The sequence below is a fragment of the Phyllostomus discolor genome, chromosome 2, assembly GCF_004126475.2.
Source record: "Phyllostomus discolor isolate MPI-MPIP mPhyDis1 chromosome 2, mPhyDis1.pri.v3, whole genome shotgun sequence".
Classification (NCBI taxonomy): domain Eukaryota; kingdom Metazoa; phylum Chordata; class Mammalia; order Chiroptera; family Phyllostomidae; genus Phyllostomus; species Phyllostomus discolor.
Genome location: NC_040904.2, coordinates 130,651,982 through 130,724,070, shown reverse-complemented (window position 1 = coordinate 130,724,070; position 72,089 = coordinate 130,651,982). Strand labels below are relative to the sequence as shown.

Sequence of the window (72,089 nt, the reverse complement as noted above, 5' to 3'; positions counted from 1 at the left end):
ACATAAACTGTGGACTTTAGTTAATATAATGTATTACTATCAGTCCATTAATTAGAACAACTGTTCGACCCTAATACAAGATATTAAGAAATTAAATATGTCCAAGGAGGGGAGAGTAATATGGAAATCTGTGTACTGTCTGCCCAGTTTTTCTGTAAATCTAAAACTATTCTAAAAAAATATTCAGTCTTTTCATTTCACACTAATAAAAAAAGTTAATATATTTCTTGGCTTGCCAATTTGACTATTTTGTAAATGTACCTGCTGTGTCCTGAACACTGCACTTGAGGCATATGCCTTTGTGGAATTCTTCTGATTGAGTGAAAACCTAGAAAATATTCCATATCATACTAGAATAAGGATAGATTATTTTTAAGTGATAACTATTATTATGGGTACTACTAGAGCTATGGTTACTACTTCCAGTCGTGGATGAGTTTCTGCATTCATCTTCAGGGATAACCCACACACTGTGTATATTATATACATATGTGAAAAATTCTGAAAAATATTTGCTAACGGAAAACATTTGAAATCAAAAGAGGCTTTTATCAGAGCAGAAACTGTATCACACAGTACTTCTGTGGTGTTCATAGTACAGAATGTTTTCTGACTTTTAATTTTATAATCCACACATTCATATAAATGCTGGTAGCCTTAATACTTTGCTCCTAAGTTTTCTAACTGATGTTTGTCAGCTCAGTTATAATTAATATCTAGTCTTCTCTTGGCTGAAGTTACTTTATGTTGTCTAACTTGGTTAAACAACTTGTTCTGAGCTGAGTAAATTAATTCATGTATGTGTTTACAAGATGATGTGTTTTTCATCTTGGCTTTCACAGCTGCTGTAGGTGAATAGGCTTTTTGCTCTAAGCTTAATACTGATCCCAAAACATCATCCAACCTTCACTCTTTCTATGCCTCACCTCTTCATTTTTTTCTGGAGCTTGCCACTCGACACAACACTCAGTATATCTTTTGGAAGTTGCTGCTAAGATTTTTCTCTCCTTGTCATATAAGTGTCCCCAGTAATAGTTATTTTTTAGATTTTAGTCCTTTAAGTATGTGATTGCCAAAATCATTGACAAATAGATAATAAAAAGGAAAACAAATATACTGAAGAATGAGAGCTAAAATGGAATTTTAGTAAGCTTATTAATAATTGATGAACTATTTGTAAGAGAACTATATAGTATATTGGGTATTATGGGCACCAAACCTAGAATTTAATTTTATTTAGTCTTTTTCTTACAATTTAGAACACCCAGTAAATATCTCAGAGAATCAGAAAGACTTCTCTTGTCATGACAAAACATAGAAGATCTGTTCATGACAACCAGGAAATTTTTCCATTTAAAGGACTATAGATTTTCCGCTGGCTGGTATGGCTCAGAGGATTGAGCACTGGCCTGCAAACCAAAAGGTTGCCAGTTCAATTCCCAGTCAGGGTTCATGAGTGGGTTGCGGGCCACATTCACAGTAGGGGGCGTGCAAGAGGCAACCACACATTGATGCTTCTCTCCTTCTCTTTTTCCCTCCCTTCCTCTCTGTCTAAAAAATAAATAAATAAAATCTTTTAAAAAATAATTTTTATAAAAAGAACTATAGGATTTCATATTTCTACTTAATGCCCTGGATCTGAATTTTTAAAAAATTATTTGTAGTGCATCGTTCTATACAGTAGCTATTAAAGATATTATCCAATAACATTGTTATCTGCAATAAAACAAAGATTCTCCCTTGCACTTAGAACTAAGTAAAACATCATTATTGAAACCAAAATATATGTTCTGAGATGGCCTACTGTATTTCCAACCAAATCTTGTCCTGTCGTGTTTCTTGCTCACTAAAGATTGAATCACATCAGCCTCTCACTGCCTCCAATAGACCAAGTTCCTTTTCACTTCAGGTTCTTCACCTCTGTTGTTTCCTTTGTCTTGTATGTACTTTCTTCCCTCTCACAAAACACCACCGATCATTCATGTCTCAGAGAGGCCTTTGGGACTCCTCCTAACTTAAATTCCTGTTAATTTTATCATCACCCCCCTTAGCATCCTGTTTTATGTTTTTTTCATAGTTTGTGTTTATTTACTGTTGAATTTAATTTTCAAAAAACTGGAATTCTATAAAAGCAAAAGTCATGTTTTAATTTTCCCTCATTTGGATTACCACCACTTAGCTCTGTCCCTAGAATAAAAAAGGACTACAACCAAAGTTTGTTAAAGAAAATATGACTTCAAAATTTATATGGTATGTCCTTTCAGGGCATCCAGTTTTCTTGAGCCTAATAAGTATAGAAATACATAAGATCTGATTAAAATACAATCATTGTTTTCTTGTGTGGCCAAAGTGTTCCTTGGTGGAAATGGTACTTGGTACTGGTGATCATTCAGAACATTCTGTGTCACCCTTGAGCTAGTACCACTTACTGAGCACTTGGTTGTGTGAAGCAATGCTCTAGCCACTCATGGGTGACAACTGTTCAGTTTTCCTAATTTTTATTCTACTCGAGATTTCATAAGAGCCCTTTCTTTATTCAAGAAGTCTTTATTCAGTCCTGATATGCCAGTTACTCACGTGTATTAAGGAATAAAAATTAATAAACATGATAAACTTCAAAGATGGAGAGATTGGCAGAAGATGGCAGAGAGACTATGATACCAACTCTTCCCTCTGTGCGTATCTGTGTCCTCTTCTGTGTAAGGCACGGGCATGGACGCCTGCACATGCACTCATATGGACACTGGACTTGGTTTTAGTAATGTTTATCGATATGTTGAAATTACAGATGATGCCATTTTTCTGTATTTGATACAATCTCCATTTGTCAAAATCATTGTTTCTTAAGTCAAAAAAGTGTTATCTGTCCAATCCTTACCAGCTTTGGGTAAAATATCTGTTGAATTATGCTACTTGGAAAAGATAAAGTTCTTTAAATCAATATTATGATTATAATTTATTATAGTATTCCCATCAAATTAAAGTCAGAACGGACGATTATTAATTATTTTAGCAATATTATTGGTTACTACATCAATAGCAAGTGTGATGTTTTACTTTTCTGTTTGATTTACTATGTAATTAAATCTCTCAATTGCTAGGCAGTGTTGCTAGATTTAGCAAGTAAAAATACAATACAACCAGTGAAATTTGAATTTCAAATAAATGACACTTTTAAAATATGTCTCATGCAGTATTTGGGATGTATTTATACTAAAAAAAATTACTCATTGTTTACCTGAAATCAAGCCTAATTTGTTCAGAACTTGAGCAGGAAATAAAAGAAGAGCGGATCTCTTCAAACTCCAAGTCATTACAGAGTTTCCTCATAGAACCTTCGAATCTCTAAAATGGCAAGGAATTTAAAGGTCGTCTAGGAAAGTAAAATATACAATACTTAAACACCTCTCATGGGGTATTCCAGTGAGGTTCCATTGAAGGAAATGGAATCTAGCTCAATGGAGTAGAATTGGGAGCCTGTGTGTAGGGCCTGGGGCAGTGGGAGTGGGCCAGGTGAGGTACATTTATCCTTTGAAACTTGAGGTGATATCCTTGAAGTTGCCCAAAATCTTAAAGCCATATGCAGTTTCAAGGCACAGTGGGAGCCTAGAATTTCCAAAACTAAGCATGAAGAAAATGTTGGGGTTTACAATGGCCACAGTGAGTCAGCATGTAACATAAGCAGCTGTCATCTAAGTGTTCCATTACAGCAGCCTATTTTAAGCAAGTTTGTGGCCAACACCTTGCCATAATTGTTAGCTGTCCACATGATCTAAGTCAGGGTACGTGTGTGTGCCCCATCCCTCAGTCAGGGTTCTCCAAGGAAACAGAACCAATACTCCCATAGAGATTTCTTTTAAGAAACTGACTCACAGCACTGTGAGGGCTGACAAGGCCAGAATTCCTAAGGCAGATGGCAAACTGAAAATTCAAGCAGTAGATGATATAGCAGGAAGGCAAGCTGGATTCTTAGGCAGGATTTCTACATTACAATCCTGAGGCAGAATTTCTTTTTTCCTTGGAAACCTCAGTTTTCTCTCTAAAGGCCTTCAAATGATTAGGAGAGACTCATCCACATTTTCAAGGATAATTTCAAGGATAAGTCAACTGATTGTAAACATTAATCGCATTTATAAAATACCTTCACAGAAATATCTAGACTAGTGCTTGCCAAACTAACTGGACACCATAGCCCAGCCAAGTGGACATATAACACTAATACACCACCCATTTATGACTGATACTCATTTAAAGGTTTTAAAGCATTTCATTTCTAACACAGGGTGAAGAGCTTTGGCTTTGGAGTTAGATGGCCTGAGTTCAGCAGTTATTGTCTATGTAACTCTGAAAAACTCATTTAATGTCTCTTTTCCTCAGATTATTGTTCTGTGAAACAGGAAAAATAACACATTTATAGGATTAACATGAAGATTGTATAATTAATGATATATTGCATGTAAACATGTATTAGCATGATTTTTAATGCACAAGGAGCTTTGAAAAATAGTACTTTTTGTTTGCATTAATAGTTACCATTATTATTCTATAACTTGCAATCAATTTTATTAGGATCAATGCTACTCGTTCGGTTATTTAGGCAGTTATCCAAGGAATGTTTACACTCTGCCTTAACCACTATCTTCCCAGTAGATTTCCAAGGGAGCTCTGCATACAAGGAACATCAAAAAGTATAAAATCAAGTACATCTTTATTTTTAACTGGTCTTCCTGACTCCTTAAGTCAGATCTGTTTGGTAAACCTCTTTAGTAAACCAAACAGTTATCCTGAAAGATGAGCGTTCGGATAAATAATTCATTCTTTCAGGGGAAAAGAAAGGAGAGAGGTGTGAAAGAAAATGTAAGAGAAGTTTCAAATGAACATCATTAGCAGACATATCTGAGAACAGGTCTCCTCAGGATAAAGAGAACCTGTGCCTGAAGGCAAAACAGACAAAGAAAAATCAAAAACCTCATAGACATGGACAACAGTATGGCAATTACCAGAGGGAAAGGTGGGTCAGGGAGGTAGAAGAGGATAGAGGAGGGATAAATGGGGACTTGGAAACTTGACTTGGGGTGGTGAACACAGTGAAATATACAGATGATGTATTATAGAACTGTATACCTAAAACCTATATAATTGTATTAACCAATGTCACCCCAATAAATTCAATAAAAATTTAAAAACAAACAAAAAAAGAAATATATTCAAAATCCAATTCATTTCAGCCTACCTTTCTCAAGCCTGCCACTCCCTTTAAAAAGAAACTAAATCCAATTAAAACAAACACAACACTTGCGGGTTTCCTCCAGGTCAACAGCAGGGAGCAGCCTCAAGAGCCCACGTGAATTCCCATTCCCTGGGCTGGGGGCAGTAGATGAACCACAGCAGGGACAGGGACTCCACAGGGACCTTAAGACAAAGGAGCCACGGGAAAAGACTGCTTGGGAAAGTAGGAGATTGGACTTATTGCAATTTGAACAATTAAGGAAAGTTGACATGGTTGGTAGTCCCAGGCTGGTGTGGCCTAGTAATGTCTTGTTTAACTATATGAGTCAATGCAGTACTTTCCAAACTTCCATTGTTTCCGGACCATTTGAATGAATTTTATCCTATCTATATAAACCCATTTATTACCTTATATTTTATTAAATCAAATACAACTCGATTCCTTTAAAAGTTTTGCCTCATCCTATCTCATGATTTCATGACATCATGAACGGTGTTTTATGTTGTGTGTATGTGTATCACATAAAAAAATAAATTTTAAAACTGCCTGTATAAACTGCTAAAATCTGTATCTCATATATCAATTGGAAGTGTATCATATTTTTAGGAAATATTAGTTTTATGTAGGTGAAAATGTAGGTTTTAAATATGTATTTCCTAAACTACAATTGTTTCAACAAATGTTCATCAGTGATTCCACGCACTGGAGCAATGCTATGCTCTGTGGCTGCAGAAATAATCGAGGTGGCCAAAATGCCTGCTTTCATTGAATTTACCTTCAAGTGAGAGTGACAGACAAAAAGAAAAACAATAAATAAAATTTTAAATAATGATGTGTGTTATAAAGAAAATGTAACAGGTTAAGAAGGGGAAGGTTTACTGCAAAGGTTGTCAAGGAACATGTATAAAGGACACAGCAACAGAGCAAAAGAGGGGTAGGATCGAGGGTGGGAGACAGGGATGGCTGGGGTGGGGGACAGTAGTGGGGTGAAAATGGAGACAACTGTACTTGAACAATAAGAATATTTTTAAAATGTTTATGGCAAAGGTAAAATTTTACTTTAGTATAGCTGAGTGTAATCAGTATCCCCCTCTTTTTCTTGGCAATAGTCCAGACACAATAAGAAAGCTAAGAAATCGAAATATAAAGTCTACTCTAAAATAAATAAAAATAAATAAATAAAATGTTGAGAGTATCAGCAAGCAACCCTGAATTATTAAGTAGGAGAGAGAGGATTGCCCAAACAGTGACAACCAACAGGGATCTAGAGAAAGGATCCTGGTGGTTGCAGCACTCAATTAAAAACATTAACACTGCTTATTGTAGTATGGAGTGCAATCCTGAGATTCCCAAAGCAACAGTTTCTTATTTGCAAAAATGACAACAGAGCATCTGGTGTGATGGGGATAGTTTCCTTAGCCTGGGAGGAAGGGAAGATGGAGAAGGATGGGTAGGATTCATACAGACAACCTACACTGCCAGGCACTTCATCATTGTGCATCATCTGCCAATTACTAACCTCAAAGATTTTGGATAAGGAAAAGCTAATAAACTTCTCTCACACACCAATCTAGAGAATAAAAACATTTCTCACCAGCCTGGAATATAGCACTAGTCCATATTTCAGGAAAACCTCCTTCAAGTAATTAGGCAAGAAAAAGAAATTATTTTATTCAAACACAAGTCATCAAAATGGAACTAGCAACACTATAATTTTGAAATATGCTATCCAAATTCCAGGGTGCATATTTTAATCCCTAGAGCAATCCTGAAAATATAACAAAAAAGGATGTACAAGTAAATATATGTTAAAATAGAATTCTAAAGCACACTCAAATAATTAAAAATAAGGGAAAAGAAAATTAAAAAAACAGAGAACAAACAGAAAACAAGTAGTAAATTCATAGCCCTAAAATTTATAAACACTAATAATTTCATCACATGTTAGTGAACTAAACAAAGCAAAGAATATCAAAATAGATACAAAAAAGAAAAGAATACTATGTAATAATTAAAAGGAATGAACTGTTGATATACCTGCAATCTGGAAGAATCTCAAAAACCTTATTCTAAATGAGGGAAGTTTTATACACAGGACATATATACTAGAATTTTTTATACAAATTCTAGAATAGGCAAATGAATCTGTAATGAAAAATCATTATAGGTTTATTTTTCTATAGGAGGTTGAGGTCAAGAGTTGACTTTTTGGACTAACATTGATATTCAGTATCTTGGTAGGAATTTGTTACAGGTGTATGTGTTTGTTAAAACTCAGCAAATGTATGCTAAAAGTTTATATATTTTATTATAGGTAGATTAGATATTTAAGGAAATAACTAAATAAGTACTGAACTCTAGATAATGACATATTTAGGAAGAGGTAAACTGATATCTACAATTTATTTTGAGAAATGTCAACTAATAAGTGAATGGTGAATGGTTAGAATTATTTACACATGATAAGTATGTCATAATTAAAGTAGATTAGGATGTTAATTATGAAATCATGGTGTTGAGTACGAATGTTCAATGTAAAATTTTTCAACTATTCCGTATACCTGAAAATTTTAAAATAAAGATTTGAAATACAATTGAGCCAACATAGATCTATTAAAAGATAACATTTTGATATATTAATGAATGTATCAATTACGTTTCCATGCATTTAATCAATAGGATAAAAAAGACACATATTAGTAAGGTTATAACAGATTTGAACAGCACACTTGCAGGGGCTCCAGGGCCCGCTCCCTAAAGAGTGTAAGGCTGCTATTAACTGAGCAGCTTTTATGAGCTGCACGTCAGTAATGCTTATATATCTATGGCCTGTTATTATGACGAAGAGGTGGAAACACATCCTTTCCCATGTTGTTCATGGAGCAGACTGAGATGAAGAGAAACATGCAAAGCAATTCCTAAAATATCTAAAGAAAACCTGTGAAGGTAGTGTTTTCCTTCCTGTTGATAGGCCTGATGGTAACTTAGGAAGTGCCATTCAAGCCCTAAATTCTGCCCCGCAGTTGGAGAACGTGTTAAACAAGGTTGTTATTTTGAGAAGAGTGAAACTGATCTCTTGGGTGCTCTGGGAGAGTTCCTGGATAAACAAATGAAGAATGCAGAATATTTGGAATATCAAATTGCCAATCAGAAGGAAATAGATGAGCTGGTCCAGCAGAAAGGCCTGTTGAAAAGCCTGCTGAAGCATTATGTGAAGAGACTTACTTCTGAAGGCAGCACAGTAAGTCTTCCCATTGTCAGAGGCCCCCAAGTCAGCGATTTAAAAGCCTTATCTTCTTGGTCGACCTAAAGACTGCTTTCCATTTATCTAGTACCCTAATTCTCATTGTTGTGCATGAAAATAAGCCCCTTTTACATTATACACACACATATATGTATGTATGTATACACACACACAAAGATGAAATACTGCCCAAAGATTTAGCTCTTTAGACACTTCTGGCCTTTGCCTGCTCTGGCTTAGTTCATATTGTGTGGGAGTTTAAAGATACAGATGCCAATTCAGAACTAAAAAAATAGAATATTGGACACAGTAAGAAATCATTCAACATTTTATGTATTTAATCATCATGGGCGACTAGTATTCCAGCTTCTGGATACAACAAATTCTTCAAACTAAGGTTCATTGTTCTCTGACACATAATTGAAATTACAAAAACTTGAATCACTGAGCAGTTGAGATTTTTGCAAATTATTATAACAAGACAGGGCACAGATCTGGAATGTTTGAGTATGGGATGACAGCCCCCCAACCCAGTCATCACCGGTATTTATTCTGATCTTTCAGTCCTAATTGAAATAAAATCCACTGACCTTGTTTGTTCGATGTTGATCAAATCATTAGTTTAACATAAGTTACCTGTAGAATGATAACTTCATCTTTCATAGGGAGAATGTGTATTCATTTTTCATTAAAACAAACAAGTTTAAAATAATAAAAATGAATAAAAAATGATAGAAAGGGCCAAGAAAATTAAAATTTGGTATTTGAAAAGCTCAAAAAACTTATAAAACTCTTATGAATATGTTCATATGAGGAATGATAAAAATAATACATATATTACATATGTATTATATATCTATTACATATCCCACAGTCATTAAAAATTAAATGAAGATATAAGAAAATTTATGACAAATTTTGTATATATTCTTTACTCATTGAGCTTAATATCTTACTATATGTTGTTATACAGTTTTTGTAGTTTTGCTGTTTGATTTTTTTAAGTACTTATTTTGTTTTTCCCATTACCAGTTGTTCCCAAACCCCTGTAATCACCACACTGCTGTCCAAATCTAAGAGTCCTTTTCTTTTTTTGCTCAGTCCCTCCACCCCTTAACCTCCCTCCCAGAGCTGTCAGCCTCCTTTCTCATGAGTCTGTCTCTATTTTGCTTTTTAGTTCAGTTTGTTCATTAGATTCTACATATGAGTGAAACCCTATGTTCATTGCAGTATTATTAACAATTGCCAAGGTGTGGTTATACTTTTATTAAAAAACATGTTTAATAAACAGCCCTGACCAGTGTGGCTCAATTGATTGGACATTGTCCCACAAAGTGAAAGGTCACCTGTTTCATTCCTGGTCAGAACACATGCCTGGGTTGCAAGTTCAGTTCCTGATGGGGGTATGTGTGAGAGGCAACCAATTTTTGCTTCTCTTTCACACTGGTGTTTCTCGCCCTTTCTTTCTTCTTCTCTTCACTTCTCTTCTCTTCTCTTCTCTTCTCTTCTCTTCTCTTCTCTTCTCTTCTCTTCTCTTCTCTTCTCTCTAAACATAAATAAAATCTTTAACAAAAAAATTTCAAGAAAAATGAAGTAATCCTTTGATAAAGTAATAACTAACAAATACTGAATGCTAATTTTGTGCCAACAATTGTTCTAAGTGACTGAAATACATTATATTATCTAATTCTCACAACATTGTACAAAGTAAGTGATTTTATTATTTTCATTTTTAAAATGAGATAACTTGATTATACAGAATTTAAATAATTTTCTCTAACACTGAAGCAGAAATATAAGTGCCCTTATATATAAGGCACTTCCTTAAATATAAGGAAGACAACAGGAAAGGGGAAACAGTTTGGCAGAGCTCAGGAAAATTGAAAATATATAACACTATATATAGTGTTAACAAAATATATAACACTAAATAATAAAAAGGGATAGAGAGGAATGTGAAAATTAAGTATTAATGTAACAAAACCAAGGAAATATATGGAGTCCCTATAAACAATATTATGAATGATAAATGCAACAAAAATTATGCCGGTTAAACATATTACACTATAATACATGTAACGGAAGGTTTTTCTGGCAACTTATGGTCACAAAAATAACTCCCTATGTCTAACTTTCTGCCCATGATACAAACAAAAAGAACATAGAAGCAACCACTGGATATAGTGCCTATAGCAATAAAGAAACATACTCCAAAACCTTCTGCAGTCTTCATTATTTTATTGGACATACTTATTGAATGAATAAATATAATTATGTTTCTGTTTGTGTGTGTTTAATAGGATGCTGTGATACCAAACAAAATTGTTATTCTGTACAGAAAGAAATACTAGATATTGGGCAGGGATCTAACATTGCCTCAGGGGATAAATTAATGATTGAAGTTAGCAGCAAAGATATCCAGGTTGGTAAAATACAGTTTCAGTGACATAGTAGATTCAGCAGACAAATTACAGGAACTGGAGGTAAAGAGATGTGAAGTGGAAAAGGAGTGTGAGGACAAAATTTAAATCTAAAAGAAAGAATGAAGTCTGGAGCACAGAATGGACTGTAAACACTATACAAATATACAGACATGCAACTGTTAATTTTTATTAATTTTCCTTATTTTACAAAATTTTAAACAAAATTTTATTTTTTGAAAATTTAAAATATAGATTTATGTACATATATTTTTAAGTATCAACATGAATAAAAATACAAATGATTATATGTACAGACATTCATGATTGAAGCTGTAAGATATCATAGTCCTTAAATTGTAAAATTAGAGGAAGAGTCTCATGAAATGACTGCATGAAATAAAAAATTATGGTTTAGCTGGAAACCAATTTACCAAAAATGTTACATTTGAGAACTCCAGTACCACATTAGCTGCTGCCCTACCTATGGACTCAGAAGAATTCAGTCTATCCTGGAATCATTTTTTATTTCTCACTTGTGGCAGCCCAGATGAGTACTTCACAAATATTATACCTGAGAAACCAAATAATGAATTTGGCACTACTGCTGTTGCTTTAAAAAGCTTGTGCTGAACCCAGAAAAGTTAAAAACACTGTGGAGGAAAATTTGTTGTAATGGTTTGATTCTTCTGTTGGTATTTGTCAATGGAGGTAACTCGTGAGGTATATTTCAAACATGTACAGTTGGATTGGAAAATAGAGTAAACTTTTTGCGAACTTTATGAAAAAAGTGTGTTTACACAAGTGTTTGTGGTAAGTGGATGGGTCTAACCATTATCTCTTATAATGAGGAATACCAGGAATTTTTAGCTGAGAAAAAAGAATTTCCTTTTATTTTTACTGAGAAATCTTTAGGGTTATTTAAAATGTATATATTTACATTTCAAAGTTAAATCTTTTCCTAGATTGAGACACAGAAATAAATGTACATTCTTTCTGTTTTGTGTTTTATTTTCAGAACAAAATATTTCTTTTTATAAGCTTGGTATTTAAATTGTATATGTCCCAATTACTTTACTGAAAATACCTAAATATATGAAGCATAATTAATTATGCCCAGTTGGTATCCTATTTTACGTTAAAAGCAGATAATTATATATAGTGTTCTTTCTCCTTATTTATTTTTTCTATGAATTTTTTCTTGACACATTTTGCTTTGAACACTAAAATATAAAGTTATAAGGACATTCAGAATTTAAACACATGCTGGGATTTAGCACAGGTAATAATATAAACATCATTCTGGATAAAATTTTTTCTACCCCTTTCCATGTCTAAATGGTAACTATTGCATAAACATTGCCTTTGGCTTCAATGAGGATCTTAACCTTTGGGATTGTTTAATTTTATGGAATAAATCATCGTCAATCTAGGGCTTCAAGTAATTCCTTTACAAGAGACAATTTTGCCTCTTAGTCCACCTAAATTATCAACTTAATAAAACACAGCATATGCTAGCATATTTACAAAAATGTAAATATTTTATAATATTTGTATTGTAACAAGAGTGAAGGCATATTTATGAAATATTAGATGGAAATTAAAAGAGAATTATCATAAATCATGAAGTTTATAAGAAAAATGTGCCCTGGCTGGCGTAGCTCAGTGGATTGAGCACGGGCTGGGAACCAAAGTGTCCCAGGTTCGATTCCCAGCCAGGGTACATGCCTGGGTTGCAGGCTATAACCCCCAGCAACCGCACATTGATGTTTCTCTCTCTCTCTCTCTCTCTCTCTCTCTCTCTCCCTCCCTCCCTTCCCTACCTAAAAATAAATAAATAAAATCTTAAAAAAAAAAAAAAAAGAAAAATGTAACCAACTGACTTCCTTCATCTGAAATAATAGATATTCAACTAAATATAACAATTATAGTATCTCCCAAGCCCACAAACACTTCTTAGGAAAAACAATTCTACTTTGAGTTCTTTTCATAGGATCACTGTGTACACCTAGTTTTGTACAATGAACTATCACGTAGAAGCACCTATGACTAGACTGACTAAATGCTGCACCACAAAAGTTTATCCATGCTGAACTTTGAGAATACCCAGTGGATACTGCTCTGAATGGTCACGTAACCATTGTCAGAAATCTGAACTAGGGACTATATAGAGTATGCTGGCCTTCTTTGATTTTATGTCCAATAATATTTTCCACATTTCTTCTAGGACTGTAATAATCTTACTTAACAGAAAACTATTAGAAATAGTTCAGAAAAAGCTGACAATGTTCCTGCCTCCAATGTCATGGGTATGACAAAAAGATTGGTTTAGAAATGGACAAGTAACATAAGTTATGTCAATTGAAGTCAATCCATATGGGCATTATATTGGAGTTACTGGAATACACACTTTGAACTGGGACACTAGGATGACATGATGTAGTTCTAGGAGTGGGAGTGGCTGACAGAACAGAGCAGTCAGAGATAGAGATAAACAGAGATGGAGAAGAAAAAGAGCAACATTATTTGAGCACCTGTATCGACTATTGGTGAATTCCATGGGGAACCTTTACTTATTAGTTTTATACAACCAATAAATTATGTTTTATGTTATGGGTAACTTCCTTTGGTTTTCTATTAATCATAATAAAAATATGCCAATAAATATAGAGAATATTTATGCATAGGCAAAGAAATCTGAAACATAAGAGCAACAGAGGGCATTCATAAGTAACAGGAAAGCATGAGGCATCACTAGGAAACCAAAGTTATGAGGGAGAAAATACAATGAGGAAATAGATCGGATTGGGAAAAAGAATGAAAAGCAGATGTTTGGAAGTTTGTAAAATGCTTTAAAGGCAGGTCACTACTGAATGCCCTAGATGTGGTTAGAATCCAGAGCCAGTCTTTATGACACTGGGTAGTGGTATTGTTGGTATTGTTCCCCAGACTGGTTGCCTTCCTGAGTCTCATCCCTCCTTACATTCTCTTGTGTCCTTATAACAAACAGCCTGCCCCCTATTTGATAATAATAAAATAATTTAAATAATTCTGTTTTACTTTCATTCACAGAGGACTAAATTAAAATAAATTATTTTGCACTTTTAAATGAAATAGTCAAGTTTTCCATACTCTTCCTTCATGTTTATAGATTGGTGACAGCTATTAAAACAATTGAAATAAGGATATTGTCACTTTCACCTGATTTTATTTGATGGCAAAACAAAGCGAATTTTTAATGTAAAAATTCTGAACCTCAACAATTTAATTTGTATCAGCATTTACTTAACATATATTCTTTAGTCCAGAGGTTTTCAGATAGCAAATAAGAAATTCTAAATCAAATTTATAATATATAAGGTAATATTATATAAATCACAATTCAGAGTCCAAAGTAAGGGCAGGTACCAGACTCTGTGATATATCACTAAATAATATGATAAATAAAAATCCAGGATTTCTGCTAATAAATTTCACAAAGGTATATGAAATAAACAAGTACTTATAAAATACAAATCACCAAAGATGACCAAAAGAAAAAGAATACTTTAATAATAATACTAATACTGTGATAAAAATAGTTTATCACAGTTCACATCAGAAAATCTGATATATTCAATATCTATTTAAAAATGTAACCCATTATTAAAAACTTCCTCACAAATTCTTATTCCTGTAATTGTAGAATAGCTTGTATATGACAGGCTGCAATTCAGAATAAAATTATAAAAGCTCGATAAAATATCTGAAGATATAAAGAGTGATCAAAGTAAAAACCAGAAGGAGTTGACCCATGAAGAAGGGAACTACATACACTAGGTTTTCCCCTGAGGACATTCTCAAGTTAGTACATAAGCTGGAATTTTACTGAGTTAAGGAGAGTATGGAGGGAGATCCTATAAAGAGGAAATTATAGAAGGGAGAGACCCAAATCCTTTGCTGCACATGTCCAGGGAAAACTTCAGAGTTTTCGGTGAGAAAGTAATAGATAGAAGACAACATTAAATGAGTAGTTTCAGAGATACCCACTTCAGAGGAGTCAGAATTCTGAATGTGAGTAAAGCCAATTTAATTGACTACTAGAATAAAAATTAATACTCTTCGGAAAATGATAACACAATCCAGTCTCTACAATGCATCATCCACACTATTCACTATGTGGTGAAAAAATTAGTAGATAACGAGAAGAAACAGAAAACACAGTAAACAGAAATCAATCAAAAACACCCTGAATATTATTAGAATGCAAATATTTTAAGCAAACAATTATACATAAGTTCCTGAACTCATACTAAAATATTATCATAATAAATAGGCAGATGGGGATCTGAACAGAGAAATGGGAACTGTAGAAAGCAACTCAGTGGGAATTCTACAACTAAGCAAAATAATAAGTAATATTAAATATCTGCTCACATATGGTAAAATAGAAGGTTATGAGCTTGGGGATATATCAGTCAAAACCAGAGCATTTTAATAGAGAACTGAGAGAAGAGAGGTTGAACATAATTCAGTAGGTTCTCAGTTTTCTATGAAATTATGTCAAGAAGTCTATGATTTATATAATTGAATTCCATGAAGGAGAGAGAAAAAATCAGGAGTAGAAATATTTGCATGATACATTAATTTTCTCAGGTTACCATAACAGAATACCACTGACTGAGTGACTTAAACAACAATGAAAAAATACTTTATCACAGTTCTGGAGGAAAGTGCCATCTGGGTTGATTTCTTTGGGCCTTTCTTCCTGGTTTACAGATGGCAAATAGAACTTGTCTCCAACAGAACAAGATAAACTCTTTTTGTGGGAAATGGGAGGTATGGGGATGGAGAGAGAGGGAAAGAGAGAAATCTGATGTCTCTTTTTGTATAAGGACAGTAGACCTATTAAATTAAGGCCTCACCCTCATGACCTCATTTAACCAATATTACTTCCATATAGGCTCTATCTTACAGTAGGGCCACATTCATGGTTAGAACTCCAACATGCAAATTTGGGAGACACAGTTCAGTTCGTAACAGAAGAATAATGGCCAAAATTTTACCAAATGTGCTATCAAATATCTATTGACAGATCCAAGATTTGCATAAAACCCCAAGCCAAATAAATTAAAGAAAAACACAACTAGTTTTATCTTGATAAAACTTGAGAATAAAAAATAAACATCTTTTTTTTTCATTTTTTTAAAGATTTTATTTATTTATTTTTAGAGAGGGAAGGGAGGGAGAAAGAGAGGGAGAGAGAGAAACATCAATGTGCAGTTGCTGGGGGTCATGGCCTGCAACCCAGGCATGTACCCTGACTGGGAATCAAACCTGCGACACTTTGGATTGCAGTCCACGCTCAATCCACTGAGCTACGCCAGCCAGGGGCAAAAAATAAACATCTTAAATGTAAGCAGAGAGAAACAATGAATTACTTATAAGGGGATTAACAATACAAATAACATCTGATTTAACAAAAGCAATAGAGGTCAAATAACTGTGGAGTGACTTTTTTTTTTTTTAATTCTCACTTGAGGACATTTTTTCATTGCTTTTAGAGGGAAGGAGAGGGAGAGAGAAACATTGATGTGAGAGAGGAACACTGATTGGTTGCCATGCAACACTGAACCTGCAACCTGGGTATATGCCTTGACAGGAAATCAAACCTGCAAACTTTTGGTCTATGGAACAACACTCCAACCAAGTGAGCCACACCATCCAGGGCTGAGTGATATGTTTAAAGCGCTGAAAGTATGTGCATGTCCAGAAAAAAAACTTCAAAAATAGAAGTACAATAAAAACATTGTCAATAAGGGAAAAATAGAATTTGTCTCCAACAGAACAAGATAAACTGTTTTTGTGGGAACAATAACATATGTGATTGTAATATACACTACAGTAACAGCACAAAGGATGAGGATAAATGGAACTAAACTCTTTAAATTTTAAGTTTAAAATATGAATGTAGAGTTTAGCCCATTCTATACTTCTCACTTTTCCCATTGCTTTGCCTTTACCTAAGCTGTACCACTGCCTTTCTCAGTACCCTGGAAAACTTTATGCAACACTCAAGATTCCAGTCAAGTGATCCCATCTGAGGCAGCTTCTCAAGAATTTTCAGAGCTAAAATTGTTCTAGCTTCATTAATAGCAATTTTAGTATTACTCCATTTTATTTTAAATACCCTGTATGATAATCCTCTGCCAGGCCCTGAAGAGCAGACACTGTTTTGTTCTTTGTATCTGCCTTAGCTCTTACCAATGTATCTACTTCCTATTAGACATTTAAATGTTTGTTGAGTGAAGAAATGATAAGGGAATGAAGACATGACCGATTAAAGAAATGCATTATTGAACAATAGAGAAATCAGCAAGAGGAAAGAACTTACATGAAAAAGAAGTATGGACATACTAAGTTTATGCCACTAAACCAGCAACCAGGTAAAGATGTTACCAGAGCTGTGAAATGTACATTTAGATTATAAGCAAAAATCAGGATTTGAAGGTATATCTACAAATAATAGATGAGACTCCAATCACAATGTAGAAAAGTAAAATGCTAAAAAAAAGAAAAAACTCACAGAAATCTCTGAAGAGGTAACGTTTTTTGTGCACTTACCACATGTTTGTTAACCTCTAGCAGTTTAAGACTTTTATTCAAAAATCATGCATTCATCCTGTAGAAAAGATTTGGACTGTATAAACTATGGTTCATGGAAAAATGTTTTAATATATGACAGAAGGCTTATTGGCTGACTAGAATTACACTGACTCCTTATTTTCCTAAGCTAACATCCTACTGTTTAAAATGGAACTTTCTTGCTGCATAAGTTCTTTATCTTTTATTTTTCATGATTAACATCTGGTATTAATAATGTGGTAGTTTAGGAAACAATTTTAATCATAAAGATTTTTTGAGGATTTGGTTTGTTTGGGATTCTGACTTTATTACTTACACATGGTGTCATTCCCTTTAAATTCAACACTGAGCACTGACTAGCTTTTTTTTCATGACTTGAAGTAATACTGCTTGCACTACATAGAATATGATGAAAATTTGTGTGAGTTATGCCCAATTATTTTAACAGATAATTTGATTTCTCTCCTGGAGAGATTTTATTTTAGTCATGTGAATTTATTCACTTTACAGATGGCTTTCTGACATTAGAAAGGCACTCTATTTTCTATTCAATGGAAAACCATGAATGTTAGCATTGGAAGTTTTTAGGTTCTAACAAAGAAAAGAACAAAGTTATTGTAAAAATTAATAAAAATGGATTTAAACAAAGATTCTTACACTTGGAGGTGGAAAAACAATTTCATCAATAATTCAAGCTCATTATTTCCCAAGTGACAAAACTCAAAGGTCCAGAAGGAGCGACTAACTCATTTTGTTATCAGCTGGTGGCAAAGCCAAGATAAGATAATGCCCAGATCTTCTGATCCAATTCTGTGCTCCTTCTACCACCAGGACAAATTTACAACACTCCCATAAGCATACATTTTTAACATGACTTTTTAAAACTATCATAGCATCTCCAATTCCTCATGATGCAATCATATTCAGTGCCAGTTTCACTGTGGTGAAAAATTGGACTGGTAAGAATGGGAGCAATTATTTAAAAACCCCTGTTTTGTCACCCCTCACTGGATAACTTCAAGATGTCTTCTCTATAGTCTCTTGAGTCCCCACAGTGCTTGATTGCCAGTTGCCCACTATGGTTATTGCTCATTAACACATTCTTTATTAAATTTCCTACCTCAGTTCCCACTAACTTATTTCCTTTTCTTTCCCAACTGTAACCAAATCCTTCTCTCAGAATATGCTTTAGGAATAACTGAAATGAGGACAGAGGGACATTGGGATGCTTTCAGCCTTTCCAGTCTACAAAGAAGCGGGGCATAGAAAAAAGGCTTGGCAATGGCCTTTGGGATAGCCAACCAACCATTTCTGCTATAGAAACCATTATTGAGCTCATTTAACAAAATGAAAAATTAAAGTCTAGATTTGCTGTAGCTTCTGAACTCACACATGAAATCAGTGGTGTGACTGACAAATACAATCTGTTATTTACTTGCCCCGAAGTCCAGGTTGTGAAAACTTGGAGCTTGTGGCTGGAGTAAACCAGAAATAGAAGTGAACTGGACTTGGCCTTAGTTGATTCTGTAAACTCTTTCCTCTTCTTTCCAGATTGATAAATAACAGCTTCAATTTTTGATATACTAAAAATTTTACTGATTTGTTTGTATAGTTGAAATTCTATTATTGACTGCTTAATATGTATTAGGTACTGTGTACTTATAATGATATCAATATATATTTAGTAATTTACCTTTGGTGCTTAAAAATAGCAGCCATTTGTTTTACTACATGTATTTTTCTTCTTCATCTCAGCCATAACCCTAGGCAATCCTTTCTCAGACAACTAGCTAATTGATTACAGAAAACTGTTTCTACTAGGACCTAGGACTATGGTAGAACTCCTAATTCTAATTTCTGATTTTTAACAAAATCTCATAGGCATAGCATAATATTTTTGACACATTATTTTCTACTCAAATTGGACTGATGAGTTTCTTTGCTACCCCTAGCATCTTGGCTATTTTTTATTTTTTTTTTATTTTTACTACTCTATTGTATGGTCTCCAGACTTCCCTAGACAAAGCATATAGCTCACAAGTATAAATGCTTACTGCAAGAAAAGTAAGTAAAGGCCAGCTTTCTCTTAGAAAAGAATATAGTGGTGTCTGGATCTTTGTTGTTTTTCAATGATACTGTTAGATGTCACTGCTGAAATTTATACTATCACTCCTTGGGTGGGGAAAAGAGGGGGAGAAAGAACAAAAAAGAAAGACACTCCAGAGTGGTTACATTTTTGCAAAACAGTTTCTCATATGCTTGGAATCACACAACTTTTGAAGATATTGTGCAATATGTACCATCTAGACTAAAATATTTATCATTTAGTAAAGTAGATAAAGAATGTTTGGCCATTTTTATAATGTGTTCATAGAATAAGCAATCTTTTGATTTAACAAAAGGTACAGAGAAACCATTTTTTGCCATTTTTCCTTCTATGCATGAATATAAAAAAATTAAATGTAAAACTTGTTTTCTTGTGAACTTTTCCTTTGGGTTTGCCAATAAAGAGATGATATAATTATTTCCAGATTTGCATTGGTTCGATGCTGGGGTATGTGTATATGTGTGTATACATGCTAAATGAGCTATCATTTTGGAATGCTTTTTCTCTTTTACCATTGTACACAATTTAAACTTAGTAGAAGTATCACATACTTTTGGCATAAAGTCCCTGAACTAATTACGTTGTATTTAATTATGGAGTGGATGGTATACATTTATATAGCATCTTGTAAAGATCATTTCAAGTGGGTGTAGACTTACTTTCTTGTGAAAATGTTTAAATTCATAAACCCATTTCAGAAAGATAACTTAGAATATTAATTGATTGCCCTCAGCCTTCTTAGTCACAGCTGTTTCTTTTATAAACATAGAAGCTTTGATGTGGCAATTCTCATTTTATTCTGTTGAGATCTTTCCCCACACATTTGGAATTATTACTGAGGACCAAATTAATTCTGTCAGATAGCTTAGAAATTCTTGAACTATTTGGCTATTTAGACTTGCTGATAAATAACACTGAACATTCATTCTTTGTGAAGTTTATTTGCTTAGATTTTGAAATAAAAGCTTTCATTTCCAGAACAATGAACTAGTTTTAGACAACACTTCACTAATTACTTCTCTTTCTGTCAGAAATTATGTATGCTTGTTTAAGGACTGATGATTTGGTAGGTCTTTTACTTAGTTGAAAGGGTTGAATTTAGTAGTGGTTGGTGTGTTTTCCTTTTTCTGGGCTGTCCTGCTTGTATACTTTTTTTAATTGTTATTATTTTTTTTTATTGTTGTTCAAGTACAATTGTCTGCCTTTTGCCCCCACCACTTCCCCCCACTCCAGCCATCCCTACCTCCCTCCTCTGATTCCACCCCCCTTGGTTTTGTCCATGTGTCCTTTATAATAATTCCTGAAAACCCTTCCTCCCATTATCTCCTCCCACCTCCCCTCTGGTTACTGTCTGTTTGTTCTTAATTTCAATGTCTCTGGTTATATTTTGCTTGCTTGTTTGTTTTGTTGATTAGATTCCACTTATACATGAGATTATGTTATTTGTCTTTCACTGCCTGGCATATTTTGCTTAGCATAATGCTCTCCAGATCCATCCATGCTGTCGAGAAGGGTAGGATCTCCTTCTTTCTTTCTGCTGTGTAGTATTCTATTATGTAAATGTACCATAATTTTTTATCCACTCATTTGCTGATGGGCACTTAGGTTCCTTCCAGCACTTGGCTATTGTAAATCATGCTGCTATGAACATTGGGGTGCATAGGTCTTTTGGATAGGTGTTTCAGGGTTCTTAGGGTATAATTCCAGCAGTAGAATTGTTGGGTCAAAAGGCAGCTCTATTTTTAATTTTATGAGGAAATTCCATACTTTTATACTTTTTAAAAGAACCAATTGGATCAATCTTATAGCTACAGCCACTCATACAATCAGGTTTGCTTCTAAGCAATAAATAAATAAATAAATAAATAAATATTAAAATAAAAAAAATAAAAGCACCTAGCAGATATGCCTGTGTGTATTACTGAATAGTAATGGTTAGCCTGCCAAAATGTGGGGAAAATACTCACATTATCTATTAACATGTACCTTTACTAGGTACTGAATAAAATACCTAAAAAGTTAAGAAAAGGAAACACTAAGATTTCAGATGACTGCTGTTATGGCTTGTACTGTGTAGCCCAAAATTTACATGTTGAAGCCGCAATCCCCGGGATCTCAGAATGGACCATATTTGGAAATAAAATCTTTTAAGAGGTAATCAAGTTAAAATTAAGGTTTTTAAAAGAGTGAATCCTTATTGAATCTGACTGGTGCATAAAAGAAGAAATTTGAACTCACTGAGTGACACACAAGAACCACATGAAAAGGCAGCCACCTGCAAACCCAAAGAGAGGCTTCAGGAGAAACCAACCCTGCCAACACCTTGGTCTTAGGCTTCTAGCCTCCAGAACATGAGAAAATAAATTTTTGTTGCCTGAGCTACCCAGTCTGTGATGTTCTGTTAAGGCAGCCCTGGCAAACAAATTATACCTACCAATCATAGAAATATATAGACTTTGATATTTTAAAAAGAGATGCACATTTAACAATAAATTTGGAAAGAGGGATGACCAGGTATAAATTGTTTGGAGTTCTGTATATTTGAAGGAAAAAGAGGGGAAAACTACAAAGTAATTTTAATACTTAATTGAAAAACAAAATCTTATATTAGAGGGAAGTGGAATTCTACTAATACTAGGAATATGGGGAGGGAAATTGTATGGAGAGGAGCTGTAGAGGAGTTGATGGATTACTACTACCAGTGGGACATTTGAGCAAAGTTGCTTATATAGACCAATTGTAGCACAGTGATTTCACTAAAAGCAAACAGTAATATTCACTGTGGGGCACTGACCACCCAAAGTGAAATGAATACCTGCCCTACACTTGCAAGCTGAAATGCAGTCAAAGGTCATTCAGATTTAGTCACCTCAGTCAAGTGATGCAGCCACCAGGCATAACTCCCTCCCTTCAGCTTTAGCTCCTTTCCAACTCTACTCCTGCATCTCCACTTTAAATCACCATTTCTTGACACTTGACCACACACTTCTTCCCACTGCTAAAATTTGTTTCCCTTCCTAGGACTCCTGTACACACTCCACATAGCAGACCTCAAAGAGGCACATGACATTAAATCTTTAGTGGTATAACAATAAACAGAAAAGATGCTGTCTATGCATATGTGTCTCACATTGAAATTATTGTGCAGAATTTTAAAGAGGACTAAATCCATTTCAGCAAAGAGAATTGAGGAGGACGTCAATGGTGGATGGCAGATTTCAACATATCTTTGGACTAGAATGGAAAAAAGGTGTAGATGTATTGACCAGTGAATCAGAGTTATGTATGGTTCAATATCTGTGAGGGAATGGATACAAAAAAGGAGGGTCCTGTCTCTCACTGCAACTCAGGAAATAAACAATATTTATATACTTATTATATACCCAAAGCTGTCTTTTTTAATTTCACATTTTAGAATCTATTTATAGGCAATGCACAGAAAAAATATGTTTAAGGAATTATAAACTTGAGAAACTTTGACCATGAAATTAAAGGTTTATCTCACAAGAGATGATATGATGGCAAAGTAAAGGGAAGCATGTTCATAACCACAGTCCACATAGAACAAAGCTGAGATGGTCTTATAGAGTTGTTGAAACTAGAAAGTGTAAGTTTTTAAATTCATGTTTATTAGCTAAGAAATACAAATAAGATAGTTACCAAAATATAGAAAGAAGGGTGTAGACAGGATAAGTAAATGATCTGTGCCAGAGTTAATATAGGTTGCTGGAAGTTGATAAATCGAGATAAAAACATGTTATTAGAAATATAGAATAACTACAAGAAAATAAATGAGTAAATGTTTATAGTATTGCTTCTAGGGAATTGGCCTGGGGTGGGAAAGGGAGGCAGAGAATCATTGTTTTCATTAGAGGTGTTTGTTTTGTTGATTAGGTTCCACTTATAAGTGAGACCACGTGGCATTGTCTGTCACCACCTGGCTTATTTTACTTAGCATAATGCTCTCCAGTTCCATCCATGCTTTTGTGAAGGGTAAGAGCTCCTTTCTGCTGCTTAGTATTCCATTGTGTAAATGTGCCATAGCTTTTTATTCACTCATTTACTGATGAGCACTTAGTAATTTTAAATTGTGCTGCTATGAACATTGGGGTGCATAGATTCTTTTGAATTGGTTCTTAGGATTCTTAGGGTGTAGTCCCAGCAATGGAATTGCCAGGTCAAAAGGCAGTTCCATTTAGTTTTTTGAGGATGCTCCGTATTGTTTTCCAGTGTGGCTGCACCAGTCTGCATTCCCATCAACAGCGCACTAGAGTTCCCTTTTCCCCACAATCTGTCCAGCACTTTTGTTTGTTGATTTGTTTATGATGGCCATTCAGACTGGTGTGAGGTGGTATCTCATTGTGGTTTTAATTTTCATCTCTCTGATTGGTAGTGATGCTGAGCATCCTTTCATAAGTCTCTGGACCATCTGTATGACCTCCTTGGAGAAGTGTCTGTTCCAGTCCTTTGCTCATTTTTTTTTTTTTTTCTGGATTGTTGGTCTTGGAATCATGTGTGTTCTTTATATATTTTGGACATCAAACCCTTGTCCAAAGTATCATTGGCAAATACATTTTCCCATATTGTTAGTTCCCTTTTCATTTTGCTAATGTTTTCTTTAGCAATGTAGAAGCTTTTTAATTTGATGTAGCCCATTTGTTTATTCGTTCCTTTATATTCATTGCTCTAGGGGACATATCAGTGAAAATATTTCTTCATGAGATATCTGAGATTTTCCTGCATGCATTCTCCTCTAGGGCTTTTATTGTGTTGCAACATATATTCTAGTTTCTTATCTACCTTGAGGGTTTTTTTTATTTTTTTTTTTAATTTTTAAAAAGATATTTAGAGAGAGGGAAAGGGAAGGAAAGAAACATCAACGTGTGGTTGCCTTTTGCATGCTCCTTACTGTGGACCTGGCCTGCAACTGAGGCATGTGCCCTGACTGGGAATCAAACCAGTGATCATTTGGTTCACAAGCCCATGCTCAATCCACTGAGTTACACCAGCCAGGGCCACCTTGAGTTTATTTTCATGTATGGCATAAGTTGGTTGTTGAGTTTCATTGTTTTGCATATAGCTGTCCAGATCTCATAATACCATTTGTTGAGGAGGCTGCCTTTACTCCATTTTATGCTCCTGTCAACTTTGTTGACTGTTAATTGGAGACGAGGGTAATCTGGCTGCAACACCCATCACCCCATTGATCGCTAGGGTTGATTCAACTGATCTGGCTGGCTAGGCATGTATCCCCTCCTTCCCTCACCAATCCCTGTGCATCCCACCTGAAGCTGTGTGCTTAGTCAAATAGGACAACCTTCCCAACCAGAGGAGAGGACTGATCTTTAGTCACGGGTATAGGAGTAGCTGTACTCCCCTGCTAGAACCTCCAAACAACCTCTCGATGCTTTTACTACTATATCTCACCATCCTCGATTTTAATACATCAGTAACTACTAAGTCACCCATGTCACTTTTGGTCCCTTTCCTCCTATCTATATAAAGGATGCTGTTTATCATCTAATTTTGCTAATGTTGTATGGAAAACGTTTGTTCCATTTCTCTTTTTATTTTTCTGGAGACAGCTTTCCCAGTCTACTTCCCCAGTAACTAACAGCTTTGTTAAGTCCATTTTCATGCAAGCAGAGGCCAGAAAATGAAATACATGGCAGGGCTCCTGCCCCGCTGGAAACAGACCCTGGCACCAGTACATACACTATGGATCGCTTCTCCAATGGGTTTTGCAAAAGCCATTCCTGCTAGTCATTTCACTGTTGTGATCTTTTTCCAGGACAATTTTAACTTGTCTTCAGAAACCTCTAAGAACTGACAATGTGTCTCTACACTTGCATTTTGTTTCCTCAGCTGAACATCACAGAGAGAGATTTTTCCAGAGGTGGAACAATAAACTAAAACTTCAAGATAATACTCCTGTGATTTTTCAAATTATGTGTTCTACTGCTTAATAGTTTTGAATTCTACCATATGATTAGATACCATTTTCCATCTTTTCTTGGCACAAAAATATCCTGAGTAGATTATTTCTGAGATTGCCTCAGCTGTAAAAAGTGTAAAAAGAACAAAAATTTTCTACAGTTTTTCATAAGTAGGACATTTTACTTCATTTTTAAACTGGTATTTTAATAATCATTTGCTAATAATATCTAGATTTAGTATCTAGGATAATTTTGTTAAATTTGTCAACTATGGTGGCATGCAGGCTCACAAGCAGTGGTATAACAGAGTGGCCAAATGCAAAAGCTCTTAAGGCAGACCACCTGCCAGGTTTGCATCCTCTGTTTGTCCATTAGCAGCTATATGATATTGAACATGCTACTTAAATTATTGGTATTCTTCAAAAATTTTGTCATTTTTGTTGAATCATCTCTCCAGACTGCTAAAATAAATGAAAAGCACTTGCATCTAAGATTATTATTTTTGTTTATCTGAGATTCTTGCAAAATTATAGTTCCTTGACCTGTTTGACCTTGGTAATGTTCGGTTCTCCTTTATTTTGGCAGTTGCTTCTTAAGGCCACCCAGCATTTTCTCATTTCTCAACATTGGGCTACTTAAGATATTTTAAACTGTGCTGCCCCAGGCTAAGCTCATTCTTTTTCTTGCAGGTTAGTTGTATTCTAATTGCCCTCAAACCTGTACTTCACCCCATGGAGTCTTCTATCTTTTTTTCTCAATTTATCTGTCCCCTCCTGATTTTCATTTTTATTGTTTTTCATGGTTCACTGGTCTCACTCCGTCACCCTCAAATTCACTTGCCTGTTTACTGATGCGTGGGTTGTCGGCCAGCAGTGATCATGGAACACTGCGGATGGCTCACTGAAGACACGCGAGAAAAAACATGCACAGAGACAGACTAGTTTCTGTGGAGAAGTAGGGATGCAATGGCCACCCCCTCTAGTGGGGAGCTCGCCACCAATTTACCATCCAAACCTGCTTTTATTGGGCTCGTTTTGCATAATAATTCAGGTAAAGTACAGTACTCATTAGGGGGAAGTAAGGAACCATAGAAAACAAGGAACTCTGCTGATCTATTTTGAGTCGGGGTAAAAGAGCTGTAAAACTTTGAGGAACAAACTTCCTCCTTGGACCCCTCTCATTCAACTGAGAGCATTCTAAACAAAGAAGGTTTCACAGTAATTTACATGTTCTTTCTTAGGCCTGATCACCCGGGGAATCCGCTCTTTTCAGCACAAAGCTACACCATCCTGTCATTGTTTCAGGCTTAGCATGGGAACTAAGGCAATAAGGAGATTTTCTCCCAGACGATGAGAACTCAGGCTATGTCAAAGCCTAGGAGCGAGGGTCCATCACCCCCTTTTGCTGCAGACCCCAAAGTCCTTCTTTTGGGGGGCCTCCCAAGTGATTGTGCCTGTCTTAGGTCATTCCCCCCTTGGGGAATCTTACCCGTCTTTGGCTAACCGACCAAGCTTTGGGGTTCAGTTATGAATGAAGCAGCAGAAACAGCACTCCTGCCAGGGAGATAAGCTTTTGTCTCCTTGCTGGCTTACGGTTCCAAGGGCGTTCCCTTAGCCTTAGTCTAGGCGGGGGTTACAGCTTCTGATACCAGTCAGGGCGGTTCCCAACAGATTACCTTTCCTTTGCTTAAAACATTTCTCTCAGTTCTTTATTTACAATATGGCCTGGTATAGAGAAAATCTGTGCAACTGTATATATTGAAGTTCCTCCTAATAACACCTACCAGTTATCAGGAATTTTCGATGTGTCCAGTGATAAGAAATGCACATCTGTTCTTTCTCCAATCCTCACAGCAACTGTGTAAGAGTGTTGCTATTGTTTTCTATTTTGTGGATGAGGATCCAATGCTTAGAAATGTTAAGACCAAAGAGCTAGTAAATAGAACAGGCTAGATTGGGAATAAGTTTTCTCTCCAAAGCATGAGATCCTAACCACTGTACCATGCAATTACTGATATATGTGGCTTCAAATGTACTATTTCATTATATGTTTTCTACTTGCTTTTTTCTTATTTTCTCTTCTTGCCTTTTTTTGAACTTAGTAAATACTTTTTTGTCATTCTATTTTTTCCTTGTATTAGTTTTCCAGCTATACATTCTTTACCTATGTATTGTAGTTAACATTAAAAAATTCATCCTTCGTATGTGACATATAATCTAAACTTTTACCAGTAAACTTTACACTCCCCCTGGCCAATGTACAGTTCTTAGAACACTTTAAATATTGTCTGTCTATCTCCCTTTCTATTTATATTTCTATCTGTTTATTCATATATAGATTAATACACACATATTTACAATCAATCATTTGGGGGGTTCTTAAGATTTTTTTGACACCAATTTTATCAAAGATATAATCTGGATATTTTCTTTATCATGCCAGGTGCTCTATATAGCCTTTAAATTTAATTTAATGTTATTAAATGATTAAGAGAATTTGAAGAAATTAAAACAATCTATCACAGAGTTCTTAGCACCAAAGTCCATCTTTGTTTTTTAGTATTATCATTCATGGATATATTGCCCACTATCATTGAATACTGACTTTTCTTTTATTTCTGCTCTTTTTTATTGGTTTTAGAGAGAGAAGGGGGAGAGAGAGAGAGAGAGAGAGAGAGAGAGAAGCATCAGTTTATTTTTCCACTTATTTATGCATTCATTGGTTGATCCTTGCATGTGCCCTGACTGGGGATCGAACCTGCAACCTTGGTGTATCAGGACGGCTCTCTAACCAAAACAGCTACCCAGTCAGGGCCTTTTGCTCTTTTTTCCCTTGTGTATGAATTACATTTCTGATAGTTACATGGAGCGATCATGGATAATGCTATTTTGTTTTGTGTTTTAGTTATAGACATAAAGTAAGAAACTGAACATTTATTAAAATCCCATAACTTCAAAAATGGCTTGAGCTTGTCATGACCTGTAAAACATCAGGAAGTGAACAGTATATTGTTTTTAAATTTTAGATAATTTATATTAAACTTCATGCATATATTTTTAAAAACATTCTTATGGAATGCTCATTCTATTCCGCATAGTGTTGTTTGTCAATAGTTTGAATTGTTCCTTGGCATTCTCCTAGTCCATCTCCTGTCCCTGACTCAGTCTAACTCATGGGAGTATGAATATTTAAATGCAGAATTCTTCCAAAATTATTTTAAAATATCAACAAAATCAAAAAAAGTTTTACATGTATTGTTTATATAAATCTAGACAGACCTCTCCTTTTAACTATAGTCTTTATTCAACAGTTTACATGAAGTCTCTTATTGAATGAATCAAAACAATTCCAAATAACCATTTCTAGAAACAAACTAGTGATCTGCTCATCTAACTGTTCTTTCAGAAAATATATTGCCATTTATTAAATTATTCAAGCAGAAATCTTAACACCTTCCTTGCTCTCACTCCCATTTTTCCAACCACCAAATCTTGACAGTTGTATCTTTTAATTCTCTGTTGGCCCACTTCCCTCTATTTCTACCACTATCATCAGCATCTCTAACTCCAAACTGCCTTAGCTTTTTCTGATATGTAAGAGTAAAACCTAATTGAGCTCCTTACATCTATTCTCCTCCAAAAATTTATCCTCACTCTGCCAATAAGAAACTTTTGTGTAAATGCACATATATGGTGTATATCTAATATATATTGAGATCTATATCCAGATATCTATATCTATATGACAAACATACACACAGTAATAATAATAAATGCTTATTTAGCATTTACTATGTGTCAGGTAGTGTTTAAAGCACTTTACAGATTCTAAACCTTTTAATTCTGACCATTATATTGGTGCTATTGCTGGTTTCCATTTTATAGATAAGAAGAAACCAAGGCACAAAGAATTTAAAGATTCATCCCAGGACCACACAACAGTGAAGCTGGGCTTTGAACTCAGCAGTTTAACTTCAGTATTAATGTTCTTTACCACTATGTGATATTACCTTTCAGTTAACAGAATCTCTTCTGATCTGAAGTACTTCTGTTAGTTTCATATTGTTCCTAGGGACCACAGAGTCTTTAAACCCTACCTGGGATATTCTTCTTCCCTACCCTTTGTTAAACTATTCTCATCCCTTTGGTTTTCCTTTTTATTGAATTAATTGGGTTTCAAAAATTATACAGGGTTTAAGTGCACAATTCATAGGGTTCAATAGTATACAACACATCATCTCTACATTATTTTGTGTTCACCACCCCAGTCAAGTTTCTGTCTGTCACCATTTACGCCCCTTCCTTTACATCTCATTAATAGTCATTTTTAAGAGAATCCCCCTGTCAATCACTGTTATATTTTTAATTTTTTAACAGCTTTACTGAAGTGTAATTGTACAAAACACTGCACATACTTAATGTATACATTTCACCACAGTCAGGGTAATAAACATCACCTCTGACAGCTTCCAGTGCCACTTTGGATTGTTTTTTTGTTTGTTTGTTTGTTTGTTCATTTCTGTTATTGTGTTTATCTGTGTGTGTGTGAACAATGACCTTGACATCTACCCTCTTAAAGAATTTTCTGGTGAACACTACAGGAGTATTATAAACACAGTGCTGCAAGCAGATCTCTAAAAGCTCATCAAGTATTAGTACTTTGTACCCATCAAATAGCAATTCCCCATTACTGATGCTGCCAGCCCTGGCAACCACCAGTCTACTCTGTTTCTGGGGGTTTGACCATTTCAGATGCCTCACAGAAGTGAGTTCGTACAGCATTCACTTTCTGTGACTGGCTTGTTTCTCTCAGCAAAATGTCCTCCAAGTCCATCCATGTTCTGCAGGTGACAGGATCTCCTTCTTTTTAAGACTGAAATATCCACTATATGTTTTTATCCTTTCACCTCTTGATAGACATTTAGGTTGTTCCCATAATAGAAATAATGTTGATAGTATTGTTTTTTAATATAATATAGGCAAAATGCCATTTCAACATGTAATAAATATTAAAAGTATATTGAGGTATTTTACATTTGTTTCATATTAAGTCTCTAAAACCCAGTGGCTGTTTTTTTTTTTTTTCTGTGTATGTTACATTGTATTTCATTGTTCTGTCCCCTGTTGATGGATATTTGGGTTGTTCCAGCCATGGTTATTATAAACAACGTTGGCAGTGATAGCTTCATATGCTCCCATGCAAGTATAAGATGCTATATAAGATTAAAAAAAAACTTTCCTAAGATTATTCTGAGTCTGGCTTTAGGTGTCTACTAGTAATTATAAGGCAGATAGGGCAATACTGAGAAATACTATCCATTCAAGGTATATCCCAGCATTGTTTCATGAAACTGTTAAAACAATAAAGAAAAACTCGTTGAATCAATCTATTGGCTGATACCTTGTTCTATGTTAGTGGAATCCCAACTGAATTTTCCCACCTTATTCTAGTCCGCCTGCTTCACAATCAATCCCACAGACAATGTGTATTATTTATTGTTATTCAATTACAGCTGTCTTCTTCCCCCCATTACTAATACTTCAAATTATTTTTAGCTTTCATTTTCAATTAAATTATGGACTCAACTGAAAGGTTGACACTGAGACAATTCACAGAGCTCAGTCTTTTTCCATGAGTCTCACATGCACTTATTCATGCATGCATGTAGAGTTCTGTTCACTTTCGTGCAGATGGATGTGACCACCACAATCAAGACAGAGCTGCTCTGGCCCCACCTCCAGCCCCATCTTTAACCCTAGCAACCAAGAACTGGTCCTCTATGTCTGTCATTTTATCTCAAGGATATTATGTAAATAGAATCATAGCTTGTGACTTTGAAATTGGCCTTTTCTGCACAGTGTAGTTCCCTTGAAGTGCACTGAAGACTCACATGCATGTCCTTCATTCTTTTTTTGCTGCTGTGTAGCCCTCCACATGTGGATGTTTCTGTGTGTTCAACCAGTCACCTGAAGGAGCACATTTCAGTTGTTTCCACTTTTTGGCATTTGCAAATAGAGCTGCTCTGAACACTCATGTACAGTTTTCATGTGATCGTACATTTTTGTTTCTCTGGACAAATGTCCAAGAATGACATCGCCAGGTCTCATGGTGGTTGTGCGTTTAGTTTTAGGAGAAATTGCCAAATGGTTTTCAAAGTAGCTAAACTATTTTACATTCCTACCAGCAATGAATAAGTATTTCTTCCACATTCTGATCAGTTCCTGATAGTGCTCCTGTGTTTTATTTTGGCCATTCTGACAGGTGTGTAATGTTTCACTATGGTTAGAATCTGCATGTCTCTAATGGCTAACAAGATTAAGCATCTTTCCTTGGGCTTATCTGCATCTGTATCTGCTCAGTGAAATGTCTGTTCATGTCTTTTGCTCATTTTCTAAGTGGATTGTCTTACTGTAGAATTTTGAGGTCACATTTTATATTCTAAGTAGAAGGCTTTTGTCACATAGGTGTTATATAAATATCAAATCACAATTATTAATTTCTTTGTACCCTGCAGGTCTGTTAATAGCACTCATGTATTACAGATTTGTGATTATTTAGCTAATTTGTGTCTTACCCACTTAGTACAAGCGTGAGCACTATTGTATCTCCTGGGTATAATAGAGTCTGATACATATGTGGTGCTCATAGTATATTTTCTAAAATAAAGGAAAAGACAAGAATAAAGGCAGAGAGGGAAGGAGGAGAGAAATAGAAATCTTCGAACTAAAAAAGCTACATGAACATTTCACTACTTTGCTTACAGGTCAGGAATCATTTTTATATTCTTTCTCTTGACTCATCACTCATGCTTTGTTCCACTGGTACATAATTCTACCTCAAGAAAAGGTTTGTTCATTGCTGAGTGACTCTTAACAACTATTAGAAAATTCCTCCTTGGCTACAGCTAATATATGACTCATCCTAAATTTGACCCATATGCTCTGCTCTTCATTTTGGAGCTTCCTGGAACATCCTTTAACCCCCTTTCCACACAGCAAGTTTTCAAATATTTAAAGTTTTATGTTTCTCTCAACATATTCTTTTTTCCAGCCTAATAATACCTAATTACCTATGTTTTATGACATAATTGTATCTGATACATTATTAATGTACTTTGCAGTCTTTTTAAAAAACATTCATTTTCCTAACATCAATTAATTTGATTTCTTGCATTTTAAAAGCTACATTTAAAGCTTGTTAGCTAGTTCTTCCTTCCCACCCCCAACTAAGTTCTGTTGTAAAAATAAGTAGGAAAGACTGCACATTATATTCTCTTCTTGGAAATTCACACTACAGAATAACATATTAAGTTTCTGAGAAGCTTTGGAGTAAAACAATATTCTGGAATTTCTTTAATCTGATTTTTCACAAATATATGTGATCCTTTTTCTAAGGAAATATATTACATTTTATGGGATTTTTTAGGATACTGTTTTGGAAAAATATATAAAGGCACGCATTAGTGTCAATGGAATATTTATTGCTTATAGCATATGTCTTACAAAACCACAAGTCTGAAGTAAACTATACTTTGTTACTTAACAAAATTCTGGGTTAATTTTTTTTAACTCATGAGAAACAGGTGTATTATGTCAGATACTTAGAGTATGAATTTTCTCTCATGTTTACTATAAGAAAAGGAGATACAAAGTGGGAAAATATAGCCATGCTAGAAAAGTGGAAACAATTGTTACTGTAACATTCTCTATTAAAATGTGTTTCTAATAAAACTTGTGAGTAATGTCCCTGAAATAAATATTTTTAACTTGTTTGTTAGAAAGCATTACTCTTTTTATTTTTTTAAATCCCCCAAACACCAACAAATATATGAGCTGAACATTGCAATTCAAGTGGATTTCAAATGTTAAAATATTAAGATTCTGTTGGAATGTGTTATGATAAGTGTAAAAAACTCAGAAGTTTAATTACTGGAGTACATTGTACTATATCTAAAAACAGCTGCTATAGAAAATAGTAGTAAACTAAAAGTGGCAGTTGCTCTGTTATTTGGTATTAAAAGGCTAAGACTCATTATGATGTATTTGATGTATTTCATACTCATTCTTGAGCTAAATATTAAACTTTTACCTACAAAAGCTACTTAGCTATCTGAATTTAATTATTCCTTTATAATTATGACAAAGATCTCATTTTTAAATTTTCTTCAGATCGCCTTACCTCCTGTTCTGTTACTATATTTACACTGTAAATATAGTATCTGCATAAGCACTTTCGAACATATAGAAATATGTTCCTTCTATGCTGCAACAATGTAATTGCATTATTTGGTATTAATAAGCTGTGAAAGAGACAAAAAAAGAATTATCTTTGAGTTGAAACTACTTAACTCTGTGTCTGCTTTCTTTCTTTAGAAAGGTAGGCTGTCCTACACATCATCAGTGAAAACGTCTTTAAATGGAAAACTGCACAGATGAAAATGGTGGCCAAGAGCCTTTGGAAGTGTGATTTTTTTTTTGTTTTAAACCCATAAATGTTATCCACATTTCATGTCAGAAATATTAGCTTGTTAATTAAACCAATTTTAGAATGTTGAAAATGTGTTTAAATGATGATAGTCTGAAGGAGCCTGAAGCAGGTCATTAAATCCATTGGGATTGGTGATCTGATTTCATTTCCGTCCAGTCGAAGGTAGCTCAGGTGAGGTCCATAACTGAAGGAGTCCTGGTCTGCAGGAAGTGTGGCAGGGGTAGGGCATATCACAGAAACGTTCACATCTGGGGAGACAAAGAGAATAAGAATGAATGACTTGGAACACAAGAGCCTAGGGCACGGAAGACCAAGAAACTTACAACGGTTGTATTGAGACTAGTTTTATAATCTATGCAAGTGGCAGGAAACCCTTTTTGCCTAATTTGGGGGTTTAACATATAAGTCTTATAAAAGTATTTCTGAAAAATGGGGCAAAATATACATAGTCATCTCATTCCATATTCTGTTTTACTTAGTACAGAGCACTAGAAAGGACACGTTGTTAAAAGCTTTGATGGAAACAGGATGAGATGAGGCATGCTTAGATTAGTATAGGCTGAGACAGGAAGGATTTAGGATATTTGCTAGAAACAACAGTTCCAGGTTGGTACGGGAAAAATGGGGAGGTACATAAGTAGATGGATGGATGGATGGTTGGATGGATGAATATATAGGTGAAAAATCAGTCTGTTAGAGAAAATGCTTGAAAATTACCTTAAAATGCAAAATTGCAAATTAATAGTGTATAACCAGTTTTTTAAAAAGTACATTTAACATAAGTATGTGTATATGTAACACAGAAAAATAGCTTGAATTTTTATTCTTAAGTGTGTTTAATTGGCAAGGAAACATTTGCCAAAAATTGAATTACACAGAACTCAAGCCAGAAAATAATCCATCTACCTTTTCATATGGTTAAGGTGTGAGAAATTGTGCACCTGCCTTGGATCAGAGCCTTTGGCATTAATGATAATACTGAGGTTTAGGAGCATTCAGGAGAGAAGGCCTATTAAATTAGCAAATTTCAGGGAAGTGTAGTAGCTGATCTCAGCCATGAATCCACGTATTCTGCCTTTAAAACCCATTCTGAAACAATCTGGAGCAACAAATTTTCCTTAGAAAATGAGACACAGCTAAGTCGGGCAATGGTTCCCCTTTGTGTTCTGTTGGTACATAGTATTTACATTGTCCTGGAAGATTTCATGTGTAGAGTGAGGTTGCTTTGCTAGGGTGTTATGCCATTTTGTGAACTGAACTAGCTAAAAAATGGCTCATATTTGTAAAAGTTTTGTGTTTATAAAGTTTTTTTTACAGTATCACTTATCATCACACAGCCTTTATCAGGCATTATTTCGCTCCTCGCCTGGGTGTTGTGAGAATAGTGGTTCAGACAGGTAAGGTAGTGCACACGAGGTATTTCAGCAAGTGAGTCAGCACTGGATCCCAGCCTGGCCTCTTCCTACCACACAGGGCACCCTTCTTACTGGAGAGATTGTGCCCCTTCTGGGTGCTATCTCCTCATCCTCATTGCACTCATGTCCCTTAATCAAAGCTTGTATGAATACATGCAACATAAGAAACATGCACTCTAAATTTAGTTATGTTTTATAAATTAATTATGGCATTTCTGAGAGGCCACCTAGAAGTCACTTATTTGAAAACACAACATTTTGCCAAATTTAAAGTCCCTTGAGTCATCCAGAAGAAATCAGTGTGCTGCCATCAGTTTGCATGTGACAAGTTTACTGCTGTGTAAATTCTGAGATCTCTTCCTATAAAAGGTGTATTTCTTGGAGACTACTTTATTAACATGGCCAGAAAAACTAAGCATTTTAACAATGAATATAACACAGTGTGATATAATGGTGAGCCAATAATAGCCATGAAAATACTTCTTTTAAGTTATTTTTCTTAGAAAGCAAAAATGACCATGCTTTATATCTACATTAAGAATCAAATAAATCAATTTCTCTTTGTTGATGTAGTTGCTCTTAAAATTATTGATAGAAAGCTTTCTAAGCTTTTGTATTCTCCGAACTAATGACAATTGCGCTGTTATTATACTACATGTGTGGGGAAAACAACTTAAAATGAGAAGCCCTGGGCTCGGTTTCCTGCTATTGTATTCATTCTTTGTTCTTGGCAAATATACCTCCTCCCCGGTTGAGCCTCAGTTTCTCTTTCCTCAGAAATTCCTAACAACAGAACACAAGGCTCTTGTAAGGATAACTTGTGGCTCTCAAGTGAGGTCCTGGAGCAGCAGTATCAATAGTTTACCTGGGACCTAAGTGGTCACCTTGGACCTACTGAGCTGGACACATAGTCCTCCAGGTGATTCTGATGCTCACTAAGGTGAGAGACCAATTGAAAGACAAAAATATGTGAGAGAACACTTTGTAAAAACTCTCTAAAATATGAGTGAAAGAACTACAGAATCTTATTCTTCTTTATGTAACTTTGTATAATGACGTACGTGCCCACCTGTGCGTTGAATTTTGCTATCTCATTCCTAAACCTCTCATTCTTAAATTCTCAGGGGGAATCTCTAATTGAAAAACAGAGATTTATAGGGAATTAATTTAAATTAATTCCCCACCTCAAATGTTTGTGAGGCTTTTGTTGTCAGATGAGGAATGTACCTGTAGAAGTATAGAATTTTCATCAGAAAAGAGTTGAATGCATTTCGATCAATACTGGCTCTTTTACTATCTGGTTAAGTGAAATAGGTTATAATCACATTTTGTGCTGCATGGTTTGCTTTTGACTACACAACTAACATATCTCATCACCGTGGAAAAATTGCTGTGCTGGCAGCAACCTGCTTACTAATTCCTGGATTTTATGTTCAAGTATGCTGTTAGAAAAACCAAATATATCTTGAATAATGAGCAATGCCTGGTAGAAAATGTTCTGTTTTTATAAATGGGATGTTTATGTGATCATATACTTAAAGAAAGTCTTAGTTTGTAATAACCAGGCAGCATGGCCTGACAATTATGTGTGTTATTTTCCTACAAACCATCTGACTGATTTTCACTGGAGGTATACATTTGCTAAGGCTGTTCAGGAGAGGTCTCCTCAAGATTTCCTTCCTAAAGGGCTGAGACTGAGGGTGCATGGAGAGGTGCCAGGCTGATTCCAATAACCCTGTCGCTGCACCAAGACATTGTCCACATCTACACCATGGTCAGCTAGATCTCAGGCATAATTGTGAAGGTGCCAAGTTTGCCTTTAACATCCCCAGTCTCTTCTTTCTCTAACTACATCTTTTCTTGATGGCACCTCTGCCTCCAAGGCACTTGGCACTCATCTGGCACTCCCTTACTCAAAGCTGTTTTCAGGGAAGGAGAGGATATTCTACCTTATTGATTGCTATTAGCACTAAGCAGTTGCCAAGTTCCAGGGACGTTTGTTTCCAATTAAGTTGAGCACAACCTTACCAGGGCAGTATTGGTCACCAGTGCATGGCCCCCAAAACAGCAGTCTCAGCATCACCCCAGAACTTGTTAGCAATGGATGGTCTATGGTCCCAACAAACCTACTCCAGCAGAAACTCTGAGGTGGAGCCTCAGGGTCTGTGCACACTGAAGTGTGAGAAACCCACTGCCCAAAGCAGAGACTCTAACAAGGGTGGTGTCAGGGACCTGTTTTTAGGACAAAGGTACCTTTCTGATAACCTCTAAATCATATCCCTTCTATTACTGTTTGTGACATTGTTAATACCTGGAACGTTTTCTTAAATCAATCTACACAATGAAGCACAAAAATTAGAATCTTCTTAGAGTTAAAGAAGTAGAGATTTTTCAGTTTCCCCAGTAGATAATTGCCCACTCTGGGTTACTAAAGTCCACTTTTCAATCTGTAATTTGAAGATTGAAACTTTTGGGTTCATTGAAAACTATCTGTAAATAGATAAAGCTTAACACATTTTTTCAAGTTGATGCCTTTTTTTAAAAATTGTTGTACAGTTACAGTTGTTGCATTATTCTCCCATTAATCTCCTCTGCCTTACTTACCCACCACCTCCCACATTCAATCCTCCCCCACCCCCATTGTCTTTGCCCATGGGTTCTTAGCTTAATATACTTTAAAAATTGAAAATACACTGTAAAAATCTAAGTATACATTAGTTGGGGAAAAAAGAACAACAGATTTTCTGTTTTTAAAGAAGATAGGGAATGAATTTAATGACTGTGAACTTTTTAGTCAAAGACACACCCTGATGGCTACTTACTCTTAATTTTGTTATGATCAAGATGCAGGTGCTGCAGGTGGGCATTGATTCTGGGGACCTTTGTGAGCCGATTGTGAGACAGCTGGAGATCTAGAATGGATGACACATCAAAACCACTTGAAGGGAGACCTGCATCTGATAATTTGTTGTGGTTTAGTCTCAGAAAGGCCACTTTAGGAATCACATTAAAATAATTTTCTGGTATTCCCTCAATGGAATTGTTGTCTAAAAACAGTTGCATTGTGTTGGCTGGTAATCTTGGTGGCATATTCCTCAGGGCGTTCTTGGCCATATTTAGCTGTATGAGGTTCTTAAGTCCCTTAAAGGTGTCTCTTTGAAAGGCGTTGTCTAGTAGTTTATTGTGTTGCAGGTCAAGAAGGGTCAGGTTCTCCAGGTTGCTGAAGGTGCCTTGAGGAATTCTGGACACCTTGTTTCTGGCTAATTGTAATTGTTCTAAACTTCTTGGCAATGGAGAAGGTACCTCCTCTAGCTCGTTATCTTCCAGAAATAAGAAAAGCAGCTTCTTTAGCTGGCTCAGGGCTCCTTTTTCAATTCCATAGTTGGTTATTTTGTTCTTATTGAGATTGATCCATCTCAGCTGGGTGGCATTTTCAAATGGCTTCTCGGGAATTGTTTCTATCAGGTTGTTTTCAAGATAAAGATACCAGATCCTTGAAGGAATAGCAGGGATTTCTTTGAGACCACGATTTTCACAATATAAAGCAGTAGGGAAACTGGGGGGACAGAAACATTCCCTGGGACAATCAAAGTCTTGCTCATTCCAATCTTCTGGATCATGTAACTCATAGACCTGTCTCACAGTCCGAGTCCACACTGAGCCTGTTATGAATACCACCCAGATGATGAAACAGACTGTGGTTGCCATTATAGTATCTAGAACAAAGGAAACAATTGTTAAGTATTGAAGATCTTGATCTTTAGATAACTGTATGCACTAAAATGATCAGTAAACATTGCTTCTTTGCGGGGAGGGTAAACACCTATCAACATTTTATACACAGGTATTAATTTATACCCATTTATTTAGTAAGCACTATATGAAGCATTTTGCAAAGCTGAAACTGACTCACCAACTTGTAGCTTTCTGGTTTTAACCCAAATGCAATGAAAACTGAGAAATGAAAAGCAAATTTTAGGAGCTCTAAGTGCTTTTCCATTTCAAGCTATTTAATGCAAGGAAGTTAATTGAAATCTGGAGTTGAATATGAGAGTACAAAAAGGTGACCTTTAAATAATTCAAATTGAGAGTCTGTTGTTCCTAGGAAGTAGGCATATGCTTTTACTTTTATTCCTAAATGAGCAGAACATCTGGATGAGATTTCCCAGGCTCTTTGGGCCTTGAACCAAAAAAAGCAATCAAAGAATGTTTTAGCAGTTTGTTGTGAGGAAGATTTTAAGATCTGAAGAAAAGTGTGTGATTAATCTTTTACTCTGTTGCTCAACTGCTCAGGTAAGTTTTATTTCGGGGTGTGGGGAGAGACTTCTAATATAAGTACTGGATCAAGTTGTTCAGCTAAGAAATTTGAATAAAGAAATCTCTATATATCACAATTAGGTATATAGTGTATTTAATTATGGCATTTCTATGGTTGATAAGAAACAAATCAAAACATGGTTAGGATGCAGGTACAGTTCCCTATTTTCAGTATGGCCACCAACAAAGAATAGGTTAACATTTACTGACATATGATACATCTAAAAACCATAAGCCTTTTCCAATGATTGTAAACAAGATTATAGGTACAAGAAACTCTCTTAACAGGAATATATATCTATATCTCTCTATATAGTTATATATATATATATATATATAATATATGACATATATAATATATAATCACTAGCATTTAACCAATATACATTTAGTTCAACTGCTTGATAATAAGGACTGAATAAATTTTACTGATTCTTTAGGAAAAGAGAAAATAAACCAGCATTATTTATGAAATGCTGAATTTCAATTCCGCTACTAAATTGAGGGAAAGGACAAGTGCAGAGCTGCTTCCGCAAGCTGTCAGATTTCTTACAATTGCAGAATGCGGCTCTGGTCATCTTCCAGCAGAAACATTAAAATATTTCTGTCTCTGTTTTTTTTTTCAGAATAGGGTTTTGTTTTAGTTGTTGAAGCTGTAATCCTGCCTCTGATGAATCAGAACTTTGAATTCTTAACTTTAAGAATTTAAAAAAGTGCAAAATAGTTTACCTTGCTGTCCAGGAAATATACCGTCGAGTCCTGTGTCTGGGTCTGAAGTTCGCTAAAACTCAGTTAAGAAAAAAAAAAACAAAGAAAAAAAAACTTTGACCAAAGTAATTTGTTTTTATTTCATGCTGTCAAGCCTCCTATAAGAAAAAAATAAGCTTACTCTGACCAGTCACCATGAATACCTTTTGATCTATTGTTTCCACTTTGACAGAGTTTCGGAAGCCCGCTTACCTCAGTCTTCTTGGATCTTCTTCTCCCCTTTCTATTGGTCACTGCTCTTTCACAGTAATGGATTGACCCAGGCTCTACAGTCGTGTTTTTATGAATCCTCCCTAATATATATGCATCAGTACCTCCAACTTTAACCCCTCCAACAACCACAGCACTTAGTACCTAGACAGCACCACACAGGAAATTTTGACTTTAATCTCAAGAATCTATAACAATAATTGAGGGCAATTTTCACCCTGAATTCACAGTTCCAATGGTATTATAGTGTACCAACATCTAGACCTGATTTATCAGCAGGCAACTTAAGGCAGTTTTGGTTTCAAGTGTAACGAAAGAGATTTTAAGACATTTTTTATAGAAGATCTTTTTTAAAAAATGAATACAAACAAAATAATGACTAATGTTCTCTGCTTATGTGGAACTGTATTTTGTTTGTTTATTTGTTTTTTTATTACATAAAACAGATTTTCAATTTTTATTTAGATATACTTTGTTTAAGGGAAAAAGAGATAAAAATGTATGGAAAAATTAAAAAACAAAATCTGGAAAGCTATACCTAATGTTGGCATTAAAAGTAGTATTAGGCTCTGTTTTAGAGAAATAAATTTTTGTGTCTCTAATTCCTCCTAGGAGCTTTATTCCAAATACCTTTTTAAATGAATTCTTTCCTTGCCACAATAGGTATTTTACATTTACTTTGTTATAATACATTCTGTTTCACTGCTATTTTTTCTTTAACACATACATCTAACATTTTTCAGCTTTTATACTTGAGGAATTGTAATGCCTTTTGAGAAAAAGACGCAATTTTTTTTAAAAAACCTCATTTTCAGATATTATTTCTGAATATCTGAAATATTTAGAATGATTGATTATCCTTTTGTTTTTTAAAAGAACCTGCCTTATTCTGAAATCAGGAAGCTTAATTTATATGACTTATTCAAAACTGTTCACATAAGTATTATGAGAGAGCACAGGGAAGAGGAAAGAGCATTAGGTTCAAAGCACCATTTCTGAGCCACCTCCTCCTTCCATCCTAACCATTGGCAGGTCAATTGGAGCTTAGTTAGTCATCTGTAAAATAGTAGTGGACTGCCTCATAAGGGTGTCCCTAGTTTGTGGTGAATGATTATGGAAATGTAAGCCTTTCTTTATTTAGAATTAGCCTTTCTGTCACAAATGGGAAATGCATTCAAGCTAAGAGCTCTTAGAAGACTACTTTTAGAGACTAAGTTCTGAGTGACACATGATCTCTTGATAGTTTTACAGGAACACACTATCATATTTTAAGAAAAAAAGCAAATGTTATTTGCTTTCTCACAATGATATCTCTCTACCGTGCTTTTTTCTTTTCTCTTTTATCCTTTTCTAAGCCTTCAGGATATCAATAACAGATGATCTTCAAATCTGCACAGCTCCCCTTCAGCTACTCCCTTATTTCTTTATTTTCTTTTTTAGAGAATCTTATTTCAGTCATTTCTTAATTTTATTACACAGATGTTGCTACGAGTTTACTGTAGGAAAATTAGAGTAGTATACTGGCTGGCTGCCTTCTCTCTTCATTTTCTGTTCACCATTCCACTCATGACCTACCCACAAAAAATACGGCTTCTCATCTCTCCAATTCCCTAAAATTGCTCCCACAAAAACACCAGTAACGCTTATACTTACTAACTATTGAAGTCTGTTAGTGTTTGGCTTACTTGAGTTCTGACATTTAGAATGCTGACCCTCCCCTTTTATTAAATGTTTCTCTGGCATCATTCTCTTCATTTTTACTTTCCTCTTTTCTTGACCTTCTCCTGTCTATATCCTGAAGCTTTCTGTTTCCCTCTAACATTTTTAAAAGTGTTTCCAGCATTTAGAGCTCTTTGAGATTCTGTCCTCTGTCCTGTACTCTTTTTGTTGTATACATGTTTCCTGTGTTATTCCATGGTTTCAAGGGTTCCCTCTATTTAATAGAGTCTATTATGATGACTCCTGAGTTCCTCTCTCCAGCCCAGGCTCTGAAGAACCTGCACACGATTGTGGGTATACAGCTGCTTTCTAGAAATCACCTATTGCATTTCTCAAAAGCATATACCTAAAATAAAATTTACTATCTCCCTTTATTTCTAAGTACTTTTGTTATTTTATACTTTTGAGTGGTGCTATCATCTTATCCAGCCTCCTAAACTAGAAATCTGGAAATCATTCTTACCTCTTCCGTCTTATTTTGTGAGCATAAGACAACAGTCACATTTTAAGGGTCCTGGGAGACATGATATAAATAAAAATGACCATCTACAGTGCTTCCCAGGTTTGGCATCATTGTTTCCAGACCAAAAACACAGAATGTGTTCCGATGGTAGTATATTCTCTATCTGTATCTTGATTTTTCCTATTACAATCTAATCTAACCTGCTTTGATTACTGATTCTTGCAAAATAGAGACAAATTCTTCATCAAATCTGCTTTGATAAAAGTTCAATAAATTAAATTAAGAGGGTGGTGAGAATGTTTGAGTTGTGCTTTTAAGAATTAACAAAAGACTTTTCCAAGTCTTATCTGACTCCGCTTAAATGCAGAAAGGAGGCCTAAGGGGTTATGATGTGGCTTTGCCATTGTTTCTCTAATGACAGATTGGTGTTTTAGAAGTCCATGGGGCTTCAGACACAGTCTATTCAATAAATATTTACTGAATGAAGCATAAATATCACTTTAGTAGCCATGAGTTTTTGATCAGCATAATTATGTAAATAGAAACATAGTGGAGATCTTGAGACATATGATAAAAAGAAATCTGTGTTTGAGTTCTTTCTGTAACTTACTAGTTGTTTGAGCTTGTAAAGGCTATTTAACCATCATGGGCCTGAGTCTACCCATAATGCACCTGCCCTGCTGACTACTAGGAAGAGTTGTTTGAAAACCAAATAAAAAATGAATGTGAACATGTCAAAAAATGTGTAGGAAAATTTCATAGTGAAATAAATTAAAGGTCAAGGAGAACTAATAAGTTATTTATTTCAAACTCTCTTCTTCTACATATCAAAAATGAGGCCCTGGTATTTCTTCTGGCAGAGAATGTGATAGTAGGCATCTTGGACTACTTGAGAAAAGTCCTTCTAGAAATTGGAGAAAAGGTTCAAGTGTTGTTGTGTTGGTATTGTTGTTGTTTTAACCTCTTTTTTTTTCCTTTTAGTACCTTCTAACGTTTCCTTTTTGTTTGTCTTCCTTTCACTTCTTCCTATTAAAAGCTGGGGAGAGGTATTTTGCTAAATTGTCTGAGACTGAGGAGTTTATCTTATTACAATTGCTGAAGATCATTGACGTTTTAAAAAAGAAAGTGCCTTGGCTTGTGTGGCTCAGTGAATTGAGTGCCAGACTGCCAGCTAAAGGGTTGCTGGTTCGATTCCCAGCCAGGGTACATGCCTAGGTTGTGGGGCAGGTCCCCAGCAGAGGGTGTATGAGAGGTAATGACCATTGATGTTTCTCTCCCTTTCTCCTTCCCTCCCCATCTCTCTAAAAATAAATGAATGAAATCTTTAAAAAAAAAAAAGAGAGAGAAAGCAATGCATGAATGTAGTAGAAAAGACATAAAACTCTGGTAGGATTTCAAATTTGTTGGCATATGTGATGCATCTATTTTAATGACAGTTGTACTATTAGTGCTCCCAAGAACTTTGTTTATGGATAATTTACTGGACTTTTGCTGAGAGAAATAATTTGCTCTTAATATATCAATTTCAGCCTTGTTTGACTAAACTCTGTCAAATAATTAAAAAGTATAAAAGGAATTCCCTAAAATATATAGCTGACACATGCATATATTAATATATATATAATTTTAAAATTTTGTCAATGCAATACCTTTAAAACATAGTAATGATACATTTAAAAGGTCAAAGCCACTACACAACTGATAATGAAGATAGCAACCCCCAACTCACCCACCTCAGTATAAGTCTCATTCCCAGATGGTCATCTGGTCAACCCTCTACTAATTACTTTTAGTATTCATTTTAATGTCCTTGTATTCCTTTTTATTTGATGTACATTTTAAACATCTATACTTTTCATTAGATAAGGATTTAGCACACTTGTTTAGTATCACTTTGTATCACTCCACTTGCAGCCATGATGCCCTTCAGTGAGTCTGAATGGCTGCATATCCCAAACTTCTATTTAATATTCACTGCATACATTATTGTGCCATATAAATATTGTTTACTTCTAATAAAACAATGAAAAATATTTTAATTTTTATTGTACCACATGTATTAGCTGTTATATAAAAGAATATACAGTGTGTTATATATACATACACAAATACTTCACTAATATTTTCCCAAATCTCAAACAGAATTACAAAATCATTTTGAAAAAATTTTGGCACTCAGCAAGTAGGGGTAACATAGTGTGTTGTTTGAAAGCCATATCTGCTTGGGTTTAAATAAATCTCTTCAATTTACTAGCTGTGAGACCTAGAACAATTATCTTTGCCTTTGTCTCCGTATTTGTAAAAATAATAATAATGGTAATGATAATAATATCAATAATGCCCCCCTATATGGTTATTATAAGGATTAAATGAATTAATATTTTTAAGGCACTTAGAACATTATAAAACTGTTAATAAATAAAATCAAATATATTAGGTTTACTGTGTTTTCCTGAAGATATCTTCCTTGGAATTCCATATCCTCCTTCAATGTAGTTTGCTGGCTATTGCAGACCAACCAAAGCAAATTTGGCAGATGATAACTGTTCATTTGTATGGCACATTTTCATTGTCTCATAGTTAATGAGAGCTATAGGAATCCTCCCTTGCAACCTACACAGAGGTATCTTACATAACAGCTACTTATTTGCAACAGGTGTTAAAAAATTCACCTACTGAATCTTCATTATCAGGTTTCTTCAAATATTAACAAGCATACCTTAGGCGTAAATTAAAACTATACCCCCAAATCACACTGTCTCTGCTAATGTGCTGTCGTTCAAAGTACAGTTATGGATAATACAACCCTTGCTTCCTGGGCCTGTGGGATTGTTGGGGTTCTGGGCTTCCTTCACTTATTTCCTATGTTAGATCCCTTGTTACTTCCTGGGCCTTGTGTTCTGCTCTTGGTTAACTCCATCCATAATGTTGGGAGAACACAGCTTCTAATCACTTTATGTGCCTATGAGATAATTTTGTGTGTCCATGTGTATAAACTCACATGTTTAAAAAGTATTTATTCACTTAGCATAATGCTCTCCAGATCCATCCATGCTTTTGCAAAGGGTAGAAGCTCCTTTCTTTCTGCTGCATAGAACTCTATTGTGTAAATGTACCATAGTTTTTTGATCCACTCATTTACTGATGGGCACCTAGGTTGCTTCCAGCACTTGGCTATTGTAAATTGTGCTGTTATGAATATTGAGGTGCATAGGTTCTTTTGAATTGGTCTTTCAGGATTCTTAGGATAAAATCCCAGCAGTGGAATTACTGGGTCAACAGGCAGTTGCATTTTTAGTTTTCTGAGGAAACTCCATACTGTTTTCTACAGTGTCTGCACCAGTTTGCATTCCCACCAATGGTACACTAGGGTTCCCTTTTCTCCATACCCTCTCCAACACTGGTTTGTTGATTTTTTATGATGGCCATCCTGACTGATGTGAAGTGGTATCTCAATGTGCTTTTAATTTGAATCTCTCTGATGACTAGTGATGCTGAGCATCTTTTCATATGTCTCTGGGCCCTCTGTATGTCCTCCTTGGAGAGGTGTCTGTTCAGGTCCTTTGCCCATTTTTTAATTAGATTTTTTTGTCTTCCTGGTGTGGATTCGCATAAGCTCTTTTATGGTGGGGGGAAAATGGAGACAACTATATTGTAACAGCAATAATAAATAAATAAATAAATAAATAAATAAATAGTATTTATTCAGCCTGACCACTTAACTTATATTTTGACTGGATAGAATTCTAATTTAAAATAACATTCCTTCCAAATTTTGGAGCTATTTAAAACATGATTGTCTGGTTGCCTCTGAAATTGAAATGTAAAAGGTTGAAAAATTGTAATTTTCAATTTTCAAAATGCCACCTTCTTCTGCTCTCTGAAAATATAATTTGCTTTAAATCAGTTTCCAAGCTGTGACAACAATCTGCCTTAAGAGGTTGTATGTTTCTCATCCACTGGGCACTCAAGGAGACCTGTCAACCTGCAAATTCTTTCCCATAGACCCCAACTAGTTTTTTCTATTTTCACTTAGCTAGTGCTCCTTCATGTGAGACTAATTCTCTTATCTTTTCTACTTCCCTTTTCAAAAACTTTATGTTTTCTAACATATTTTCTTAATTTTGTTTCAGACCTTTAAAGTTTCTATAGCATATATTTACTTTGGGAATTTGTTCTCAGTTGTTCCCTTCCTAAAGCATTCTTTCATTTCCTGTAATTACTATCTTTTATTATCTCATTTAAAATAAGATGAAAATCTCTAAGATTTTGGTAGATCTTAAGTTTTTTCTACTCTCTGTGATTATTTATTTCCTTTGATTTCTTTTCGTAAATCTTGGTTTGACTTGGCTTATGGAAATATTTTATATTGGGAGATTTCCTTACATATCTGATGGTGCTGTGCTGAACTTTGAGACTTAAGAAAAAAGCACTAATAATCTTATTGGAAGACCTATGAGAATTGATACCATTCAACTTCATTCTAAAATGATCCTGTTTGTGTTCTCTCTGCCTGTCTGTATATGCGTGTGCTGGGTATAAATTGACCCCCCTCCAAATTTTTTTTCAATGCTTGGTTCATCTATCCTACTTTTCATAGCTATAATATTTATTAATACTACTAAGCATGAGTTTTTTTGTTGTGAATAGATAGCAAATAGTTTTCATTTATAGTTTAGCCTCTGTGTTTGAAACATCCTAAAGTTATGCTGATTCCCAAATTGATCTGAAACTAGTAGTAAATCCTGTCACTTCTAATCTATGTTTTTATTCAACTTGGATATTTATGATTCCCTACTGTCAGTTGCTTTAAGACTGTATGAGAATACTTTACCTAATCAAGAAATAAAGATAAAAATAGCTCTGTGATTCTTGAGTGAGTAGTTACCAACTACCCAGAGTTACTCTCCTCTAGAATGATTTTCTTCTAGCTTCTCAAGCCCTCTTGATTTCTGCCACGTTAGTCTCAGCACCATCAGCCTTCAGAGTATGCTAAGATAACAGGAGGTAAGCAGCCTGAAAGCCAATTAGTTTGAAGCTCATCTCCAACAAACTTCAGAAGAGGTCTCTTACAAGACAATATTTCATTGAAATGCTGAGAAAAATACTACTAGACTCATGATATTGCAAGTAATTGTATATTCATTAAATTGTATATGTATTCTTGTTATCCTTATCTTCTTTTCACAGTGCCCATCCAGGCCATCCCACATTGGAGCTATATTGTTGTGACAATCAATTTTCAGTTGTTTCCTGCATACCATATAGCATCCATTATAGTTTGATTGCATATGTACTCTTCTCAGTCAGCTGGTCATAGACAAAGCCCCTCTGGGGTCATAAGTGTGCCTGAGGAAGGGGCAGCAGGGACACAGGACCAGGACCTTTTTGGTCTTATTTGCATTTATATCATGTTCAGATTTTAGGCTAGATAGATCAGATAATATGAGTTTATGGGTAATAAATGTCAAATTATTGTTTAGCTTCCCATTGTGATAAGTTTCTCAACAACAGGATAAGTATTTGCTCAATATAGGATGCCCTTGCTTCCAAAGCTAGGGATTTAATTCTTTTATTGAGGCTTACCACCTACCACATTTAATGACATGATCTGCTTCACACTGTTTAAATATCACTTATTCTGATGAGTAATAAGTAGTGGGATCCCTGTGAGCTCCACTATTTGGAAAGTCTTTGATTGCCATGGACAAACTCAGATCTTACAGCTTCTCAGCACTGGGCTCACACATGGCCTCCAAAATTCAGGGACTCTCCATGTTCTTAGTGGAAATGGGTACATAGCTCAGTAATTTGTCTTCACTTTGGAGAGATAGCCCAACTTTCTTCAGAACCCTAAACCCTTATAATAAATCAATGACTTGGCTGCCCTATGATCCTTTGTTGTATTTATCTCCAATGCTCTGGCATTCAAGTATCTAAATAGCATATCTAGCTAAGAAAGTTTTCCCTCCAGATTGTATCACAACTGTTCGTGAGATGGTTAGCTCTGCAGACTAAAATGTGATGCAAAGCCAGAGAGTTAACACAATCCAGAAACAGTACAGCAAAATTCTATTGCTGTACCTGTCTGGTGAAAGAAAACAGACTGCCTCTAGCAATTTTGTTTACTGGAATAGTGGAAAAAGACATTACTCAGGTCAGTTGCTTCATACAATGTCCTAAGAGCTGTGATGATTTAGACTGCATATGAAACAGCAGCTGCCATCTAATTAAACTTTGGAAAATCCATTCGTATTCTCTAAAGCTATTCTTCTATAACCGAACACTAGACTTAAGTGGAAATCTTCTGAGAATTATTAACCCTGCATTTTTAGTTTTAAAGGTAGTGCTAGTATTTCTAATTGTTTTATAGAAGTGATATTGCTATTAATTTACTCTTTTTTGCAGGGGTGGAATTTTCTACTCTGCAATTTTCTACTTGGTCTTTTTAATCAGAATGGTTCTTCTTTCATGGGTAACAGAGACATTATGAAGAAATGTATCACTTTCTGAGGTCACCCATTCCAACTATACACATAAAATTTGGGAAACAAATTTGGGAAGAATATGAGCTAAATAAAGGTAATTCTCTGTTTGTCATCTTAACACCAAAATACCCTAACTAGCAAAGGCAGGAGTGCCCTATGGTCCCAGGAATTAGTTATTAGTTTTGTTTCAGAACTACATTTTCTCCCTTCGGGCACAGTTACTCTGGTCATGAATTCTTATTCTTTTAGAAGACTAGGTTAAAATATATAATAGATGATACCACAAATGTGTGCATACATATCATCATAAGATGCTTATTTAAAACAAGTTATTCTTTCATTCTGTTAGCTCTAGGTCCATGATTTGGCTAATGCTTAAAAATTCAGTGAAGGGCAGACATTCTGCATCATACATCATAATGGCTCATCCAAGGCTCTGATAAGCATTTTTGAAGAGGTTTTGATTTTACAAATCAAATAAGCTCCATGGAGAACTTTGCATCTCTTTCACTCTCAGAAATTTCATTATCAACTAGCCATTTTCTTAGGAGCAGACAATTCTGACTTTATGTCAATCCTTGTACCTATTAACAGGAAATATACCTATTTTACGCCTTGGTATTTAAAAGACACTACTTGATCTCTTCCACTCTGGGTTTATCCTGATACTCCCATCTCCAATATATTTCTCAATTTATAGTGAAGGCGAATGGGTGGATTGCACATGATAAAACCACTACAGAATTCCGTTGTATGCAATTTTTATTTTGTGCCTTTGCAATGTATTAGTGGACCCATTTAATTTAATGTATGCTTCTGCTGAGTCCATTATGTGATGTGTTCTAGCAAACTCTCAGACAGATTCCTAGTTGTTTAAATTAATTCGGTGAATCCAGAATCCCTTGAAGTGTGCTCAAAAAATCTAAATTCAACCTGATCTAATATTATGATTCCCTTCCTTGGCTGAGTATTTTCAGAAATTATCTTTTCTGAATATTTAGCCCATATAAGTTAGGAAATGCTTATAGTTCCTTTAGAGTATATTTTCATCCCTAGATTTTGCTTTCTACAGGGTCTGGCAGAAGTAAAGCTTGCTTGAATATGGTTGGTAGGGTATATGAATGTCTCACACAAGATGGACAGCAATTTGAACATTTCACCTAAAATGTCATATGGTGTGCTTGAGTGTGATATTGTTATGTTACAGAATTACATGCTTACAATTTTGTAATACATGATTTTTGTAATAAACAGGGGTGTTATTTTTGCCAGACCCTATAATTGATACCTTATTTTTACCTCTTATTATTGGTTAGGAATCCTTGCAGGTTAAGGGGTAAGGACATGAAAAGAATGAAGTTCCTTTTAAAGTTAATGCCTTGAGTTGAAGGAGTAGCAGCATCTTCAAACAAGTAAGAATTGCTTTACAAACAGAGGAAAATGGAGCTCTCTCAGCAAGCAACACAGATTCCATGGGGCTGAGGTTTGATAGGCATTCCCACTCATCTGGACCTTATTGTATAACCCTAGTTAATCTTGGGGGACTTTTTTTTTCAGATCAATTCCCTAACTTTTATAGAGACAAAATTAATAGTGCATTAATTACAGGTAAGAAAGTGTGTGTGTGTGTGTGTTTCACCCTCTCATCCTGCAGCAGAAAGAAATGAGAACTTTATCTTTTAAGAATAAATTTATCAAGTTCTTATATTTCGATCCCGAAACATAAACTGAAAATTTAGGAAGTTGAGCTTGCCATTCTCTCGTTTCCAGCTACTCCATGGACCTTTAGATGCAGCCACTCTGCCCTTCAGTCCTATTTCATGTCCTTTATACTTCCCTATGACAACGTCTATGTCTCTGCATAGTTTCAGAATTTTTACTACTTTTTACCTGAAGTATGCTCATAATCAATCTTACTCTTCCCCACATTTCTCAACAATCTGATGTCATAATGAATTTCTGGCATCAATATCTTTATCAAACCAGGCCTCTAGACTATGAACACCAGTTAACAACTCTAGGTATTTTAATCAAAACAAAATTTCTTTGAAGATAGTAAGTGAAGTAATGTAAATGAGAGGAAGCTGAAAGGCTGGATTTGGAAAACAAGCAGAAAACAAAGAGACTTTTAGAGAATCATCTGGCCATGTAGCCACTGCCAACACTGATAGTGCTCCCTGGGGGCCCTGATTGGGAGCCACTGCAGACAAATTCTAAGCCAGGAACAAGCATCTGCTTGGCAGAGACAGCCACAGGCTCTACTGGGATTTAGGAGGGTAGGGAAGGAAGAGATTCCTGGGGTCTGCTAGGCCCCACCCACCAAGATTGCAGTCAAAGGCAGTTCCTCACATAGAGGAAAAATGGAGTTGGGGCAGATAATCTTTTACCCAGAAATATAGAGTTGCTTAATAAAAAAATTAAATGGGATTTTTTTTTTTTTTGCACAAGAGATTTTTTCATGATTTGTCCTTTGCTTACTGCATGATCAGGATTCTTTTACTTGGACTTTTGCAGTTTTCTGAATTTAGTTATAGCATCAGTCCAAACCGTGCTCATAATGCTTCTTCTACCAGAAATCCTCTTATCACCTGTTTATTGATAGAATATACACTCAAAGCACTTTTTCCTCCATGATGGCTTTCAGTATTTCTTGTCCCCCAACAATAGAAATGAGTATATGCTCTTATTAAAAATTACAATACCTAATGTAGACTCAAAAAATTCTAACTCAAACAATTTGTAGTTGTTTCAATCCTTGTCTTCTAGGCTGTAAGCTCCTGATGCTGGCAATTTTTTTCTGCTTTTTTGTTTTTTAAATTGACCAGCATTGTGCTGACATACCATAAGTGTTTAATAGATGCTTATGCTTATGTGATGAGGAAAAGGAATTAAATTTGGTTGACTGCTCTCATAGCCCTTTTAGCCCACCTTTAACTCTGTAACAAAATAATTTTAAGCTGTGTTCTTTAATTTTAAGCATCTAATTCTTAACTTTTTTTCTATTATGAGAATAGGTTACATAAAATAATTTAATATTATTAACAATTATATTTAGCCTTCATTTCAATAGAAATTTTCAGTTTCACTGACTGTAACTACTCACTGGAGATGGATATTCCAATTAATTACTTGCATATGAATAGGTTTTTCCTCTCTCTTTTTTACTTATTTTACTAAATTCCTCTACTTCTTAGGACTTTTAGAATAAAAATTACTCCTGTTTATGGACTTTCTGTATGTCCCTCAAAATTTAAAATGTATCAGAGCAAAAGAGTTTTAAATAAAAGCATTGCTTAGTAGTTTTATCACTGGATGGTAAATTTGTTTTTTAGTTAAAGAAATAGCTAAAGACAATGTGTAATTAAATGCTTAACACTGGCATCAGCGGCATCAGCTATCCACAGGATTTCCTTGATATCTGGATTGGAATGAGGAAGCAGGACTCACAGTCAACTGTCTCCCTGCCTGGGACTGTGGGGGATTCATCTAATCTGCATGGTGAAACAGAGGCCAGGAGGACGCTTATCTTATTGGTTATTTTCACAATTAAGTATAATTCCATATGTAAAACATGTAGAACAAAGACAATCATGGAAGTTCAGCTTTTATTATTGCTGCTATGAAAAGGAATAAGAGAGTCAGAATGTTAGGAAAAAGGGTCTAACTGGCATGGAAGGGCAAAGCTGGTTCATGAAATGTCAAACATGTCTCCACTGAAGCAGGAGACTGGCATCCTGTTTGCTTACGTAGCCAGACTTTAAGTGCACATGATTCTGCTTAGTTTCCATAAAGGCCTCTCTTGTGTTTTATTGATATTTTGCATTTTTTACTATTCACCTTTTTAAAAATTGTTATTTATTTATTTATTTAAGTAGTTGTCTCCATTTTCACCCCACCACTGCCCACCATCCCACCTATCCCCACCTCCTACCCTCGAACCTATCCCCTTTGGCTTTGTCCATGTGTCCTTTATACGTGTTGCTTGACAACCCCCTCCCCTTTTCCCCCATTATCCCTCTCCGCCTCCCCTCTGGTTTCTGTCAGTTTGTTCTTTATTTCAGTATCTCTGGTTGTACTTTGCTTGCTTGTTTCTTTTCACCTTTGTATGTCTTTCCTCATGCACAGAACTTTTAATGTAATTAATGTGCACCTTCTTATTTATACTTTTTCCTGTAAAATTGTATTTTTATATGAATGAATTTTGAATTTATATAAATGTTATCGGTTTTACTGTTTCATTCTTTAACCAACAATTTATTTATTTATTTATTTACTTTGAATTTATTGGGGTGACATTGGTTAATAAAATTATTTAGGTTCAAGGTGTACAATTTTATAATACATCATCTGTATACTATATTGTGTGTTCATCACCCCAAGTCACGTCTTTTTCTACCACCATTTATCCCCCCTTAAGCCTCTCCTGCCTCTCCCAACCACTCTTTCTCTCTTAGTGACCATTTTTATGATTCTACCTTGCACTATCTTGCACTAATACATTTTGCCTCCTACTTCTCATTGAAAGCCTGATTTTTTTTCTTTAGGAGATATTCTTTGAAAAACAGCTAAGATGTTGTATAACAATGTTCTTTCCATTTTTCTTGTTGGAATAGTTTTTCATGTTCCTGGCTAGAGACCCCATCCATAGTTTCCATATTCATAATTTTGGATAAGATGCTATTTCTTTTCCTATTAAAAAGGGTACCATTCCTAATTGAGGTATTAAGAAAGTAGTCATCTAAGAAACTATAAATTACAAAAATGTGCATTGCTAGTGTATGCCCAAAAGCTAAAGTGTTGAAGAAGTGTAACACAAACCTACTTTTGTGTGTGTGTAATTCTTAAATAAAACCAAATAAAATGTGTTTGTTATTTTATGTTTGGTGCCAGTGTATAGTAATGGAGATTCCAGAAATGACTGTGAATTTCATTTATTGAATCTGAAGAAATACACTGCACTGATGGTAAGATGGTTAACCTTTCCGTCTGCTAAATTAAGGGAGCAAAGCTAAAGTGATTGCAAAAGTATTGAGAAAGCCCCAATCTAGTAGTTTTTGTTCTTGGTCCAATTTTTAAAAACAGAAAAAAGACACTCGCTAATAATATGAAGGAAAAGTTATCAACTTTTTTGCTTTAAAAAATCTCATTACTAGTTTGTAGCTCCTAGGATTAAACTGATTTTCAGTTTTATATATGATATAATTTAGTTTATTTTTCTCTACTGGTGAAAATACAAAAGAAATAGTGTTTCCATTAACCAAACAAAACAAAAAAAAAACAAGAAAAAGAACCTATGTGATTCACTGTCAAGTAAAAAAAATAATTTTAATTTATTTAAATTTTAGTATCTATTACCTATCAGTATTTAATGCTTCAGAAAGTTCAAGTAGGATAAGGATTTTGATATGGTCATTGTTTTTGGTAACTTTCCCTATAATTAGTATTGAGTTTGAGGGCAATAACTGTTGACCTTAACATAAGCTGTTATGTGGTAAAGAAAAACAATATAAAAGATTTTAATAGGAAACAATATTGGGGAGTTTTTGAGAATTATGTCACCACTGGAGCATGTTTTTAAGCAGAGAAATATTGCAGCATTTCAGTTCTAGATCAATAGCAACTAAAGTTAACAATTATTTATGAATAGCCATGATATAGCTTGCTAAGTGCCATAAAAGATATTAGTGATATTGAAGAGAGTCTAAGAACTCAGGTGTCAAGCCACCTCCCTGTCCATTTAGCAGTTACTCAGTCTCCCAAAGACTAATTTGTTTAGAGAAAAACTCAAAAATGCTGTGCCATGATTTGTGTTTAAGGATATTATGAAATATATGTACAGTACAATATCTAGAGTAGAGATTTAGAGGAGTTTGGAATAAGTCTCTGCAACAACTTTTACATTTTGTAATGGAAACCTTACATAATCAAAACTTTTCCCCAAATGCAATCCCAGTAGTTGTGTTTTCCCATAGTTGACTTTTACACCATGAAGATCCCATGAAATGATGTCTGTGACATTATTTTAATTGTGTCTATGGATTCTAAAGATCTTATTTGTAGAATCCTTAACATATCAAACTTTGTGTTTGTGTGTGTGTATGCGTATGAGAGTGAGAGAGAGAGAGAGGAGGAGGAGGAGGGTGGGCAGAGGGGCGGGAGGGGGAAGAAGAGAAAGAGGAAGAAGAAGAAGGAAAAAAGAGATTGTTGTTGCTAAAGATGGGTTTACCTCACTGAACCAGAAGAGAAAGGCTAATATCAAATTCAAATTTTACATAAGCGTACACTTTCCAGTTCTGCCTGAGGAAACATGATCAGCTGGGCCCAGGAGATAGCACAGCATCAAATGACTGCTGGAGCCCTTTGAAATCACCTCTGCACACTGAAATCAAACTTAACACCTTGAAAGCAGGACCGATAGAAATTGGGTTTTCAAAATATCTTTCTCCTTGCCTGCCCAAACTATAAAATAATTTCTTTACATTTAGCTGAAATCTTGAAGTGAGCTCAGGCATTGTGTTTATAGAGATCTGTATCCAAAATGACACAGTTATTATTTTCACCTTTGTATATTTTCAATTATAGTCAAGGTTATTCTTACATCTGCTTGGAATTAGACTAAAGGGAATTGTTAGGGAGAAAAAAATTGAAGGGGAAAATTGAATAAGCATACACATTTTATAGAAAGGAATTCTTGTAAAGTAAGCTATTGGAACCTGAGGTAACTTGGCCAGGTGTATCTGCCACTAAGCATTTTCCCCAACTTGTGTAGAGAATTGTAGTTTTTATTTGAAATATTAGAAATCTAAAAAGAGCTGGCCACATGTTCCACTATACATTTATAATTTCTCCCAAGCCAAACAACTTAATTTCAAATATTTTCAGCCAAAGGACAATAATATTTGCACTGTTAAAATCATTTTCAACTCTCAAAAAACCTCTGACCTGTTGGCTTTCTAAGTTGATACTCACTTTCTACATTATTTCTAGGGTTTTAGCTCAAATTCATAAACTTTATGCAAAAATGTGTGAATTCTTTGGCTTATTAAGTCCTTTAATGGCCAATTAATTACATTACTTTTAACATACAGTATGGGGCAAAATTAAGTTTACAGTTGTATCAGAAACTATTCTTGTATTATTAATCAATTACTGTATTATTTTCCATATAAACAACTGTAAACCTACTTGTGCCTCACCCTGTATTTACTCAATGAATATTAAGGAAAGTGTCCTAAAATAATTTTAAATATACACCTTTCTCAACTAAATTCTATTTTTAAAGATTTTATTTATTTATTTTGAGAGAGAAGGGAAAAGGAGAAAGAGAGGGAGAGAAACATCAATGTGTGGTTGCCTCTCAGGCACCCGTACTGGGGACCTGGCCACAATCCAGTCCTGTGCCCTGACTGGGAATGGAACTGGAGACCCTTTGGTTGACAGGCCAGCACTCATTCCACTGAGTCACACCATCCAGGGTTCAATTAAATTCTTATAAGAATGAAAGATGACTTAAATTCAGATTTTAAAAATAATGTTTTTAATAGAAAATCCAAAAAGATTTTTTAAAAGCACATTTTAAAATGAATATTTTTTCTAGAATCTTTCCATATTCTTTCAATAACCTTACCTAAGGGTTTCTTAAAATTTATAATCATCCAAGGAGCTTGTCAAAATTTCATGTTCCTAAGGCTTAATTCCAGATTCTGATATAGTAGTTTTGAGATGGAGCCCAGGACTCTGCATTTTTATTATGACTCCAAAGTGATGGTGATTCAGATTGTCCAAGCATAACACTCTGGAAAAGTTTATACTCTGTATTTTTTTAAATTAAATTGTGATGTCTCATCTCAAATTGTCTTTTCCTTTGTGCTTCCTAGGAGAGCACAAACGTTCAAAGTTGGCTTTTTTTTTTTAGTTATATTATAATCTTTCATGAGGGAGTTACTTAAGCTTAAAGTGGAGAGTACAGCATAAAATTTCACTGTCATCTCTGAAATACAGCCTTGTTGTCCTTTAGAATTTAGAATTTTCCATAGCCTCTGAGAAGGGAAAGAAAAATAGAGACACTTTTGAATTTACATTCTGCCAGTTGGCTGCTATGCCATTGTGAGCAGAGTGACAAAAAACCTGCACCATTTTCTTTCCATTTTCACCAGATGGAATCTATCACATCTATTCTAAAAGCACTCCGGGCTGGGTGGGATGTGCTGTGTCCCATCGGCTCCTGTGTCCACAGGATCCCTACTGCTGGACATTGTGTCTAGCTCTTTAGGACTTATAAACATCCTTTAAAAAACTATTAATTGGTCTTTACTGATAATTCCTTTTGTTTTCCTTTACTATCATAAATTTATTCTCTGGGTGTAGAGGAAAGAAACTACACCCTTTCCCCAACTGGTCTAGCTCAGCTGATGCTTTGACACCTTTACCAGGCTCCATGTGCAGGTGGGAAGCCACTTTGTGTCCCTCGAGCTTCCTGCACTTTTGGGCAAAGTGTTATCATTGGTAATTATTTGACTAAATGGAGATGAGTATTTTTTCCATAGAACTCATGTTCTAAGTGGGTGGATAAGAGGCGTATAAGCAAACAACACAGTATTCAGAGTGTGTGGCATGTGACAGTGGTGAATGTCATAGGGGTCAGATGAAGAAATGAAAGAAGAAAGAAAAAGAGGGAGAAGAGAAGAAAAGAGGGATAGAGAGAAGGAAGAAGTTCAGAGAAAGGGGGTAATTTGATTTCATGATAGGAGAAAATGACTTTCCAAAAAAGTGGCATTTAAATCCCCCCTAAAGCATTTGGACATGGGTGTAGAAAAGTGTGATGTATTACGCATAGTGAATAGTCAGGCTGGGTCTAAAATGGGTACTATTAGAATTGTTGCTGATAAGCACCTCACCAAATACTGTATTTGATTAACCTGCATTTAGCCAAGTAAATATTCCCTAGGGCATGAAATAAGAATTGGAGGGAACTACAGAGTATTACACAAAACAGCCTGCACTGAGCATCTCTGGAGTTTGTTATAAAACACAAACTTCTCTTTCTTCTTTAATATGTTGTGCTATGTGATGACAAGGACTCAGATTTCTTGGCTGTGGTATGTTCTTTCATAAGATGATGTTCAACATTCATGCTTGTCAGTAATGTCCATCTTGATTAAAAATCTATAGTCTTTATAATACCTGATACCAATTAAAGTACATCATGTTTTACAACTTAAGTAGATTATTTTGTACCTGGACAAACCAGGGCTCAGCCACATGGTGACTTGATACTGGACCCAAAAATCAGTGTTGAAGGAAATAAGTTTTTATTAACAGAGTTCCAACCTTGGGAGGACTGAGAGGTTTTCCACTCACAGACCTTCTGTCCCACAAGACCCAGAACTTCCTTTGTTTCCCAACAGGCTACAAGCCAAAACCAAGCCCAGAAGTTCCCCATTTCCTTACCCGATCTTAAGCCAGTCCCACAAACAGATCTCCATCCTCTCTAGCATGGGCACTTGTGGGTTTCAGAGTCACCATCCTCTCCCAGAAGCTCTCTCCTTTAGGACCTGGGGTACATTGTCCTCAGCCTCCATGTAGCAGTTCAGGAAACTGTGTGCCATGTTACACTGGATCATGGTGGGGTCCAGGGAAGCACATGTCTCAAGAGAGTAGCTTTTCCCTCTGTTCTTCAGAGAAGCAGAAGTAGCTCCTCTCTCACTCCAAACCACATGGCTTCTCCCTTACACACCAGACCTCTTCTCTTGTTGGCAGACTCTTTCCTACACCCTTTCAGACCACATGCCTTCTTCCTCCTCTCTTTCAGCCTGTCCTCATTTAAATGCTCAACAGGGAACTTCCTGTGTGACATCATATCCAGCCCCTCCTATGATGTTCCATTTTTACCAGTCCCCCTGTATCTTTTACCTTCTTTCAGCTGCCATCTTTAGTCAGGGCAAGAGATCCCAGCAACTGCCATGGTGGGCATCTGCTCCCTGACTCTTGTGCAGGCAATTATAAGCTCCCCAAGCTATGACATGAGTCCCTGAATGTTCTCAGAGCCACATGTTTTCTCTTTGGCAGTGGTTTTGTACCCTTCAAGAAAGGCACCGCTATTAACTTGCTATTGTTATGCAAAGTAACTTAAGTTCTGTTATCATCCACTACCCCCTTCCCACAAGCAAGGGTTGTGGGAATGTTCTATTTTCAGGGGACCCTCACTCTGCACCCTGTTGCAATTACACATACTGTTGGTAGAAATCATTGTATATTTTCATGATATTTTTTCCCTTCTAAAAAAACTCGGATCAGCTTCATAGGGAGTGTGGAGAGGGCTGAGTAGAGAATGGGGAGGTGGTGCTAGGAAATCAAAGATGTCAGCTCGGAAGAAATAAACTATTAATGAGAAATACTCTCTCAGATTAGAAAGAACTTGTAAGCAACAATGGGCCCTTGGTAGTGTTGACACATATTTCTCACATGTCTCTTACTAATCACAAAGTTTTCTTTACTCTCTAGTCAAAAATGTAAAAAGCAAGCCAGGCTAATCTCTGAAAAGCAAGGCTTTGTAAAATGATTTTGCAGTTGTTACATTTTTTTCCTCTTTGGTTATAGTTCAGGTTCCAGGAAAGGGGCACATATGTTAGTAAAACTGGATTAAATGTCACAATTTACTGATCCTATTGTGGTTCCTATAAAAAGAAGGAGGAAACAATTACAGAGGATTATCCAAATGCAAAAGAAGAAAAAGATTTGTGTCATCTTCTAAAATTTCTGTGTATTTAATTTTTACTAAAAGTGAACTTATTTTATTTCTTTGGATAAAAATTTCTAGCATGTTTAAAAAAATAATGTCAGAAAATCTGATGGATTACATGTGGAACAAGGAATCTGGCCTCCATCAGGTTATTTCTGTTTATTGTAGTTTGTTGACCTTTGTTTTTTGCCTGACTTTTCAATTTTCCATATTCAAGGACAAAAAGATATTGAGTGCTGGCCAAGATCAAGGGCTCTCCATGTCTCTGTCCTCTCCTGCCTTCCATTTTATTCCTCTTTTCCACCCCAAGCATCTGGGGAACGAATGCACAAAAGTCAGGGCCATACAAATACAAATCTCTGAGACAAACCCCACCTCAAGTAACTGCATAACCTCTTTGGCCCACCCTTTTTCCTAGAGTCCGATATCAGAGATCAACAACGCCAAAGCCCACGTGTTCCGCGAGCCCACATCCAAATCTTAGTGTGCCTATTTTATATCGTCAGAATGGTGAACATGGTGAGCCCTAAGCATATGTCTGGCAGGGAAACTTTTATCATCCCACAACTCTGTCAACTAGCACAAAGACAAACTAGCAGGGGAAAGTGGCCTTGTAGAAAAGAGAGAGAAAGAGAGAAAATGATACTGCGGGGGATGAGGGGGAGGGAGAAGGAGAGAGAAGAGCAGGGAAGGGGAGGAGAAGAGAGGGAGAGGAGGAGAGGGGAGGAGAGGGGAGGGTTAATTAGAAGACTCAAACTCCTGAGTAAGAGAAATAAACCATACTCCAACACTTTAGTCCTATAAATGTTTTTGTACCAAACAAATGTTCATTCAGGGACATGTATACATATATATGTGCCAGGAACTATTCTAGGTCATGGAGACAAAGTATTGGAAATGAAAAATTTAACATTTTCTTCCATGGAATTTATATTCTATTAGGGATAAAACAATAATTAGAGAATGTAAATAAATAAAATGTATATGTGAATTGGTGACAAGTTCAGGAAGTAGGATAGGATGTGTGAAGAGACTTAAGAGTTAGTTAAGGGAATCTCAGCAAGGTGACATTTTACAAGGCTCTAAAGGAGGCAGCCTATCTTGAGTTAGTTTAGGTTCTTTGAGTTACAACCAAAATCAGCTGGAACTGATTTAAACATAGAAGGAGATTCATTAGAAAAGTACCAGGATAATTTGCAAAAGTAAGAAAGAGAAAACAAATAAGCACAAATGTAACAAATAAAAACAAAATAAACAAATAAATACTTTATAGTTATAGAAGGGAACTACCAAAGAAACACCCATGGGCTTCCACTCCAGGAGCTGATGGATTTTAGATCACTGCCTTGGAATGACTGTATTTATCTCTTTGTCTCCTTCAGAGTTTTTATATTCCTAGAAGAGATAATATTATTGATTTAATTCAGGTCAGAATAAGATCAACTGACCAGACAAGGCATAGGAAATGTATTCTATAAGGGTGAGGTCATTTGAAAAAGGTTGGTAGAGTGGACTACGGTTTTGATTAAGGAAAGAGAAAATCAATTTTTATTTATAAAACTGAGTAACCTGTTTTTTTTTAAAGAATGGAGAAGAACCTAGGGGATTATTTTCTTCCTGGGGTGTCCTGGGCAGCCTTCAGGTGGGCTAAGACTGCTTTAGATTGAGTAGACAGCCTGGAAACCTTAGACTGCAGAGACGGTGAAAGAGGTAACACTCAGACTGAGCCGAAGACCAACTTTTCTTTCTTTACAGGATGGCATATGTCTAGCCCTGCTTTTTTCAGTTGCCTGGGTTACCTGGGTCTCTGATTTTCTGCTCATGAAATGGGTCTGATAGAAAGAATACTGAGAACACCTTTTGTTCCAACGTTTAGCCCTGTGGCCTTGAATCAGTTAAAAAGCACAGACTCTTAGACCCTAAACAACTAAGGGCTCATTTAGTCTAGTTTTCTTGACTTACATATGAGGATATCAAAAATCACAGAAGTAATCTTTCAGCCAGATATTTAGTGGCAAAACCATGTCTATAACCTAGGCCATTTTGTTAACAGGAAAAAACTTGCTCTTCTTGCAGACACAGTAAAGAATTACAGATCAGCAAGTCTATTAGCGTGCAAGTAGAGCCTATTGGTGATCCATTTCCATGGAAGAGATCAGGCCTAGCTAAGGTTGGGGGGTGGGTGGAAGGCATAGCTTTAGGGCAAAGCAGGGTAGTAAAAGTAAGGGCAGCCAAAGGCTGGGGTGGCAAGTCCCTGGGTAATCAGAAGCTGGGGGGCTTGAGAGTCAAGAGAGAGAGTCCTGTGTTCTGAGGACTTATATAGTCGGCGGGGTGGGGGTGAAGAAGTTACATATTGATTAACAGGTAAAGCTAGAGCCAGCTTTCCCAGGGGAACATGACTACCCAAACTTAAATATGTGTGCGGGTTTGTTAGCCTGAATCCTTATCTTACTCTAGACCACATTTGTTCATCTTGTTGTAAAACCAATATGTGACAGGGAGCAGTTAATTAAAGTTGGGGCAATTATCCAGAGTTATTTATGGGCTCTTTCTGTAAGCACTAGAGACTCCCTCATAAAACAGATAGTGGCCAGATGTAGGTAATTAACCAAAGTTGTTTTATGGGCTGCTCCCTTTGGGCACCGTGGACCCTCTCCTGCCTTTCAGGCCTTGGAATGAAAGCATAGCTTCAAAGGCTTTCTTTCCCAGATAGCGGAGACAATACACAGAACTTCAAGGGCTGCCTTCCTCCCATGCTAGCATGATGTTTCTGGTCATGTTGGAACACCTGGCAATATTATTGGACTGGGCCCAGGACTGCCGAGTTAGTGGGTGAGACATGTCTCCCTTCTCCTCCCTGCCTTGGTGTGCTATTCATTCTACCTAAGTGCTAAAAGGTGTTTCCTGGCAATCAGGATGCTAGACACTGGCCAGTAACAGTGGCACAGTCTCCAAGTCCTTCTTCTGCTGTCACCTGCCTCAATTTTACTCCCCACTAAGTGCTCTTTCTGTCTGCACAGAACCTCTTACTTGGCCAGGAAATTCTGCTTCCTTTTCTTCATTTCAAAAATGGTTATTTATAACTATATGAAAGACTAATAATGCTGATTGTCTTTTGAATGAGACAGATCTGGGTTTAAGTCTCAGATGCAGAATTTGCCATCTTTGTGGAATTTGGCTGGCTCACATAAATTTTCTGAGCTTCAAATTTCTGGTTATAAAATGTGGATAGGATCTACCTTATGAAACTTCTGTGACTATTAAAGGGTATAATGATATAAGACTTTTGAGTAAAACTTAATCACTTTTTTAAAAATAGCTTATTTGGTTTGTTTGTATACATTGAAATATTTATTTTATTGATGTTTATGTTTGTTGCTATGGCTTACATGGTCTTTGGTGAAGAAGAAAGAGAAGTAGGAGAAGGAGGAGGGGGACAAGGAGGGGGAGGGGCAAGAGAAAGGGAGAGAAAAGGAAGACTAAGGAGGAAAGGAAGGGAAGAAGGAGGGAGAGGAGAGGGAGAAGAAGGAAAAAAAAATGGAAAAGAAGTGAAAAGAGAAAAACAGAAGAGATAGAAGTGGGAGGATCTGTCACCAAAGCTTACATTTCAGATGAATAATCAAACCTTCCAGCTATGTCTACACTCTAAACTTAAGATGGAAAAGGTACAAGTGACAGAGGATTCTTTTGTCTTAAACTGAGCATACTCATCCTCTCAGGGAGGGAGATCTTGAACTCATGCTTTTGGAATTTGCGTATCTAATGCTCTAGCTCTGTAGGTGCTGGATGGGTTTACTTGAGAAACAAAGAAAGCGTTTTACTTCTACACAGAAGAATTAATTGGACCCTAGCAGACTGCTGCCTGATAATTCATCTCTGAAGAGAGAATTAGATACAATTTAGAAAAAAGTACATAATGAAAGACTTCTCTGGTACTGAGTGTAGAGACTTCTATCATGGTTACAAATAACACTAAAGAGTATCTCCAATTGCTTTTTCAAGGTCTAAGTGAAATCTAATTCTACATGTTTCTTATGTCTGAGGAAGGATAAAGAAAGGCTAGAGATAAAGTAAACTCTGAATGGTTGTACTGTTTGAAATTGAGAACATTTAAAAACATATCTATTGCAAAGAGATAAGCTAAAATTGCTCTAGAGTTAGTTTCTGGCATTCATTAGGCTTACTTTTAGGTGTTTTTTTAAATACGCTATTACCTTTTTAGCTTAATAACTCAAAGAGTGAATGAAGTAAATAAAAGAACAGTAAAGTTTTTTTTTTTTGTGGTAGGAGAAAAAGTATGCTAGCAATAGTCAAGGAAACACCAACCTCAGCAATAGCTGAAACAGCAATGAAATTGGGCAGGAACAGGGAGTCAGAGGTAGATCTCAGCATTATATATGTCAAAAAACTCTCCCCCAGGGCCTCTTAAAGTCCATATCTGAAAAATAATGTAGGTGGGACTGCAGTGATTTGGTTGCATCAAAGGCAGTCTTTCCTGCCAAAACCTTAATGCCTATTTACTAGGCAATGCCTCTCACTGACATGATCTAAATTGTGGTGTCTTAGCCATGACCCAAAAGTTATTTACCTGTTCTTTTAATTAAAAAAAATCTTTCTTGGTTAAGAATTTGGAGAACTTCAACATTTTTAAGGCTAAGTCATTTGAATACCTTTATATATCTTAACACCCATGAATCATGGTTCTTGTAATTTCCATCTTAAACTAATATAAATTATTGTTTTCTTAGACCAATAAAGGTTAATAATAAATAATTAAGTCATTCCCATGGCTTAATCTATAATTAAAATACTTAATCTATAAGTAAGAGGATTGCTGGGGAGAGGGGGTATAAGGAGGCTAAATGGTAATGGGGAACAAAGATTAAGTCAAAAAATAAGATTACATGAAATAAAATAATGATTAAAAAGAAACAAAGAGGGTTGTACTCAGAACTAAGGGCCATTTTAAAATTTTGAAATGAAATCTTTATCCCAGAATTTTTCTGGGAAAATGCCAAGGAATAGAAATAGAAATCCAGATGGATTTTTTTTCTTGTCAGTGAGTTGACAAATCTAAAAAGTAACTGCAAAATCTTGGAAAGCCTGACTACCAAACAGAAGAAAAGCCATGTTCCTATCAACAAAATTCTCAGGTCCCATAAGAATGGCTCAGATGTCCAGTCTGTATTATTTGTCTGGGGACTAGAACTTTTCAAATAAATTAAACCAGCCAAGTGTAATTAACAGAACAAATGATCTCCCCAGATCACTTCCTCATCTTTTCACAGCAACATTTAAAACCAAATTGATGTAGAGCGGGAGTCTGCATGACACCCAAAGGAAAATGTAATACCAGGCAATCGCTGAATTTAGTTTACTTCAAGCCAAGGGCCCTACAAGTGTATGAGGGACTTCAGAAAGAAAGCTTCTTGGGACTTACCCAGCCCACATATTTCAGTGATGTATTGGCCCATGAAGCAGAACAACTCACCCAAGAATGAACTCTGGAAATTTGATAGGGACAGTGTTGCAAGCAGTAGAGAACACAAGCTTTGGATCATGTCTTTATGCAGATCTTCAAATGTGGGTAACGCATTAACTTGTAAATATTTGCGGGGGAGGGTCGCAATTCAACCCATATCAGGGAATAAGAAAGGGAGCAGAAAAATGAATTGAAGCATTGAGGTTGTTCAGGCCAGATTAACTGAAGGTTGCACTGGGTACTTGGAAGTGGAGATAAAGAGAAATAGACAAATTTAAGATACAGTTTGGTGGCATAGTCATTAGAAACTTCTGATAAACTGGATGTGAAGTACAAGAGTAAGAGAAGAAGCAAGGGTGTCCTTTAGTTTTTGTCTTGAGAAATCATTGGATGCCATCTGTTAGGTGTAAAACTCTGGGCAAGTTACCTCACCTCCTATTTCCTTAGTTTCTTTTTTTTAAAGAATTTTATTTATTTATTTTTAGAGAGAGGGGAAGGGAGGGAGAAAGAGACGGGGAGAAATATCAATGTGAGGTTGTCTCTCATGTGCCCAGTACTGGGGACCTGGCCTGCAACCCAGGCATATGACCCTTTGGTTCACAGGCCAGCACTCGATCTACTGAGCCACACCAGCCAGGACTCCTTAGTTTCTTTATTTGTAACTTGATGGTTGATATATCTCATGCATAGGAATGTTGAGCAGATCAAATCTGTTAAAATATGTGTAAAGCACTGAGATATATATATTCGATACTATATTCTCTTGATGCATGGTGCATTTGTGAAATTCATCATTTTTTGTAACAATGACACTCATGGACACTATATACAACACAGGAAGTTATCATTACCAGTAACCTCTGTGTGCTATTTCCTTGGCCCTCTGCTATCCTGTTGCCCACTCCCACTATGGAAACCATTCTTACATCTTTATCATATTTAAATTTTTTAACTCATAATTGCATTGCATACATTTATGCATAATGTATTATTTTATTTTACTTAGTATTGAACTTTACAAAAAAAATCACAGTCTTCTCAGACTTGCTTTTTCATTCAATGTTTTATTACCAAGATTTGTCCATGTTAATTGTGTTTAGTTGAAGTTCATTCATTTTTATTACACTAAAATATTCCATTGGGCGCTACCATTTATTACCATTACCATTCTATAGATGCACATTTGGGTTTTTACCAGTACTTTGCTATTTTTAAAGGACTATTATGAATATTTCATACACATTTCTTTTTGCGCACATACAAAGTTTGTGTTCAGTTTATCTTGCTCCTCAAATTGTGAGCTGATTGGTAGTATGAGTGTGAACATTACCTAGGAGCTTGCTAAATCTTTTTTCATACATGAAAATTTGCAATTCACCAAGGTTCCTGTTTTATTATATGTGCATTAAGGATTGAGAAATATTGTAGGAAGGGAATGGCTGGATTATAGGCTATATTAACTTTCAACTTTATAAGAAAATGACAAATTGTTTACCTAAGAGGTTTTACCAATTGACATTCTCACCATTAAACAATAAGAATGGGTACATACCCTTCAATCTTTTAAATTGTCAGACTTAATTTTTGACAGCTAAATAGGCAAAAATATACTTTTTTTTACTTTTTTTGTGGTTTTAGTCAGTTTTCTTAATTTTCAATGAGTTAAACATTTTTATTTGTCAGTGCTGTCTGTTAAATCCTTATTTAGGACTTGGCCCATTTTAAAATTAGAATATTTGCCTTTTTAAAAATAATTTAGTGTGCTGCTTTATTTATTATTGTTATTTATCTTTTATACTTTATGTACAATGTAATCATCTTTTTTTAGTTTCTGCCTTTTCATTTATTAATTTTATTTATAGTAATATATATTATAATTGGAGGCTTTGGTAACTGACTAGTCCCCTTAATCAATGGAGCACCACATATAGCATTTCCCTGAATAAATAATATAAGCTTTTGACTTTTACCCCCATCCCTCTTACTACTGCTAGGCTCCTCAATTCTTAAAGCCAGAGAGGGTACAGGCTGAACTTCCTTTTACAATATTTTTTCATAAACAGGTTTTCAAATTTATTTATTTATTTATTATTAAATTATTATTTATTTTTAGAGAGAGGGGAAGTCAGGGAGAGAGGGAGAAAAACATCAATCTAATGTGTGGTTGTCTCTCATGTGCCCCCTCCTGGGGACATGGCCCACAACCCAGACATGTGTCCTGACTGGGAATGGAACCAGCAACTCTTTGGTTTACAGGACAGCAGTCAATCCACTGAACCTCACCAGCCAGAGATAAAGAGGGGTTTTGTTGTTGTTGTTGTTGTTTTAATAATGATGTTGTCAAGTTCATCAATATCTTCCTTAATGGTTTGTCTGAAGGAATCACTTTTGACTCCACAACAGAAATAATTCATCTATCTTTTCTTCTAAACATTTTAAAGTTTTGTGCTTTATATCTAAGTTCTTAGTCTACTTGTGCTTGACTTTTGTGTGTAAGAAGAATCTATCATTTTTCATCAGGTATGTCTTGGCTATTCTTTGGCTATTCTTGTTCATTGCCTTTCCACATATATTTTAGAATCAGTTGTCAAGTTCTCTCTCTCTCTCTCTCTCACACACACACACCAAAAACAAAACAAAACAAAACAAAACAGAAACTTCTTCCCGCTATCAATTATCCTTTAGTGTTTCCTCTAGTGAACAACTGCTGGTAAAAACACCCAGGAACTGTAGTTTCCAAAGCCTCTTGACCAACATAGAAAAATATTAAAAAAAAAAATGGCATTGACTCTGAAATTCAATAGGTAAATAATTGCAGGTTCATGATTTCTAATAATGTATCTGTAGAATAGTTTGCATATTCTATGTAGACAATAATATGATCTGAAAGAATTTAGAGTTTTATTGTCTTTTTAAAATTCTTTATGCATGCCATTTCTTTTTCTAGTGCACTGGCAAGTTCTGTTCGGACACTGTTGAAAAGACACAGTGGTAGGGAAGCCTGGCTGGGGAGCGCAGCCAGTTGGAGCGTAGCCAGTTGGAGCGTGGTCTCCGTGAGCCGACCCTGCGGGTTCCATCTCGGGTCAGGGCACATACAAGAAGCAACCAATGAATTCACAAATAAGTAGAACAACAAATCAGTGTATTTCTTTCTCCCTCTAAAATTAATGGATAAAAAAATTAAAAATACTTAAAAAAAGAAAGAGTGATAGTGAATATCTTTTCTATATTCTATATTTTAAAAGGACATATTTAAAGGAATTTTAAATTCTTATTTAAATTAAATCTTTCTTACATTAATTTCTAGTTTCTTAACAAGATTAAGGGCTATAGATTATATTTGAATTACTAATATCACAGAATTAAACTCATTTTTATATACAATATTGTCATTATTATCTGTATTATATGCTTAGCTCTCTATTCAGATGTCTTCCTTGACCCATAAGTGGTTTACAATTATTGTCTTAATTTTTAAATATATGAGAATTATCTTTTTTGTAAACTTCTAATATATTTTTTTGATTTGAAAGTGAGACATATGTTACCTATTCTCTTAAATTTATTAAAACAAACTTGCTTTATGACCAAGTATAAAATTAATTTTTATAAATTCTCTACTTGAACTTGAGAATTATGTTAATTCTCTAATTTTTCAGTATAGACTATTATATCTGTTTGTTAAATTAAGGTTGAAAATTTTGTAATTCTTATCTTTTATATTTTTGCTGATTTTTAAATCTGTTTGAATATTAATAATTTTTTAAAAATTTTATTTAAATTGTTGTTGCAGTACAATTTTCTATCTTTTACTCCCATCCCAACCCACCCACCCAACCCTCCCTTCCTCCCTCCCATTTCTACCCTCCCCTAGTTTTTATCCATGTGTCTTTATACTCATTCCTGTAAACTCTTCCCCTTTTCCCCTGAAATTCTCCTTAAATTCCCTCTCCTCTCCCCTCTGAACTCTGTCAGTCTGTTCTTTTATTTCAGTGTCTTTGGTTATATTTTGCTTGTTTCTTTGTTTTGTTGTTTAGGTTCCTGTCAAAGGTGAGATCATATGGTATTTGTCTTTCACTGCCTGGCTTATTTCACTTAACATAATACTTTCCAGTTGCATCCATGCTGTTGCAAAGGGTAGAAGCTCCTTCTTTCTTTCTGCTGCATAGAATTCCGTTGTGTAAATGTACCATAGTTCGCAGGTTCGATTCCCAGTCAGGGCACATGCCTGGGTTGCAGGCCACGGCCCCCAGCAACCACACATTGATGTTTTTGTCTCTCTCTGTTTCTCCCTCCCTTCCCTCTCTAAAAATAAATAAATGAAATCTTTTTTAAAAATTATTTATTTATTTTTTAGAGGGGGAAGGGAGGGAGAGAGAGAGAGACAGAAACATCAATGTGTGGTTGCTGGGGGCCGTGGCCTGCAACCCAGGCATGTGCCCTGACTGGGAATTGAACATGCAACACTTTGATTCGCAGCCCACACTCAATCCACTGAGCTACGCCAGCCAGGGCTTAATAAATAAAATCTTTTAAAAAATGAATATTAATAACTTAAAGAAATATTTTGAAATCAATCACAATGCTATTAAAAATGTTTAGCATCTACCTAGAGTTATTAATTTTCTATGTATATTTTGATACTATTTAATTAGTTGCAAATACATTTAAAATTATTTTTTCTTTTATATTGAACTTTATTTTTGGTTATGACATTGTGAAACTTTTCATTGCTAATGATACATTTTCTCTTAAAGTGCATTTTGTCTGTTACAATTAGAGCTACATTGGATCTTTCTTTAGTAGTCGCTCAATATTTTCATTATCATGCACACTTTTGTAGGGGAGGAATTTGTTGGTCTTATTCACCACTGAATCCCTAATACCGAAGTCATTCCTGGAGTATAGCAGATCTACAGTTTCTTGTTCAATAAATTAATGGAAAAGTTACAGATGGAGGCACAACAGAAAGTTGTTAATTCTAGTTTAAAATTTTGATAAAGACTTATTATTTTTATGCTGAATTATTTCTATGATAAAGGATACTCAGTCTATCTAAGAAGGTTCAGAGACATTTATGACAAAGGGGCAGAGGTCCTTGAAAGATGTGTAAGTGCTTCTAAGTGCAGGTGACATAGACCCCAGGAAGAAAGGATGGAGTTCTCATGCAGATCAGAGCAAAACTGGCTGCAAACTGGCAAGGATAATTTTTTTTCAGCATCGAGTAATTTAATAAGGTGCTTGGTGGGGCCTGTCAAGGCCTGATAACAGATGCGGTTCTCGAGGTCACCGGAGACCAGGCTGCAAAGGAGCTTTGGTGTCTGGGCCTTTCTATGCTGCATTGAGGACCCCAAATCACATCCTGAAATGACAGTGTTTTGTTGAATCATTTTAAACAGGTGAATAATAAAGAACCAACATTATACAGGAAAACTCACTCTGATAACATTGTGGGTGATGAAGTTAGGCAAACATGAAAGTCTTCAGAAATCTAGATGAAAATTGAGCAAATCTTGAAATAAAGCAGTGGGCATAGGAATAGAAAGAATTGTTTTACTTTTTATGGTAAGGTAGTTACAGTTCTGGCATATTTTTTGAAACATATAATGTGTTCTCTTTTACAGAACAGAACGTACATTCTAAGGGAATAAGACACTCGTGTAGGTGATACTCTTTGGGCCAACCAAAATGTGCAAGAGCAGCCCCCACACAGCAGAAGAGGAGCGATGTGGCCGTCCACGTGAGGTAACGACGTATGGGAGCGCGCTCATTCTGTGTTGCCTACATTTCTATTTTTCTTTACCTGCCTTGTACTCAATTTCTTAGATCTCATTAAGAAGGAAAATCTATGAAATCCATGAGTGAATAAATAAATATAGCTAGCTAAATATTTGTAAATGTATTTCTATGTATTTCATATACTTATAAATGTCTGTTAACTTTTATTGTTGTTTTTATATATACTTTCAGTTCTAGTAGTAACATTGATTTAGAGTTTGCTTTACATAAAATGAGAAGTTTTTTTTTGTGAGTAAAATGTTCAGCAAGTATTAATAATAGTTGCTTATTCAATCAAAAAAAATGTAAGGCCATCATCATGATAAAACTACAGCTATAGAAAGGAAAATAAAAAGAACCCCAAACGTAAAAGGTCACAAGCAAAAAAAGAAAAATAGTCCTTTGTAAAACCAACATTTTAACCTCTCCAGTGTTTCTGAAAACAGCTATTATCAGTTGGAGATCTTTTAACTAAAAAACTCAACATTCCTATGGCTCATTTGGTGGTCTGTCATCCATCCTAATTTTTCATACTTAGTAGGGAATGATAATTCCTTCCTCACAGACCTCAAAAACCCAGTGCAGCATCATTCTCCTTCACCATGAAGGTATAATCTAGCCTTGATTTTCAAATGGAGTTGTTGAGACTAAAGAGAGACT

At 35.4% G+C, this 72,089-nt stretch overlaps 1 protein-coding gene across 3 annotated transcripts; it reads right to left on the bottom strand.

Annotated features, from left to right (window-relative positions):
* Positions 1–33,020: 33,020 nt before the first annotated feature.
* KERA (keratocan) lies at positions 33,021–40,835 on the bottom strand. Of its 3 annotated transcripts, none has more exons than XM_036018584.1 (4): positions 40,741–40,835; positions 40,510–40,561; positions 38,286–39,179; positions 33,021–34,296 (listed from the first exon to the last, which is right to left on the bottom strand). In XM_036018584.1, the coding sequence occupies exons 3-4, from the start codon at positions 39,169–39,171 to the stop codon at positions 34,124–34,126; spliced, it is 1,059 nt and encodes a 352-aa protein (XP_035874477.1). In that variant the 5' UTR covers positions 39,172–39,179; positions 40,510–40,561; positions 40,741–40,835; the 3' UTR covers positions 33,021–34,123. The 3 variants fall into 3 exon arrangements, with proteins under 3 accessions (XP_035874477.1, XP_028388496.1, XP_035874476.1); XM_028532695.2 differs by having other exon boundaries at positions 40,510–40,567; positions 40,741–40,828; XM_036018583.1 differs by lacking the exon at positions 40,510–40,561 and having other exon boundaries at positions 40,741–40,830.
* Between the last annotated feature and the right edge of the window lie 31,254 nt (positions 40,836–72,089).

Excerpts from the sequence above, each read along its gene's own strand:
- KERA (XM_036018584.1), bottom strand. The coding sequence starts at position 39,171 with ATGGCAACCACAGTCTGTTTCATCATCTGGGTGGTATTCATAACAGGC. Across the intron at positions 34,297-38,285 it reads TGATCATAACAAAATTAAGA|ATGTGAACGTTTCTGTGATA; the intron begins GTAAGTAGCCAT and ends TTGTCTCCCCAG.